At 51.3% G+C, this 67,586-nt stretch overlaps 5 protein-coding genes across 5 annotated transcripts; 1 reads left to right on the top strand and 4 right to left on the bottom strand.

The window, feature by feature from the left end:
- Window positions 1–1,983: 1,983 nt before the first annotated feature.
- LOC104345587 (polymeric immunoglobulin receptor-like) lies at window positions 1,984–8,897 on the bottom strand. The gene is made up of 10 exons (XM_086476603.1): window positions 8,816–8,897; window positions 8,263–8,595; window positions 7,257–7,586; window positions 6,300–6,623; window positions 5,528–5,888; window positions 4,352–4,471; window positions 3,689–3,807; window positions 3,225–3,350; window positions 3,014–3,072; window positions 1,984–2,115 (listed from the first exon to the last, which is right to left on the bottom strand). The coding sequence occupies exons 1-10, from the start codon at window positions 8,895–8,897 to the stop codon at window positions 1,984–1,986; spliced, it is 1,986 nt and encodes a 661-aa protein (XP_086332729.1).
- Window positions 8,898–18,300: 9,403 nt separating this feature from the next.
- Window positions 18,301–24,955, bottom strand: LOC104345588 (polymeric immunoglobulin receptor-like). Its single transcript, XM_086476738.1, has 9 exons — window positions 24,919–24,955; window positions 23,913–24,254; window positions 23,314–23,643; window positions 22,888–23,217; window positions 22,026–22,230; window positions 20,600–20,712; window positions 20,057–20,095; window positions 19,739–19,914; window positions 18,301–18,390 (listed from the first exon to the last, which is right to left on the bottom strand). Exons 1-9 carry the CDS (start codon window positions 24,953–24,955, stop codon window positions 18,301–18,303), a joined length of 1,662 nt encoding a protein of 553 aa, XP_086332864.1.
- A 13,675-nt stretch (window positions 24,956–38,630) lies between these two features.
- On the bottom strand, window positions 38,631–45,112 carry C21H1orf116 (chromosome 21 C1orf116 homolog). The gene is made up of 4 exons (XM_086476673.1): window positions 45,083–45,112; window positions 41,924–42,054; window positions 40,366–40,543; window positions 38,631–39,829 (listed from the first exon to the last, which is right to left on the bottom strand). Exons 2-4 carry the CDS (start codon window positions 42,008–42,010, stop codon window positions 38,631–38,633), a joined length of 1,464 nt encoding a protein of 487 aa, XP_086332799.1. The 5' UTR covers window positions 42,011–42,054; window positions 45,083–45,112.
- Window positions 45,113–50,326: 5,214 nt separating this feature from the next.
- Window positions 50,327–54,231, bottom strand: YOD1 (YOD1 deubiquitinase). Its single transcript, XM_086476474.1, has 2 exons — window positions 54,024–54,231; window positions 50,327–53,518 (listed from the first exon to the last, which is right to left on the bottom strand). The coding sequence occupies exons 1-2, from the start codon at window positions 54,229–54,231 to the stop codon at window positions 52,812–52,814; spliced, it is 915 nt and encodes a 304-aa protein (XP_086332600.1). The 3' UTR covers window positions 50,327–52,811.
- A 288-nt stretch (window positions 54,232–54,519) lies between these two features.
- On the top strand, window positions 54,520–67,372 carry PFKFB2 (6-phosphofructo-2-kinase/fructose-2,6-biphosphatase 2). The gene is made up of 17 exons (XM_086476736.1): window positions 54,520–54,595; window positions 55,245–55,370; window positions 55,492–55,588; window positions 55,999–56,065; window positions 56,211–56,285; window positions 56,425–56,481; window positions 56,976–57,100; window positions 57,472–57,679; window positions 57,882–58,028; window positions 58,612–58,716; window positions 59,380–59,509; window positions 60,320–60,382; window positions 60,964–61,037; window positions 62,768–62,947; window positions 64,441–64,463; window positions 65,131–65,184; window positions 67,231–67,372. The coding sequence occupies exons 1-17, from the start codon at window positions 54,520–54,522 to the stop codon at window positions 67,370–67,372; spliced, it is 1,749 nt and encodes a 582-aa protein (XP_086332862.1).
- Window positions 67,373–67,586: the final 214 nt, after the last annotated feature.

Below are 67,586 nucleotides of genomic sequence, written 5' to 3'. Positions count from 1 at the left end.
AACCTTAGCATTCTTCTGCAGCTTTATGACGGCTCACCCCCAGGGACACCTTCCAAGCGCACGCCTTTCCTATTGCACCAGAATAATTCATTAGCTTCCAGCAACTCTGGGCAGGCACAGACCTGTCCTGGCCCCTCCGCACCTTTTCCGACATCCAAGCCCCTTCCCACGGGGCCGCTGAGGGGACGCAGCCTGGGAGCTGAGGCGGATGAGCCGTAACCTGACGTGTGACGTCCTATCAGTACGGTGGTGACTGTTGCAATGGGGATGTGAGAGCAGCCCTGAAAACACAAATGCGGGGCTGGGAGGGGAAATGCAAATGCCATTGGAGCTGCTGCCCTCCTCCTCACAGCGAGCCGAGCTCATCTCAGCGCTTATTGCGGGGAGGTCCATGACTCAGGAATGATTTGGGGTTTAGCCTTGATGAACACTCGGCGTCTGTGGGCTAACACAAACAGCCAGCACCTCCCTGAGCTACTGTATTGTTTTAATTTTAAAGCGTAGCTAATATTGTGCTAAATAGAAATATACGTGTGGTATTACTGCAACACCGTCAGGTCAGACCCTAGCCAAGGTGATGCTCTTCGTTCTTCGTATTTTACGGCTTGCCATCAGAGCTACACATAACCAACACAGGCTCAGGAACTCGAATTTGTCTCTGAACAGCTCTGGCCCCGCTGGACACCTCCGCACCCCCTCTCTTTGCCAGGCAAGCATCAGCCCAGCCCGTTCCTGGTGTTCAGGGAAAACTGCTTCTCTGCGTTGTCACAACTTCTTTATCATTGCTGCTTCCTACATGGCTTTATCTGTGGGCTATTCAGCTTTCTGTACCCACATCTCACTGACAGACAGCAGTGTCGTGCTGCTGTTTGGAAATCCACGCATCAATAAATTGCTTTTCTCTGTTTAGTCATCCACTTTCAAAAATAAGACCAAGAGACAACATTTAATTACAGCCATCCTCCTTTCCGCCTGGATAAGCATGAAGTCAGCAGGGGAAAATGTGTGAGTGACGTGTGGCTCAGGTTTATTAAGCAAAGGGAGGGTTTTCAAGGCCAGCCTCAGTGGGGTGGCTCCGAGGCAGAGGAGCACGGACTGGGCTCAGTCGGTCTGTCTCCAAGTCAGAAAGGGGAGATTGTTGGTTCAGCTGCTTTGGGGAATTTGGTCTGTGCTATGCAAATGGATACAGCGAACACCGGTGCCTATTGCCCACTCAGCTATATAGGTGGCTAACAGCTTGTCATACTAATTAATGCCATGCTGTGATTAATTCCTGCTGTTGTTGAAAATGCATATGTGAAACGTTACTCAAAACATATCCTGTTTATCTCCATTAATTGTGGGTTTCTTCTACTGTCCTGTGCTGTTTGCAACACCAGGTGTGATGCTGTAGTGCTGCAGTAAAAGGAGGAGAAAACCCTCCCCCGGCAAACGCGCCCTTACTGCGCCTCTTTGGGTGCCCTCTCCCCCTGCCCTCCCATGGACTGCGAGTCCCCATGTCTGCTGAAAGCCAGTGGTATTCTTTATTGCTTGTGCATAAAAACACTTCAGACCACGTCTGGTCTGCAGGTACTGCCCTCTGGATGAGAAAGCTTAAAGGAATAAAAAGCGCGAGACATCGTTCTAGAGGGTTTCCCAGCTGCCTTTGAAAGAAAATGAGATTATTTTGAATGTGCCTCCCGGCCTTTGAGAGCCCTCTGTGTTGGAAGGGCACTGGTGGGGCTGGGGCTGTCAGTGGGCTAAGCAACTCGACCTCCTGCCATTTCCCAGTCTGACCTGCTCGCTCAGACCTGCGCCTCCAGCCCAGCCACCCCGTTTGGCATCAAAGGATTCCTCCTAAATCACTGCTCGAAGCTGAAGTGAAGCAAAAAAAAAAGGTGAAGCTATAGCAAATTGTGGTAGCAAGAAACAGTGCTGCTTGCTGGTGTCTTGTTCTGATCCTCAAGGTAGTTGCCTTTGCTGTTGCCTCTCAGTCCCTCACCCTCAGACCTGGCCCTCCCGGATCGGGGAGGACACGTTTGGGACAGCACTGTCCCCCTCGGAGCCACCCTGCGCGATGTTGCCGGAGGTGAGGAGGAAGGTGGAGTAGGCGAGGTCAGCATCCTCCTTGGAGCTCTGGGGAAGGACAGGAGGACACCGTTAGGTGGCTGGGGAAGGGCAGCAGCACGTGGCGGGGGGAAGAGCAGCGTTTCGAGGGCTGTGAACTTCTCGGGGTGATACGGGCAGGCTGGATGAGTGCGACCACCCAGCAGGTCACACCGGTGCTGATGTGAGAGCATCAGGCGTTTGCTCGGCCCCAGGAAGATGCCAAATGTCTGTGGGTTTGGCACTCCATGGCATGCCTGTCCCTGCCTGTGGGCACACCAGCTCATCTGTCCGAAAGCTGCTAGGTTTTACTGGTTTCCTGATAGTTTCCTTTATTGGTCCGGTTCTGCTCTCAGCACTCACACCACCTATGTATTGCCTTTGGTTGGGGACTTTTAAAAAGAAGGTCTTGATCTGGCACCTCCAGTCACTGCTGAGTGGTGCCACTTGGCCATGATCTTACACAAGAGGAGGGAAGGCAGGGGAAGGCAAGGGAAGGCAGGGGCCACAGTGGCAAGCCGCAGCCCTTGTAGTGGCAGAGACATCCCTCCCTACCTGAAACGCTGCCCACATGGGGGGAAGGCTGGGAGGTGGGATGTGCTCTGGTTTCTGGCCATCTGCTTACCCCAGTGGTTCATATTTATGGTAACAACCCAACCCCAACCTTCCTGACGCTACCTGGGGCTGACTTGGTGCCCTGTTTGAAGGAAGGCGACTGCTATGATTGTCTCTGCTAAAACATGGAGTCAGGAAAGGGTTAAGGTCCCCTTTAACCGAGGCTGATCTGCAGCAGGTGGCTGGATCCAGGTAAGACCGAGAGCACCTGGGTATAAATAAGGCCCCTGGGAGAGGGCAGCTCCTCTAGCAGAGGCTGGAGGGCTGCGGTGGTGTCTCCCAGGTCAGTGGGCTTTCTCCTGCCTTCTCTTACCCTTTTTGCCTTCTTTGCCTCAGCAGCGCTTTCTGGGGCAGCCGCGGTGGTGATGAACTCTGCAGGGAGAGAAGGGGAGGCATCAGGGCATGGGAGCCCTTGGTGGGCAGGCTGTGGCTTCTGTAGGGTCCTTCTGCAAGCCCCTCCCCGGCACCCCTCGCCCTGGGGCTGGGGCTGGGGCTGGAGAGCAGCCCATGAGCCAGCAACCTACCGTCCCCTCCTATCTGGGTCTCCTCGCTCTCTTTCACACAGGCGTTATTGCTTGCGCTGTACTCCTTCACGCTTTCGAAGTCCGACATGCTGATGTTCGTCCTGTAGCTCCCGATGGACACCAGGTCTGTTAAGAGGGAGGAGATAAACATCCCGCAGGCTGGCTTGGAGCTGGTGCAAGCGCATCGGCGTCCGACCCGCCTCTGGGCAAGGAGACGCTGTGCCACGCAACGTGCAAAGCCCGCGGAGGGGTGGTCTCTGTCTCAGCCCGGGCAGCCTGTACGCTGGGTTGTTGGAGCTGTGTGGATGGGGTTAGTGGGAGAAGCTGGGTCCCTTGTCTGCCCGTTGCGTGGCGGGGTACCGGGGAGGAGCTCAGCCCGGCAGAGACTGCGGCATGCGCGAGGTATTGCCTTCGTCTTAATATTGCTGACGTTTCTTGAGAGACTAGAAAAGGCAGGGACTCACCAGATCTCTTCATCTGCCTGTATTTAAAAATGGCAAAAGCTGTCACGAGGACCAGGATCACGGCACCGACAGAGCCCAGGACTGAAGGAAGGGTACCGGAGCCGTGGCTTTCAGCAGAGCTGGAATGGAGGGAAAGATACATTAAACTGTGAATGATATATTTTTTTAGTTATTCAACACTGAATAACGTATTTGAATATCCAGCAGTCTAAAAATCTATGCAGGATAGTAAATCCGAGTGATCATGATGCAATTCAATTAATTAAATGGATCCTAGCACATATAATTAATAAAATAAAAAACCAAATAACAATGTAGGACAGAGGTTGTGCCAAAACAGCTACATCAGCAGCTTGGTTATAAATATGTGAACAACAGCTCTCTAATCTCCACAGAAGTATTTTCAATTAATTTTTCTGTAGCTGGGGTTTCTAATCATTCCCTTCTGCAACTACTTTCTTGAACTAGAGATTCGTTTCAAGACATTTTGCCTTTTGCTGTAACTTTTTTCTTCTTTTCCTCTGATATTTTGTGCTGAGTTCTTCGAGGGTAAGAATTTTTTTGTTGCAAAGCCGTGTGTGCCGCGTGCGGACACGGTACCAGCAGCAGGTTAATAGAAACCTCACAGAAATGATAAACCACAGTGGCTTGGAGAGAACTAACCTTTCTGAGGCAGCGGCGCTTTGCACCCCAGCACCACTGGAGGCTCTTCCTTGGGGAACAAAGCCACCCTCGGCGTGGCTGGGGGGCTCGGCGGCGTGGCTGGGGGGCTCGGCGGCGTGGCTGGGGGGCTCGGCGGCGTGGCTGGGGGGCTCGGCGGCGTGGCTGGGGGGCTCGGCGGCGTGGCTGGGGGGCTCAGCATCTTGGCTGGGGGGCTCAGCATCTTGGCTGGGGTTGTCAAGGTTCAGGAGGTCCAGGCTGCGGCTGGCATCGCTTCCTACATTTCCCAGGGGAGAAGCGGGATTAGCTGCATGAGCAGCAGCACAGAGATGGTGACGCAGAAGCTGGTTGGGTGTATGAGGTGCTCGTGGAAGTGCAGCGGGTTTTGGCTGTCCAGGAGAGGCTCTTTAAAATGAGGCTTAGAGATCTGGAATAATCTCATTCCAAACAACTTATTGCAAAAATCTGAAGTGGGCGCTCTCTGCCTACATACTGTTTCAAGAACTTCTCTAAGTTCTGCCTCTAGTATTTCCAGGATAAATTTTGAATACTTGTTTTGCTTTTGTTTCTAGCCCTTCGCCCACCAAGGGCAATGAATTGAGGCTGTTTCTGTTTTCACTTTGACCATCATCAGCTTAGGATGGTTGCATGTGGATACCTAGTGCTATACTTTTTCTCTGCTTCCAACATTTCTCCCTGAGAAAAACATCTTAATTCCAAAATACTGCACCAAAGCTGAGACTAAGCCCCTTGTTGGTGGTGGTAGCTCTTCCTTTCCTGCTCCCCACTGTTTTCCTGCTGAAGATAATAAGCTCCCTGTACAGGATGTGTCTCTGGACTGCGCGCAGTCCTTCACCTGGCAGGCATCAGATGTTGCTTAATCTAAGATGCTACAAATTGTAATAGCGATAACCAGTAAGGACAGGGTTAAAAAGTAAAAACGGTGTGGAAGGAAGTGATTTTTTTTTTTTTTTAGACTGGTGGGTTTTTCTATGACTGGGAAGAAAAAACCAACGAGTGGATGAAAACACTCATGACAAGTTGCACAAAATCAGGGTGATCTCGACACCGGGACTGGGTGGCTGCCTGGGTGAGAGCACTTCTGTTTTGAGGTGCTGCAACCTAGTGGCTATGGAGAGGACTTTTCTCTCAGTGGAAAGCAGCGTGATTTGTCACAGCCCTGACAAGCAGGAAAGCCCCTGCCTGCATTCCCCTTGGGTCTCACCTCCAGTCACCGTCAGGTACACTGCCATGGTTTCCCCGAAGAGGCCACTGCGCTTCACTCCACACCAGTACCACCCTTGGTCTGTCTTTTCCACCGGGTCAAAGGTCAGGATAACCGTCCTGTCGTCAGTGTCACAGGCAACGTTCGGCTCTGGCTGCCTTCGGTCAGAAGCAAGCATGGGCTGGCAGCCGGTGTTGCTCCACTGGCACCAGTACTTCTGGTAGGAGTAGTACTTGCACGGATAAGAGCAAGTTAAATTGACCCGTGAACCCACTTGTGCCTCCACTTCCTGTGGTCCCTGCAGCCCAGGTTCTCCTGCAAGGGCAAACAGAACATCAAGGCTGATGTTAGTGGTTTCAGCGGTGGGAATGGTAGTCAACAGGTCGTGGTGCTGCTAGAGATGGTGAACCAGGAGAGGTGTAATTGAGGGAGAGTGCTCCTTACATCCCTAAATTAATGTTAAGGATGCTGGATATGCATCTCTGCGTGAACACTGGAGGATTTTTTGCAAGACTTGAATACTTGCATGAGAAACTTTTGTGAACGCTTTCCCCTAAAACTGAAACCTTGTGTTTCCACTTTAAAGCTACTGGGGTGGGGGTGGATTGGCACAATGCTTTGCCTTATGACATAGATGCTCAGAGCTGGACCTCACATCTCTTCCCAAAAAGCCAGATCTACTCCTTTGTGGTGCAGGCAGAGAACTGCCAACGCGCAAGCTCGTACCGTCTATGATCTTCAGCTCAGTTGATGATTTCTGCTCCTTCTCCTCGTCCGTCATGCACCAGTAATAGCCTTTGTCACTGTCCTTCAGCTGGTTCAGGATGACGGTGAATGTGTTGTTAACTGGGTTCTCGTACATGGCCACTCTTCCTTCATACAAGCCTGACACATACCCTTCGCTGTCTATGATCCGAGCGCACCCGTTATTTCTCCACTTGCACCAGTACTTCAGTGAGGATGTTCTTAGAGGGTTGTAGTGGCATTCAAATGTGGCAGAACTTCCTTTTACTCCAATTATTACGGGCTTTCCTTGAGGAACATTTGACTCTGGAGATAAAAATGAAATGAGCATCTATACATGTCTAACTTTTGCCCTTGTGGCACTCTTCCAAGAGAATAAATATTATCAGATCAAACAAAGCTGTTTTGGCTAAAGCAAGGCTAGGTGAAGCTCAGGGGTGCAAATGGTAGGAGACTGCCCTGGCCCTGCTAGGAATTGACCCTAAAGGGTCTGTCAGGCCTTTCTTTTTCCCAGACTCACTGGGTGGTCGGTGTCTTTGCATACTGACATTTTAAAGTTCTGCTCCCTTTGCTAGGGGAAGGGCAGGTCTTCTCCTTTCTACGTCTGTCACTTTGAGGTCTAAGGAATTAAGACTTGAAGAGACAGTTTGCTCGCCTCAAATGGATAGGCAGAACTTGCCTTGTGGAGTTTTGGGTTAGTCAGACTGGGGAAGATAGCTAGCCACTACTGGGAAAGTAAAGTCTTGATACAAGCTTTATTAGTGATAGTTTAGTATGTCACGGATAGTTAAATGAATAGAAACAAGTCTCTAGGTGAGTGGGTAGGATAATAGCACTCTGCAAAGGGAAATCAAAATTCTTGTTAAATAAAGTGAGACTGCTAGGGATGCTTCTAAAGGGAAGCAGGGATGAAGGGAAAAACCACCGGGAATAGCTTACCCTCATAGACATGCACATCCAGTTCCTTTGTTTCTCCACTCTCCCCATAGAAGCCGACCCCGCACAGGTACAAGCCAGAGTCTTCCCAGTCCATCTGAGTTACCGTGATGCTGAACGAGCCTGCAGGTTCCACATTGCTCAGCAGAATTCGCCCCATGTAATCCTGATCCACATTCCCGTGGCTGTCAATGATGTCATGGCAGTCGTCTTTCTCCAACTTGCACAAGTATTTCCTCATGGCCACGGAGCTCTCCCCAAAGTTGCAGGACATGGTCAAAGTGCTGTGGAGCTGCACGTAGAAGAGCTCGGCTCCCTCGGGGACGTGCGGACCTGTGCGTACAGAGACACCAGTCAGCGCCCACTGCCCGCTCTGTTGGCAACTGCGTGCAGCTCCCCTCTACCTCTGAAGGCTTTTTTTCAGCATAGGGTTTCTCTCTGCTTCGCTGTGTTATGTGGTCACACGCTGCTCCTGGCCAGAGCATGATCTACCCAGCAGCGTCCCATGCATTTCAGGACTGACGTGTCTCTGCAGTATCACTGCCTGCTCTGCGGCGGGGTTTCTCCCAGAGCCGCCTTGCCAGCGGCTGTGCCACGAGTTCTCACCGTGCTCTGCACCCGGAGCCTGGCCCAGCGGAGCGGTGCTGTCCCGCACACCGCTTGGCTCGCGCGGCCTCGGCGGTGGGTGGGAGGGTACAGCAGAGCGACGGGCAGTTCTGCCCTCCGACTGCGTCTCCCTAAATTTCGGTGGCTGAAGGAGGTCAGCAGTTTCTAAGCAGTGTTTGTGGCCTTAAGATGAGGTTTGTTGAATCTGATTTTTATGCCAGATTTTTGGTCAAAAAATTCATTCTGTGAGAGCACAAGGGAAAATGGAATCTGCTGTTTCCTGAAAGCGTGGAGCATCTTGATCTCTTGGACGCTGGATAGACTATCTGTGGAGCCTTATTAAACAGCGGGGGGAAAAAGTAAAAGAAAATAATACTTTAAGGACCCCCAAGCCTTTAATTACCTTTAGAAACATCCAGACCAACTTGGTAGGAGAGCCCTTTGCCGTTGATACCAATACCACACTGGTAGGTGCCTGCATCTGCCGTTGTAAGGTTCCAGATCTTGATCTGGAAGTTTTCTGCCTGGGGGTAGTCAGTGATGGAGGCTCTGCCTCGGTAGCCTGCAGCGGTGTAGCCGCTGGTGGAGACGACGGTCCTGCAGCCCGTGGCCGATTCCCTGCACCAATACTTTCTGTCGTGTCTGTTCACGCTGGTGGGAGGGTAGAAGCATTTCACAGTAACCGACCCGTCGAGCAGACCGTACACCTGCCGCGGTCCGAACACAGGGCTCGCATCTGCAGGAGGAAAACACGTCGGCTGTAAGTGTCAGCGGTGCTACGCAACCCGACGGGGCTGCTGAGCGGGGCGGGTGTCCCGGGGCTGGGCAGCATCCTGTGGTCTGAAAGGTCCCGTGGCAGTGATGGGCACTGATGGGGTAGAGACACTCCCTGGACCCTGCTCCCCCCTGGCCTTAGGCCACCCGCAAGACCTGTGCCCCAGACAGGTTACACTTACATGCTGCCTTGGGGAGGTATCTGCTGCTTGCAGATTCAGCTGGGAGGAAGGCGAGCAGGACGATGAACAATACTAAAGTCATTTTTCTGGCATTCCCTGGAAAAGGCACAGAAGTTGGTGGATAATCACAGTTGCAAAATGGTTAACTTAACCGATCAAGTTGTCTAATAATCCTCATGCCTGGAGGATACAAGGGTTGTGGCTACTTGAGCTAAAGAGAAATACAACATTTAATTGTTTCTGTCAAGCAATTGAATGGGAAAGAGAGACGTGGTAACGCTGCTCTTGCCTGTGTTGCTGCATGGCATCATGACTGCCCGTGGGCCTCATCCCAACATTCCAGTCTTCCCTTCTGCAAAATGAGGGGAGGGGTTCTTACGACAAACTTGGTTAATGCAGTGCCTGCAAGCCACCGGTGTGTCCATCGGAGCACGGTGTCCCTTGGGCAGGCAACGGTGGCAGCGTGCACAGCATAAAAAGCGATTTTGGCCAAACCAGAGGAAACATGATTCAGAATCAGAAGTGGTATCTGGTTTTGTACTCCTAAATCAGAACAGCCCATCACAAGGCTGAAGTCCAAAAATGGTCCAAAAGCCACTGAGCCCTGGCAGATGTGAGACTCAGGTGGCGACCCGGAGCTCAACTGCTCACTTGACCCTTGCTGGGAGATAACATTGCTTCCAATAGTTTAATAGCTGGGGTCATATTTTCTTTCAGTGTTGTTCTTGCAGTGAAAGGAAGGCTTGTTCGCTGTGAGCTTGGGTGCCAAAACCACTCCTTAGGAAAACCTGCTCTCACAGAATGGTTCGGTTTGGAAAGGATGTGTGAGGATCATCTAGTCCAACCCCCCTGCCATGGGCAGGGACATCTTTCACTAGGACATGTTGCTCAAAGCCCCCATCCAACCTGACCTTGAACGCTTCCACTGATGGGACATCTACAGCTTCTCTGGGCAACTTATTCCAGTGTCTTACCACCCTCATCGTAAAAATTTCTTCCTTATGTCATAGAGCAGAGCTCCTGTCTGAAGCCCGTATTTGATTACTGCTCTCTGTTTGCCTGTTCTCCTCAAGGACATACAAAAGAGACAAAGGGTAATATTTTCATCTCTACATTATTTTTTTTTCTCCTTCCTCAGTTGCTGGTGAAGTTAATGAGATGCAGGGATTTACCCCTCACCCCACCCCTCCAAGAATCTGACTTAACCCAAGTAAAGCACTGTCCCACCTGTGTGTCCACCCAAACCTATTGCACCAAAATTGACCCATGGCCAGGCCTCAATGGTGGCAATTGGGGAATGCCAACCCAAACTGTGTGTCTCTTGACATGTGTCCTTAGTCTTCAGGATGAGTATTTCTCTCCTTCCCCTTGTCTTGGGCTGAGTGCTGGCTCAGAGGAAGCCAAGGCTCTTAATTCACTGGACTGTTTTCTTTGGCCTGAACCGTTGGACACTGTGAGGTGCAGTGGTGGGGATGTGCATCTCCTGAGCATGGCTGTTGATCTACCTGCCTATTCCCAGTTATAGAGATGATGATAGGTGCCAAGGAAAGCCTTTGCAAACATTCAGAGGAATTTGATTTCAGGGCTCCAAGTGACACAATTTTATTAAGGGTAATTCCCAGAAGTAGAAAAAGGCTTTTGTTTCCGTGCTAAGATGAAAGGTGTTCTGTTGTGCTTTCTTCCTTGTATTGTGATTTCTAATTGCTCAGTGACCGCTTGTCCATGGCTAATAATTAACTCACTGAGCATAAAAAATGCTCTTTCATACATATCCCAGAAGTAGCCAGCAAGACAAACATAACATATTCTGCAGAAAGCAAACAATATGGCACAAAAAGGGCCTTGATGTTTGCCCCTTGCTAACAGCAACTCCTCTGGCTGATGTTGCCTTGTTGCCCTCCACCCCTTGCTCTGCAGTGCAAGCAGGATCCCAGCTCACCTTCCCCCTTCTTGGCAAAATTTGAATAATCTGTTAGTCCAATTCCTTCCCAAAGCAATCAGCTACTTCAGAGTTACAGACAACGCTGTTCTGTCAGGTAAGGGAGGGTTACCAAGACCTCTTTTTTCAACAAAGACACAGCTGTGTCCAGAAAGGTGTGCGTTAGAGCAGGAAGGAATTTTTGTGTCTCTGTCTCTCAGGACACTTGTGCCTAGACAAGAACAGTTCCTGTGTGCTTTCATGACAAACATCTGCAGCTCTGAGTTGCCTCTAGTCCTGTTTTCTCAGGTGGTGTTAAAACCTTCCCCCACTCATGGTATGAATGGAGAAAACTCCCATGTGTAGCAAGTCCGAGCAAGCACAGCCACCGGTTACGTAAAAAATCTATGCGCTACTTCCATGCTGATCCAGTGAGCTGGATGGCTGGAAACCCCCTCTCTGCTGCCAGTGCCGTGTTGCGCCCAGTGACACCTTCTAACCCGCTGAAATGGTGCAAACGGGCTTTGCTGGTCACTCTGCAACAACCAAGCACTGTCTGAGATGCTGGAGGAGAATTTCACCAAGCTGTGGGTAAAAGAGCTTTAGTTCCTTCTTGCTTTCAAAGAACATTTGCTGCTGGATTTGCTCTCTCTAGTCGAAGCACAAGGTCTAAACCTCAGAGCTCCAGGGAAGAGAAAAGGCTGCTGAGCTCGTATGAAAGGGAGTGCAAGTAAGTAGCTGTGCAAGTGATTCGTGCTCATGCTTCTGCAGATGGAGGGGGAGCTGGAAGGAAATGGGAGACGGGACAGCAAAGCTTTGCAGGGGGCTATGGAAGAGTCAAGAGGCTCGAAACCAGAAGGAGATGCCATGTGTGCTATCTCCAAAGCAGCTGGGAAGCAAGCTTATGGCAAGCGTGCTGGTACGTCTGCAGTGCTCTTATCCTGCTGGGTGCCCAGAGGTGGTGCCTGCTGAAGAACCAGTGCTGGAAAGGGTGAAGTGCCTATGCCCAGCCTGTACTCCTCCTGCCACTCGGCTGCAGCTTCTCACTGGTCTGTCCTAATTTTTCAGGAGTAGAGAAAGGAGAAAAATAGTGCTCCTTTGTTATTGTGTTGGTGAAATCTTTTCTGGAGGTGGCAGCGGAGACAAGGGTTCACTGTACGGGAATAGTTGCACTGACTTTGCAGACGACTGATCCTTCACTGGTTTTGCCCAGGGGCTGCGTGATGTGGCTGGGTTGGACTCAGTTGCCACACTGGGTTCCCCTCTGCTCGTGTCCACATCTGCTTCCCCCTCTTGCAGGCACTGACCTGCGTGTCTGGGTACCTGCGCTGGAATTCTGGTTGCTCTCGGAGTGGGAAGGACGGACCACATGAGACCACGGTGTCCCCACAGACTGACGGACACTGGAAACCTCTCCCTGGGGGAAAAGCTGGTCCTACCATGCTGCAGCAGGACGGGTCGCCAGGACCTTGTTTGGTGGCCGATGTGCACTTGGTGCCTGCAGCCCAATTTGTGAGGCCATCAGAGCTCTTGCCTGCACCGGAGCTCTCGGGCAGGAGGGATCGTGGAGGCTGATAGGCTGAGGGAAACCTGGACGTTGGATTTGTGCCGCATATCTCCACGCAGGCAAAGAAGCTGCCGTCTTAAACCTGATGGATTAAAAGCCCAGCGAGAAACTGCCCGCAAGGCAGTGTGACGGACGGGTCGGGAGGGAAAGGAGGGAGGGAACCCAGTTATTCCCACCAGGAAGGTGTCTCTGAGAAGCTGCTCTGCAGCTCAGGGTGAAGAAGCCATGAGTGGGAAGTGCCAGGCTGGCAGCGCTCCGGAGCAGCTGCCTCTGTCGGCGTTTCGGGCTTCAGCTCACCCGCAGCGTTGGGCCAGCCGCTGTAGACTGCCAGGCTGTCTCTGGTTATTTTAAAACATTTTGATAGGTGAAGGGGATGGGGGGGGTGGGATTAAAACCGTGTGCTAGTTCTCCCCCTCTCCTTGCTGTGCAGGGCTGGCAGAGCAGCAGCCGTGGGGAAAGCTTTCAGCTGCACGAGTGCGGGTACCTGGGGTTTGCAAAGTCCCTGCTGCGGCGGTGGTCATCTTTGGACTGTTACCAGCTGTGGGCTGGGGCCATTCTCCTTTTTCTTTGGTTTGTCTATTTTTTTTGCATTGATTTTTTTGGGTTTTTTTTTTTTTTTTTTTTAGCTGCAACTCAAATCTTGGTTTTGTGTATTTACTTTCATTTTGCATCATCAAAACTGCCAGCTTCCTCCTCTTCCCTGTCCCAACGTAACCGGTTTTGGAGCACAAAAACAATTTTACAGCTGAACTCAGGAGGTGGGAGTTCACGTGTTGGTGCATGAGCTTTCCTCTCTTAACCCAGGCCGCTGGACACCAGTGTCACCGAGATCAGGGCAACAGCTTTGTCCTGTCCAGGATGCTGGGCCAGGCGGGGGTGGTTCCAGGCCCTCTAACCGTTTGCAGTGTGCTGCTGGGTTTGTGTGGGCAAACGGGGATTTCAAAGAATTACATCGTACAAAAGCAGAACAAGGATAGGCTAATCATTAGCAAGACTAACATTAACCAATCCAAGCATTTTGTTGTAATATGCTTCAAAACCGAAGATTTGGCCATCACCAGGTAAATGGCATTAACTTTCTCCTGGTCACCCATTTCCGTGCTCGGTTTGAGTCGTCATGTTTGTGACCACGAGCTTGGGAAGCGCCGAGGGCAGCTGTGCAGGTGTGCGAGTGCATGAGAAGCTTGAAAAGTGTTCAAGTATTGATAAAACACAAATACACACCCATACTGTAGCAACAGGTAAAAACTCATTATGACTTCTAACATGTTTCTGTGTTTTGGATTTTGGTGTGTTTTCTCCTACCACCAACGTGCATTGGAGCTCGGCGTGTGCGTGTGCTGCACCAAAGGGGCTTTGCTGGATGGTGACGAGCGAGACAGGAACCTACCGCAATGTGGGTTTGGTGTGAAAAGCCACGGGAATGGAAAAATTACCAGATCCTTTACAACCTAATGACCTTTTTTCTTGCTTTCCGACTTAGGATAGCCAAATGTTTCGGTCATCTTAGTATCAACTTGAGAATGAATAACGCTATCTGTTCTGGTTTGGTACGTTGCCGTGCTCTTAAACCCCACTGCGCTCACCTCCGTTGAGTGACAAAACAATTTTAATGCTGTGTATAAAGCGCTGGGGAGGTTAGACCCCCCCCTCAAACCCCACATCTGTCTCCCTTGCTTATACGGACACAACTTTAGTGTCTCTGTCCATAGAAAGGGGCTCATGGTGCTTTTGCAGGGCAGTGGGAGGCTGATCAGCAGTAGCTACGGTATGAGACCACCCTGAGCTGGGTTTCCCACTGTGTGTGGACTCTTCCCTGGATCCCCCAGTGCTGAAAGCACTGCGGGATTGGCCTGGGTTGGGAACATCACCTTCCTCTCCAGCGCTATCATATGCCTGAATTTTGAAACAGTGCTTTCAGCTCTTCTAAATGTCATTCATTACAAGACCTTCTCTGGGTTTCTATGGTGCCTTTGTGACTCTCAGTCCTGGGGAGCCATATCTTCAGATTTATAATGATCTGAAGAGAACAGGACCTGGCCCCCGAGTTATGCAAAGCTGAGCAAGCAGCTGCTCTTGCCGGGTATGAAATACCAGAGTTCAGCTCCCAAATTCTGCTGACTCAGCTGCAAAGTTGAGCTCTGAGAAACCAGTACACTCCTAATGCAGGTTGCCAGTGATCAGCATGGTCCAACCCATTAGCTATTAACTATTGCTCTTAACAATGACCAGTGTCAAGGCCGTGCTGTGGGATCCACAAAACATGATTTAGTTGTCACATTTGTAATTCCAGCCTAGGAGTCCTTCTGTTTTGTAGAAAGTTTACTGTTATTCAAATATTTGAGAAACAAGAACATATGGAGTAGGGTAGTATTTTTCCTCCTCAAATCCTTTTAAAGCAAGACCTACTAACACCATGGGGAAGCTGTAGAGGCAGGCAGGGCTGAGCAGCATCAGCAGGGGTTACACTGTGAGGAGGAGCACTGGCACGTGCTAGGGGTGATTTATGGAGGTGCTGAAGACTTCTGTGCCGAGAAGAAGGGCACAGCAACAAACTTCTTGCTGCACAGGACTGGGGTTATCTGCATCTTTACACTTCCCATCAAGATCGCTGCATAGATGGCCTTATTGTGAGTTTTATTTGCTGTAGTGTGTGTGTGGGGGAAAGCATCAATCCACTCCATTTTCATGGAGTTACCAATAAGCAATCAACTTTACGATAGAAGATCAAGCTGACCTAAACACATACAGAGAAGAAATATTCCGTGTTCCAAACCAATGACTCCTTTACAATATGGAAAGAATAAACAGGAGGTGCTAATTTTGTGATGCAGTAAGCACAAACAGCTAGGCAGACCTTACTGAAGATTATCAGGATTTGCTAAGAAATCAGCAGCTTTTAGGAATTTCTGTAGTACTTGTGACCCTCTTTAGCTAAGAATGTTTGTAAGTGCCGGTTAAACACTGTCCTATATGAGCAATACATTCTGGAAAAAAAAAAAAAATCACGCAGCCCTCATGGCAGCAACTGAAATTTCTGCTGAGATTGTGCTGCTGGCCTAGTTTTATGTTCCTTTAAGGTGTTAGGTATACCAGACACTAACTTGTGACCTCACTTTAAGGTTAGATACTTTAAGGTTCCTTTAAGGTGTTAGATACCCCACACACCAACTTGTTGCTTTTCAGATAAGAAATAAATGAATCATGACACGCTCACTTTTTGTTTCTTGTCTCATGCACTGGAAAGTGAAACCACCTTCCACGCTATTAAGCTGCTATTCTAGTTTAATACTACTCTTATTGCAAGGCACAGGAACTTACTGTGATCCAACAGCACTTACTGTGCAGCCACAGTCTGTACAGTGACAGTTGCTGGATGGATGATAGTGCCAGTGAACCTGTCGTTAACAGCAGCACAGTTGCTTTCAGGAAGTGCTGTTTCTCTGTACTTCAGATGAAATGTATTAGAAGTCCTACATGAATGTTTCCTTTGCAGAATAAGAATTCAGGTGTGTAGAAGCCCACCCCTTTTCTGTAGGTCTAAATGTGAAAGGAGTCTGCCAGCTTTCTCTTAGTTCAGTTTTAGGACACCACATACATCCCGTTCTCTTACGCTTCAGTATCTATTTCTCTTCCTTTTAACTGTATAAACTCGGAAGTTCTTCAGAGCTTGTTTAGGACATAACTGCACCAATTCTCTTAAATTTCAAAATCTGCATCCTGATGATTATCTCAGTGTTGTGATTCAAAAGACTGTAATGACCATAGACTAAGTTGCAACAGTCCAGATTACTGCAGTAATACTTATTAACGTTTGTTATTTTCTATCTTAAATCTTAATGCAAATATTGTGATGATAATTATCTTTTAATTAAATTCATTTAAAATCTTCACCAGAGAAGAAAACAGAAACATCATAAGCCTCATCCTCTGCTTCTGACCTTCTCTCAAAAGAAATCACCCTCCCCACCGGCAAGACCTATTCACTGTTGCTTCAGAACTGCTGCTTCCCTTCACACATGTGCGAGGAAGAGCCCTCAAAAGCGTCTCAAGGCTTGTATTCCTCTCCTTCCCCGTCTCAGAGCGGTAGTACAAAAGAGTTTGTTTGTATCTCAGAAAGATAACGAAGAAGCATTACTTACACTCCAAGTTACTTCTGCAGACTATTTTGTACTTCTTGCTTTGTTCTTTCGGACTGACTGCTCCTAGTTTTGCTGGTGTCTCGGTGGCCGACCCCAGGACCTCCTGCGGGTGTCCTGCCTCCCTGCTGCAGCAGACAGGGGCTCTGGCAGCGCCAGGCAGTTTTAAATACTCCTCGTACCTCTAGCTCCGTATTTCCACCTTTGTGCCTTAAAGGAGTAGCATCCAAAAAAACTCTGGCAGGTGAGCACCACCCCACATGAGAGCAGGGAAGCCAATGCCCAATGTCCCAGCCCTGCTCTCACTTTGAGGAATGTTAATTACCTCCTGATTACACATTGCCACTGCACAACAGCCACCCCAAGGGTGGGCTCCCGCGCATGGTCCAGGGCACCTCTGCCTCCTTCAGGAAGGAGCCTGGTGGCTGCGTGGGGTCAGGTCTGTGGAAGGGAGGAGGCTACCTTTGAGACAGCTTTGTGCTTGGACCCGGAGAGCTCGAGCAGCTGCGATTCCTTAGTTTCAAGACAGGTGCCTACAACTGGCACAAAGACACTGGAGAGCCTTATGGGGTCTGAGTCTAACTGAGAACGCAAGGGTCCAGCCAGCCCCCTCCCCTTTATTGGCATTGCAACGTCATCCTTGAGTTGTGACCGTGTCTCCCGTCGTCCTGGGCAGGAGAGCCCCTCGCTGCAAGGACTGACCTGGCTCCTGAGCTTGTGATCACAGGGTGATCAGCTGGGGACCTTGAGCTGAGACAACGGCCACCACCTCTCCTAGGTGGGAACACACGCTGATCCCCTTGCAAGCTGTGTCCTTCCACCAGTGCTGCTTCTCTGGCCGCTGTTGGCGTTACTTTTTTGTTCTTGGACATGGTTGCGGTTGCTTGGCCACAACAGGCGCAGGTGTGTTTGCTTTCCTATAGCTCCCGCTCTCCCAGGCACCTCTCCTTTGGGTGCCAGCCTGTCCCCTTCCCTGCTCGGCTTGCCTCAATCCTGCAGGTTGCACGGAGATGTGTTTTAAAGGGCCTGGGCTCGCAGAGGGTGCGCAGGAGGAAGGTGGCATGGCCGTGGGTGGAGGAGGTCCTGGCAGAAACCGGCCACAGGGACCTGCAACTGCTTGTGCATCTCAGGGAAGAAAAGTTGGTCTAGGGCAAACGAACAGTTTCTTTAACCAAGCCACTGTCTTCACCCTTAAGGTTTCTGGTAAAGCAGATCCGTTGTCTCATGCAAATATATTTACTTACCTCAATAGAGGAGGAAACATCCTCCTGCCAAGTCACAGGCTCCAAAGCACTTTGGCACCTTCAGAAAACAAACAACCCTGAGCTTGCTTTTTTTTTCGGGCCAAAGCGCAGTGTGTAGCATGTAATCTGACCATACAAACCAAAGGTACTGTTTGCATCTGGGCTGCATTTGGGCTGAAACGTTTCAATTTTGAAGCTGTGGAAGGTTCTGCAGAAGAAGTGGAGGAAAAATCGCGCTTGAGAATTTGGGCGTCTTTGATAGTTTGAAGTCAGATGCAGTTTATGCGTTGCAAAACCATACAGATAAAGATTTTTAAAAGAAATATTGGAAAATCCTCAGTTTTTGCTTAGCACTCAGCAAACCTGTAGCCACGTGGGTCCTGCCTTCCCACACCCCCTCCCCAGCTTTCCCTCTCCCTCGGGGTGCTCTGCCTCTGCAGCAGACAGTCAGGGTTGCACACAAATAGCTCCATTACGGACGTGCTATTTTATTCTCTCTTCTACAAACCACGAAGCAAGTGGCATTTGGGCAGCCCGCGGGCACTCGGCACTCGGCTTCTGAGAGGGGCAGGGAGCCGCAAGAAGCGCCTCGGCTTTCTGTAGGGAAACTTCTGAGCTCATGTACATGGGGGCTTTGACAGAAGAGGGTTCTGCACCAGGTCTTCAACAGTCACCTTGAAAAGTGTTTCTTTGCGCTGCTGGGGTTGCTGTAAAAAACAAACAAACAAAACCAACAAAAAAGCCCTCAAAAAAAACCAACAACGCCCAAACAGAAGAAAAGCTGTGATCTGGCATTGCCTCTTACAAGTGATTTTGTGGGTTTTTCTGAGTTTATGCCAAACTTGGTATTTTAAATGGGTGTGATATTTCAGGGAGTTGTGAGGAAAGAAATCTGGAAAAACACTGGGCGGAGGGGACTTCTGGAGTCAACCTCCCGCTCAGCTTAAGGGGAGACTTATCCCAGGCTTTAGCCCAAACAGACATTTAGCAACAAAAGGCACAATTAAAAATCCTGGTTTACGTTCTTTTTAGAAGTTTTTTGCAGAATGTTGTTTATTTTCAAGGTTTGAGGAGGTGTGTATTTTGTAGAGTTTTAGCAAGTTGTATCAATCTCCACAAAATATTCCAGATTTGAACCTCTATGGCCTTGGTTTTAAAGCCCCTCTGAAGGCTTCTTTTGACGCCTACGATATATTCTCTAAGTAGCTTTAAAAATGTGATGTCTGTAGATCTGCTTTCTGCTTCTGATCAAGCCAGTGGATGTTTCAAATAGGAAAAGAAATACGAGCACATGTGGTCCTGTGCACAGAGGTGGCACGTTGCTCCAGAGGGTGCAAATCGTCACAGTCACTGATTTCCCTCTGCTTCTGTCCGACTTTAAAATATTCTCACCGGCTTGCACGATCAGAGAGTTTGGATCTAGGTGCGTTGTAATGAGAATATGAAATGCCATCACCAAATTTTTTGAACCCCTGTTCTACTGTTTGATCTTTTTTTTTAATGGACAAGAGCGCTCTTCACTGACAAGAATTTCCACAAATTTGTTATACTTTAAAATATTTGCTCGGATGTTTTCTATAAGAGTTTCTCTCTAACGAGTATTGTACTCCAGGACAGGCCCACTGGTTTTATATTTTGCCAGAAGACACAGAGTCTTGCACATAAGTTGATTAGCCTGAATCTTCCAAGGACAGCATAGATTATCCTGCACAAGTAGGACAAAAAAAGAATTATATGATTGCAACACAGTGAACAACAATTGCTTCTGTGTAATATTGCAGGAGGTCATAAGCAATCAGAATTTATTGAAAAAGCAAGCAGGAAGAGCGATAACATATTTACTATGCGTAAGCAAAAATTATAATCAATCCTATAATAAATTTATAGACCTCATATAGGATTTAATCCAAGTCTTTTGAAATCTGTGGCTCAACATCTCTTGGTAAGGACTAAAGGCAACGTTTTGGCATTGGAACATAAATCCTGGACTATGGGATCATAATTCACCCCAAGCTGCAAATCCTCTGCTTAAAATTTGGTTTTATTATCTTCTACCAAGGGAGACGACGCTTGCAGTGCCAGTTCCAGAAAATTCCCATCTACATTGGCCAGAGTCTGTCCTGCATTTCTGCACTTTTTCGAGGCTTCCTCCATCGTTTCCTCTTTCACAGGGTTCAGACCATCCCGAATCGGCGCGGCTTCCAGGTTTCCTGCGGCACTTCCTTCTTCTCCTTAAAAACAAAAACATGCACATGCAGTGGAGGGAACACCTCCTCTAGCGCCTGTTTAAATACACCAGCATGTCATAAGAGACACTGGATTTGGCCCACTGTTTCCCAGTTTCATGCTTGTGAAAAACGTATTTCCACTCACCTCTGTTGTCGCTGAAGGTTTTTGCCCCCAAATTTATCTCTAGGGACATAATATGTTGCAGAGTAACATACATGTGTGCATTCTTGAGAAATCAGCCATTAGCAAGGATTTTTGGGGCAAGTCTTTGTCAGCTTTGCACTGAACAGGCTGGATTCAGCCCTGAGAAGCCGCCCAGCAAATATCTGCTCATGCCGCCCAGGTCCCTGCCCTTTATACTTCAGGATTTCCAAGCACTCATGGAGCTGTAAATCTTCTATACACAAAAACTCAACCTCGCTTTCAGCAGGACTCCAGAACTTCCGTTTCCTTCATTTGCTTTTTGTTTAAGCATATTAAAAAAAAACCCCAGACGGCAACGTCTCCAGGACATCGCTTTCTTGCAAGTACAGTTGTACTTTCAGGCTGCGCTGGCTGCAGAATGGACTCGTGTCTCCAGAGATGGAAATCTTCACTGGGTCTGACTCCAGCTCTTCTCAAAAATCACAAGCAAAGCCATTGCAAAACAACAACTGCAACCCGAAAGGTGCCATCTGGCCAACTTACCCATCTTCTTTTGAAGCTTTATTTTGGTCAGGATGAGAATAGCGATAGTGATGACGATCAGTAAAATGAGAGCTGGCAACACAACTGGGAGCAGGCGCGAGTCACCTGATGAGCTGGAAAGATGAACCATCAGAATTAAACTGGATTTTGAATCAGCTACGGGGTGGCTAAAGCACCTTAATTCAGGCTGTTGTTTTTACACCAAATAATATAATGGACTTATATAAAGCTGTCTAAATCAAAGGAGAACAGTCAACAAAGTCAGGTAGAGATTAAATAATTTGATCTGAATCTTGGCTTATGAGGAAGTGATTTCTATGGCTACCTCTGCTGTACCTTGTGGGGCTTATGCTCCCAGCTGACTGAGCCCCTCCAAAAGAAAAACGAGCCATTTTCACCATTCAGATTCACAAGCATTCGCTGTGGGTTGTGGTAGACTCTCGTGCTGTTGGAGAGAGCCTGTGTGCTGTCTCCTTGCAAAAATTATCTAAATGCTCTCAGAGCTCCGCAAGCAGACAGAGCTTTGCCAGGAGCAGCGCAAACTGACCCTTTATACAAGAGCACAACTTGTAACGTGCTCTCCCCTCCTCTTTCGGGCTGGATGGCAGGAAGACGTGGCTTGAGGGAGGCTGGGGATGGAGACGGTGGTGTTTCTGGTGCTGGGTGTCCCTGGGGCAGATGCAAGCTCTGAGGTGCATAGAGGGACAGCTCAGGATATTAATCTGGATTTGTGGACTTCGTGGTTTATCTTCAGTTCTGACTGATACTGCAATATCTGGTGAGCCTGCACCAACCATGCAAATCTCTTCGCTCAGCGCTGGATGGTGGCCATAGCTGGGGTGCAAGGGGTAAGAGCTGCTCACGGCCGTCCTGCATGGCAGGAAGCACAGATGGTAAATTTACCAGGAATACCACTGGCACTGGGGTGAGCCGCAAGGCTTTCTGCAGACAAGACGAGGAATAATCACTGGGCAAAATAGCTCACAGCCTTTTGATTAACCTTGTCCAAAGATCGCTCCTTACACGGCACAGAGCACCCGAACACTGGCTGCCTGTAGGGCTTGGATAATGTGTGCAGGGAAGTGTGCGGCAGCTACTGATTCACCAGCGTTATTGCTCAAGCCTAGTGTTTCCTAATGTCCTGTCTCCATATGGAGCAAGGAAAACAGACAGGAGCACATCTATTGACTCTGGCGTCTGATCTACAGGAGTGGCCAGCACCAGAAGGTTGAGAGACAAGTTCAGAGATAGGTGCCACAGATAGACATGAGGTAACCTTGCCTTCTGCTTCCCGAATTACTAGTGTCTCCTACTGGTGTCTTCAACTCGCAACCTGTGCACAGTCTGTGCAGGGCCTTGGGAAATGGGGCAGGCAGGTCGTAAATCACCGAGTTAGTGCCAATGAGAAACGTGGCCGTGAACTTACCTCTCGTGATAGATTCCACTCGGGGAGGTTACAAAGGTGCCGGGGCGGGCAGTGGGCAGCAGGGTGCTGGTGGTCTCGGTGGCAGTGCCCGTCGTGCACATCAGGGCCGTGGAGCTCCTCTGCGTGGGTGGGCTGGAGGCGGCTGGACTTGATGAAGTGAGTTTCACAAGAGTGGACGTTTCTGGGTTTTGTGAAGACCAGACTTCTACAGAGAAAATTATTTTGAGGCTTGAGTGCCCATCTTTTTGCAGAGGCAGTGTGCTAGATTTACCAAAGATTTATGCATTTCACCTTGCATCTCGGCATGAAAAAATATGCAGCACGATATGACCAAGCCCAGGTATTTCTATTTTCCTTTGAGTCTTATAGACAGCAGCTTGGGAGTACTAACGAAAACCCATTAGTACTTGGCAACCATTCATACTTTAACCCCACTGTTTCTGTCTTTGCCAGCTGAACAGTCGCACAGATCTGTGTATTTACATGAGGCAGTTTCTAAAATGGCAAGATAGGCTTCAGCTTATCTTCTGAACAAAGTACGTCTCTGTGCTGCACTTGCTAGGATCAGGACGTCATATGCTAGGGGTTCGCACCATAAATAATCAATAATATAATTCAAACAAACCAAATTTCCTCTGAAAGCCCAGCTTACAGCCCTGCCTCTGAAAACCTTTGCCATCACCTCTGTTTTACTTGCCCATAAATGTAAGGCAAAATGTATAGCTGGTGTTTCTCATAATGTTATATTTATGCATAGTACAAAGGAGAGTTTAAGGTCCTCATGCCCATGAAGGGGTAGAGGAAGGATTGATTTAGAAAAAGAAAAGGCATTGATTGTGTTCCGAGCCATCCCACCACCTACCCTTCTGGATGAGCAGCTTCACAGAGGATGTGTGCTCTGTGTGCCCGTTTTTAGCCCCACACCAGTACCATCCTGCATCCTCCTCTCTCAGGTGGCTCATCACCACTGTGTAAGTCCCATTTTCCTGGTCGGTGCTGGCTATTTGTATTCGCCCTTTGTAGGACTCGTGCACAAACCCATCGGCATCCACGAGCAGCGAGCATCTGGCTTCTTCCCACCTGCACAAATACTTCTTCTCATAGTTGCCCTTGGGATCATAGTGGCACTTCACAGACAGCGAGCCTCCGACTGTGCCGCTGAGAAATTTTGGTCTCTTGGGAAGGGTGGAGGCTGCAGGTTGGAGAGGACTGCGTTAGCATTTCGTGCTCCTCATCTGGGGCTGCAAGGAACCATGCAGCACGTGCAGGCCCCCGTGCCCCGACCTACCTGTGGTCACCCGCAGAGCCACCATCCATGGGCTGTCCCGGCCACTGAGCCTTCCTGTCCCACACCTATACAGCCCCGAGTCTTCCTTTTTTAAGTCATTTATCAAGATTTTGAAAGCTCCAGAGCTCTCCTGAGGGGTGATAAAGATTCGTCCTTGGTAACTCTTTCCCACGTAGCCATCGGTATCAGCTATGAGAGTGCAGCCGGTTCTCCCCAGTTTGCACCAGAACCTCTTCTTGCCACCTTGGGTGTCCCCAGGTGGGCACAGGACCGTGACAGAGCCACGGAGCTCCCCCCAGATGATCTCGGTCGGCCCCAACGTGCCAGCATCTGTAGGGAGAGAGCACGGCAGGCACTGTCCAGCAGGCAGTCCCCAGCCAGGCAGGAGGGAGATTCCTTTTACATTTATGAACGGCTGATTTGGCCAAATCAGGGTGGGTTTGTACCCTATCATTGTAAATATCCGGTTAATAGTGTGGGGTAGAAGAAGTTGATATGCCTGCTGTGCGCTGGTGCTCCAGCATCCATCCCCAGACCACTCCCTGCGAGCTGGGCTGCCGGCAGAGCGGAGCCTCCCCTCTCCCCTGCCAGCATCCTACCTGCCAAAACTGTCAGGTTCAGGCGGACATACAGGTCGCTGTTGGTGGTGCCGATGCCACATCGGTAGGTCCCTGTGTCGTTCTTCTTCAGCTCTGTCATTGTCACCGTGAAGGTGCCGTTCTGGGGGATATCCTTGAGAGACACGCGCCCCACATGGTCTTTTGAGGTGTAGCCGGTTGTAGAAATGATGGTGTAGCAAGTTCCGCTTTTTGCTGTTTTGCACCAGTATTTTCGGTCGTGTTTGTTGGCTGGTGTGATGGAGTAGAAGCACTGATGGGTGACAGATCCTCCAACTTCACCTGTCAGAAACCTGGATCCGTACAAGGTGCTTGAAACTGGCTCTTTTGGGGAAAGAAAGAAACAGGAGTTGCTGGTTACTCAGAGACAACCTGATCCTCGCCTGGCGAAACCAAGCACAGCTCCTTCGAGTCAGTGGCATGATTATGAGTGGCACCAGGGGGATATCTGGCTCAGAAAGTTCAGAGTTTATTTTGGATGTGGTGTCTTACCTTCCCTGAGCGCCACATTACCCACTCGAGGATAACTGGCAGCGCAGAGCCACTGCCTTGTGCCACAGCACAGACGGGGAAACCTTCGATGGGGGCATGGACACCCCAAACCCCCAGCAGCCCTGACAGTCCTGCCTGGAGTTAAACGTCGAGGGCAGCAGTCAAGAGCAAACATCGAAGAACACCCTTTGGCATTTGCAAACTCTGTCTGATCTGGCAACCTTCTCCTCCCTGCAGATGCGTTGCACAGGCAGGAGTGGCTGTCTGCAGTGCTGAGCAACGGAGCGGTGGGATTCTCCTTCCCAGCTCTGGCCATGCCTTTGCTAGCTCTCTGCAGACTTCTCGCGGGCAGGGAGGTTCGACTAGTTTGTTTTGCAGGTGGAGGTGTCTAGTGTCCAAGGGAGGATTTAGCCAGGGACGTGGCCATGCCCCCGGTTCCAGCTTTGCCTGTTCTCGTCAGTGTGAGTGGCTGCAGAGCGGTTTCTTGGTGACTCACCTTGCAGCAAAGCTGCTAAGAGAAAGAGAACCGCCATGTCCAGCCTTCACGAACGTTCGCTCGTCAGACTTCAAAAATCCCACGTTGGAGATGGGATTTTGCTGATGTCTGTGTTAACAAACAGAGGAGAGAGATTGTGGCTGGGATCTGCCAAGGTAAAGCACCCGGGTTGCTCTGACGGCCGTTTGGAGCAGAGCATCTGTGTCCCTGGTGGCTCTGATGGACGTTTGGATGTCCCTGGTGGCTCCCAGCCCGTGACATGGCCCAGCCCAAACATGAGGGAATTTTAAAAAGAAAAGCAGTGCTAACAGCGCTCTGCAGCTCTCACACTCCTGCCTTAAACCCTCTGTTGTGGGGGTAGGATGGTTACTAAAGGCTTTGCTGGTAGTGACAGGTCAGTGGCAGCCGAAAGCTGCCGGGCTGGCGAGGGGACCTGTTGCGGTGCTGCAGCTGAGCCACGGCACCGCAGCCACCGAGCAGCAGCCCCCGCCGGCACTGCTGCGGTCTGCTGGGCCGTGCTGCCACCCGCACCAGTGGGGCACGTACGGAGCCATTCCAGGGCGGTTCGGTGGCTGCCAAACCTGCACTGAGGAGCCAGCAGCAGCTGTGAGATGGGACACTTGGTCCTGCCCTGCCACCCAGTCTGCTGTCTGCACACCTGCGCCACCAAGGTGTTTCTTTTCTTTTATCTCATTTTCTATTTTCTTTTCTTTTTTCTTCCCTTTTCTCTCTTCTCAGAGAAGAGGAGGAGAGGAGAGGAGAGGAGAGAAGTTAAGTTTTCTTCTTTTTTTCAGCTCAAGAAACAATAGGAAATGCTGCAGGTCTCAGGAATGTCAACATCCTTAAACATCTCCTGCCACGCCCCAATCAGCTTTCTTCCTTTTTTATTTTTCTTCCCCACAATTTATCTTCGTACAGATCGTTGTTATCCATTTTCAGATCCAAACAGAAACAGTGTTTAGTGTCTGTATTTCAGATAGGAATTGCTTCCTTGTTTGAGTTAAAAATTGACTGTTAATCACCGCGGTTTTTTAATCCCAAAGAGCCTCTACTAAAATTCTTTGTTTGAGATTTGCTCAACCCCCACTGCAGTTAAAGCCTCGGTAGGTGCAAATCACGTGGTTTATTTCTACCTGTTGGTGCATTGGAATCACTTCAAAGCATTCAGGAAATACGAACAAGGAAACAAGAGAGGCTCAACGCCACCGTGAGCCTCATTCCCACCCACCCCTGTGCCAAGCTGGGTCCTGCCAGCTACCGCTGGCGTCAGCATCTCGGGCTGGATGCCCACAAGAGCCCGCTGCTTGCCTGCCCTCCAGCCCCCCGCGCTGCAGGGGAGCGGGAGATGGGCTCGGCCCTCGCACCAGTCCCTTGCTGGGTCTTGCACGCCCTGTGTTGGGGACCACCCAGCGGCGAACTCCCAGCTCCTGGGCAGCTCTCCCCTTCGCCGCTGCCCGGCTGGTGGGAAGCGCGGGGCAGAAGTGCTCTCTTCCCCGGGCAGCGCAGGCTGAAGCGCTGCGGTGGCGCAGCTGGCACCGCATCCTCTTCGGGCGGGTTCCCTTCCATTTGTTTCTCCCCGTGTACGAGGCGGTGGAGGCGGCTCCGCTGTGGGGATGGGCACGTGTCGGGGCGCAGCTGGCCGGCCACATCTGCCCGCGCAGAACAGCTTTTCTGCGGCCTCAGCAAAGAGCGAGGAAGATGTTGGGGTCGCCCCAGCTCTGCGTCGCTGGGCACTGGGCAGTGGCTTTAGCAGAGCCTCAGTAGTTTCCTCGTTGCAGCTCGACAGACCAGAGAGGTGACTTGAAAAATGGTGATTTTTATTCAGTGCCATAATGCCCACCAATCCGGAGGACCTGAAGCAAGGAGGAGCTAACAAGAATGCCCTGGAAGAGCTGAAAATCCTTATTTACACCTAGAAATCAGGGAAAATGTCATCCCTATCCTCGTTTAATAGTTTCTGATGTACACCACTACAGCTGAGCCAGAGTATTCCCGCTCTTCCTCATTTTTGGGCTCGGGACATGGCAAGAAGTCCTGACATGCTGAAAGTAATGAAGCAGTTGCCCGTTTGCCAACTGGAGGACAAAATTTCGTCACGTGCTGGCCCAGCTGATGTGATCCTGATAGTCAGGTTAGCATCTGAATGAAGAGTTTTCCTAAGCAGATGCATCCTGGGCTGGTGTTAACATCCTAAATTCTCCCCAGCATCAGTCCGTTAACAACAGAGATGTGAAGCATCTACAAGCTCCTTGCCTCCTTAAGAGGGGGAGCGGCACACTTACACCGTCACCTACAACTGCTTCACAACCCCCTTATTCGCCCCACCCTGCGGCAACATGCAGTGTGTCAGCAAAGAGCCTCGGAGAGCATGAGCTGTGCCTGCCATGACCACCACGAAGGGCTCTCAAGCTGCTGACGAGGGGATCTCACTTTTCCCAGGAGGAAAAGCTTGCCCAGTTATCTCGGGTAACTTCTGCTGGTGTTGAAAACGCTGTCCGAGCTGCAGGGGGTGGCTGATGCGCAGGAAGCTCTGAGCAGGGACCTGACCCATGTTGCAAACGCTTTAGGGATTAGATGGAAGCCAAAACAAAGCACCTTCACCGAGGTCTTTCTCACCACGTGTCTGCTCTTGTTGGGGCATCGAGCTGCTTTGAGCTCTCCATGGGCTCTGTATGAAAATGCCCACAGAGAGTGAGCTCTGATGTAGGCTTCCTACCTGCAGGACAGAGCTGCAGCTGAATCTTAATCTCATTTAGTCTTAGGCTTTAGGTGAGGAGGTGTTTTGTATTGCCGCTCTTTTTAACCAGCAAATACACATTAAAAAAAAAAAAAAAAAAAAGAAGCAGAAAGAGAAAAGAAAGAGCCAGAATGATAAATCCCAGAAATGCAGGCTTTACTAAGAGGTAAACCATGGATGGTTGGATTTTTTTTTTCCTGTCTTTGTTTCAGTTTCGTAGGATGAAAATATTTATTTGATCAATTTTCTGCACCTGTCTGATTAAACCATTATCCTGCCACCACGCAAAGGGAGCTACCTGCTGCTGCGTAACTGGGCAGAGTCTCTGTGTTAGCTTGCATAAGATCCTACCTTGTCCACATCATTTTTGCGTGTGTTCTTGGCAAAAACCCACAGTAACCTGATTTATAGCTTTAAAAAGAAAAAAAAAGGCACGCCACCTTTTTAAAAAAAATCAGCATAAGTTATTTTATACAACATCTATTACTGTAGACATAATGATTTTAAAGTTCAGGTCTACTACATACCATAGGTGAAATCCACCAAGGTAGCTCCTATAATTGCTGTACAATAGCATTGTACTCCAAACAACAGTATTTTAAGGGCAAATTGAGGATCACCTACCTTAGATTGTGACGCTTCTGTTGCTGGAAATTTTCTCCTGCTCTGCCTCCAGTTTGCATTTAGTTTAATAAAGTGTTTTTGCAGCTGCAGTTCAGTTACTCTTTGCTTGGATCTTGATGTTTAACTCTTTTTTTTTTAATGTATTGATATCCAGAGTCTAAAAATGGATGCTCTAAAATTTTTCTGAAGTCTCGATGTGCATTGCTGAGCAAATTGGAGATGGTCAAAATACTTAGAGGAATGGAAGAGATGCCACTTATGTACTGAGTGTGGAACCCCAAAAATGGTCATTTTTAGCCACCTGATGATGAGGGTGATATCACGGAAGGGGGCAAAAAAAAAGTGAAGAGGCCGGGAGCAGAAATTGCAAGAGTTTTGAGAGGAATTCCCCTGCTCTACAGACAGCTTGCAAAGTTTTAGCACTAAGCAACTGTTTCTGAACAGTAGTAGTAAAATGCCATTTGCTGCGAACCACTTCCAGGCAGAACTTCGCACCAAGTAAGAACTTTGTGTGTGTTTCCTCAAACTTCTGCGGTTTGAATGAACCCGAATGCTTTATGCAGCTCACGCCTGCCTTTTGATCCCGTACTCTTTGTGAATACAGGACAAAAAGACAGTTTCTGCTTCAAGGTCTCTTGTAAAACAATCCCTGCAACGAGAATGAAGCAAGTGATGACGCCACGCTGGTACCAGTGCCGCTTATCCAACAAACACTTTTTATTTTTAGTCTGTTTTTTCTTCCCTGAAGCACCTGCTTGCATGGCAGAGCATGCTCGGGTGCCTCTTCCACAAGGACATCACCTTCATCACCAGCAATGCGTTGCCCCAGGAGAGGCACCATCATCCATCACCAAACCCAGACCCCTGTGCAGGTCCAGCCGAAGCCCAGGTATGTTCATCGTGAGCAATTACGGGTTGTTCTGTGATAATGGCCAAGCCCGTTGCCTCACAGGATCTGGAGGCGTAACGAAGGGCAGTTTGTTCGTCCACACACACACACAAATCCTCTTTTGCACAAACCAGATAATCTTAATTGAGGGAAGTGCGGATGTGGCGATGGTTATTTCAAACCTGTGTGGACATAGTAACTGTTGCGTTACTGCGAGTGACTTTGATCCGGTTTTTATTCAAACAAAGATGATTGGTCGAAAAAAAACCTACTTCTGAGAATGCCCTGGGCTGGTCCCAGCACTCTGCGTATCTCCAGGGTTTGCAGGATAATGCTCACCATGTGAGAAGTGGCGAGTGGTTCAGGAGAGCTGATAGAAATGTCTTTGTTCTGACCCGGTGGTGCGCTGGTGGGGTCCAAGGTCCTGCACTTCCCTTCCTTGTGCGCTGGCATGCTCTGACAACAGATTGTGTTCTGTGTAAGTCAATCACTGAAGCACTTTGGAATCTCCCTGGATGAAGATAAATCTCTGTAAAGCAGTTTTGCTTTCTTTATCATTATATGATTATTTATATTGCATTAATTGTGGTTTTGTACCAAACCTGTGCAATAAACTTCTCAACATTGATTAAGCTTCAGCAGAATTAACCTAAGGACATTTATTACCGTATCAGTAGCAAAGCAATAGGATTGCCCTTGGATTAGCAACAAAACGTGATGCACAAAACTGATGGTGGGGAACGCCTAAGACTACTCGGTGTCATTTCCCCGTGCTGCAAGTGTTCAGTCTGAAACCCCTGACAAACCTCCTCCCCAGTGAGACCCTGCCGAGCAATGCCGAGGGGGAAGCTGATGGTTTGGGGCGCAGCTCCTTCCCCCGGTGCTCAGAGGTGCTTCTGCAGGTTTCCATTCCAGGGCCCAAAGGAGAAGCAGAGCTGGTGCCGCTTCTGCGAGGCAGAGAGGGGTTTGCAAGGGTGAGCTGAGGACCAGAGCCGAGCGGGTGGTCCTTGCCCTTGCCCTGCAGGAAAACCTCATTCTGGGGTGAGAGAGGTCTCCAAGAGCCTGGTCACCCCAGCTCTCCTCTCTGGGTGACAACTGGTGACGCCCAGCAGCAGTGTCACTGCAGGACCCCACGTGCTGCCATCGGGGTAAAGCCGACGCCTGCAGCGGGGTGGTAAGGACAGACAGACCGAGCACTGTGGGGACCTGCAGCCACCCTGGGGAGACCTCAGCTCTGGAGATGCACCAAAGGGTCTGGGGGCAACTTCGCGCCCTGGGACTGGGAGGTGTTCTGGGCGCTTAAAGGTTGTTCCTGTAATTGTTTTATTGCTTCCTATAAGGCAAAGCCTCTCTACCTCTGTGGCAATGTTAATAATTCATTTTAACTGTGGTATCAGGTTAATTACCACGTATCCTGCTTTCTCTTCTCTTTCCCAAAACCATTTTTATGACCTTAGCACCGGGAAAGGCGAAGTCCCCTCCGCCGGGGGCAGCTGTGCTTTGTCCCCATCCCTGCCAGCCTCAGCCCCCGGGTGCGGGGCTGAGCTGGAAGTGGGCGCACAGGGCAAGGACCATCCCTGTGCATTATTTATGATTAACCCCCGCGGGTCAAGGAGGGTGTTGGACCCCAGCGCACCCCAAAGGCGAGCGCCCCGTTTGCGCTGCCAGCAGCAAACCCCCCCCCCCCCCCCCCCTTTGCATCTCCAGGCTCCCGGGGTGGAAATCCCCCCTCGGCAGCACCCCTGGCAGCGGTTCTCCCCTCCCCAGCCGCAGTGTCCCTGCTGGAAAGGGTCCGCCCCCTCCCCGAGCCCCGGGTGCGCGGCGGGGCCGGGCTGGGCTCCGCGGGCGCGCAGTGCCACCCCGCGTCCGTGCGGCAGCCGCTCCCCCGCCGCGCATCCCGAGGGGGAGGTCACACCAGAGCTGCTGGTGGTGGTGGTGGTGGTGGTGGTGGTGGTGCTGGGATGCAGGACCTGCGGAGAGGGGGAGCCGAGAGGAAGGACCAGGGTCCTGCGCAGGGATGGGGAGAGCCCGGAGTCCTCTGCTCATCCCCAGCGCCCGGCGGATCCGCGCTTCGTGCACCATCTCTGCTCTTTCACGCCTCTTAAACCCGAGGGAAGAGGCTGGTCTCCTCTTCCCGGCTGCAGAGGTTGCCCCTGGAGCAGGCTGGACCTTCTGCCCCACGGCCCTGAGCGTGCACGCAGCAGGCTGAGCTACCTGCTGCTGGTTTTCTTGCGGATCTGTTAGCAGGGGGACACCCGGCCATCCCCAGGCCACAGCTGGGAAACGGCTCTTTTAGAGAGTTATGTTGTTTTTTATCTGGATGCTGATCCCAGACCTCTCTGGGTACGGGGTTGTTCCAGCCCTGCATTTTCTTCATGCGATTGAAAGGGGCAGAAGCCATCGCTCAGCCAGGAGCCAGCAGAAAAAGGGGAAAAAATAATGAACACATCTGGAAGGGAGGGAAGCACAGCTGGGCGGGAGGGGTTGAAGGCAGAGCAGCAGCATCCCGCTACCGGCTGGTTAAGCACAGGCCCAAGGAGGGTACTGTCCCCTGGCGTGGCACTGTTGGGGCTGGCAGTCCCCTTCCCCATCACTGTGCCACTCGTGCTGGAGTGTTCCATGCTGCCAGCTTGCTGAGGGGGGATGCCAGACCCCCGTGGCTCACTGCCAGGGGGCAGCAGGTTTTGTACACCAGTGCGATGCCCAAAAGATGTCCAAGGGACATCACATGGGTGCACAAAACCCGCTTCCCCCAGGCAGCAACCTGCCGGGGTCTGGCATCCCCCAGGCTCCTTGCGAAAGGTGATGAATGTGGCTTGGGACTGCTGCATCCCCCAGCAAAGGTCGTAGCCCGTGTGCGGATAGAAAGGAGCAGAATTGCTGGAGAAGTGGGAGAAACAGGCAACTCACGCCATGCAGCGCCGTGTTTTAGGAGGGAACCTCCTGCCTCAGCAGGGAGAGATCAAAGGCAGCGACAGGCGCAGCGGGACGGCTGCCAAAGGAGCTCTCCTGAGAGGAGCCAGTCGGGCCAGGTACTACGTCCCGAGTTGCTCTGAAGAGCAACGAAGTGGCAAGATATTTCGGGTGGAGGCAGATTGCAACAGGCAACCTTACCTGCGGCACCACCGTGCGCTGCTTCCTCGCCCGTGCGGGGCGGGAACGCTCATCTCCGTCTCTGCTCAAGGTCCCCAGGCATCCCAAGCCAACCTCAGCTTTTGGAGCGGCGACATCTGGGGACCCCACCGCCTTCAAACAAAAAAAGCAAAAGAATTCAGCAGGGGCAGCAGCGCTGGAAGCAACAGAGACCATTTTCGCAGCACCATTGACAAAGCAGCTGGGAGCAGCAGGCGCGGAGGGTGGCTCCAGCAGGGAAAGAGCAATGGCAGCCCACGGAAAGGACCCCGCCTGGGGGGGTACCGCTGCCTTGTGCCTTCTGCTGCTAAAGGAGAGGCCTTTCAGACAAGTTACAGCATTTATTCTTCTGGGCTATGCTTGTTCAGGGGATTTCTCTTCCTTCTTATACCGAACACGTGCCGGCCGGTGGATCTCTCCCCCGCGACCAGCCCAAGCGGGAGGCACGGCAGGCGCCGCGCAGCACCGGGCACTGCGCCGGCGCTCTGGGCCCACATGTTTTACCAACGCACATTTGTCGAGGGTGCTGTCAGCATCTCAGCACAGCTCGTCTGCAGTCAGAGTTGTTATTAATAAATCGTATCCATCCCTGCTTGCTCTGCAGTGCCCACAGGAGTTAATGATTAAGCTCTAGTGTACTTGGAACAAGGCAGATATGTTATCACTGCGCCTAAACCCCTGTACAAGGACAATAATGACCCTTTCTATCTCCCATTGGACTCCAAAGTTAAAAGGTATTTGGAAACAAAGAGCACCTGAGATCTCTGGAAAGCAGGCGCGCACTCACACCCCTGCCATGCCAAGGGTGGTCCAGCGGCTCCCCGAGGCTGAACCAGAGGTTGCTGTGGCAGAGCCAGAGCACGGGTTTTAAGAGCGGGAATGAGGAACCTTGGATCTAGTTTGGTTTTAAGACACCAGATGAATTTGCATCACTGGTGAGTAAAGCAGAACAAACTCAAACCAGGAAAACCCTGGTCCTTTGAACACAGCAGGAGTCAGCAGTAAAAGGCTTGAACGTGTTTGGTGGAGCTGGTCTTTGCTGTCTGGCTTTTCTCTATCTGCAGGTCATTAGTTCTCCAGTGCTAAGCACTGCGCACATGGTGACAAGGTTGGGCCGCATGGCTGCCTTTTTTCTTTTAAAATTCCATTAGAAACGAAGAATGGGGGAAAAAAAGGTAATGGAGAGAAACACAGAGTATATTGTGTCAAATCCTGCACTAGGTTGTTCTGGGCACGGACAGGCCACTCCTCTCATTGATCTGAGCAGAACTTCGCTTCACCTAAGGACACCTACTGCCCAGTCACAGTTAACATGATGGGACAGCTCTGTACATCGGCTAACCCATAAGCTATTGCCCAAATCCCGCTGGGACATGGGTTAAAAACCCTCAGACGTCTGCAGTCCTCTCCCACAGAGCTGGAGCACCTCCAGCGGGACCCTGAGTCTCATAGCTCAGGTTTGATGTTCTCCAGCTGGAGATGTGTCGGGCCAACTGTAACCAACCCAACACCCCCAACCTCCTGGACACCAGCCCCAAGGGTCCCTGCTGACACCCACGCCAAAGCTGCTGCACCATGACAAAGTCTATTATTAAGACGAGCAATTTCTCCTGGAGACTGTGGCCAGGTACAGCTGATGTTCTTTGATACGGCCAGAATTTAACAAAACACTTCTCCTGAATTTGATCTTTGTAATGAAAGATATGCACAAGAATGCTTTTAATTGGGATAGTAGGTCTTGACAGGCTCATGTAGACATGGAAATGATACGTCTGAGCCAGTATGGGACTGATAGTTAAGAAGCAGGTGAATACTCCATGCAAAATGCAAAGCAGAGTGTTTTCTTTGGGTCTTTTCTAACGTCGTTGCACCGCGTAAACACAGTCTGTATAATCTGCATTAAGGCACTGAGTGTACATTTACCAACCCTCCAGGTTACTTCTGCAGTATTATGATCTCCCTTCATGGCTGTTTTTTTGGCTGGGGTCTGCTGTGGTTTTGCCTTCCAAGAAACTCATGCCCAGAATTAAGTAGTACGGAGTCTGCTTCCAGAGGTACCCAGACAAGAGCCCGGGAACTCAGCTGGAGTTTGGCTGAACCTGGAGGTAGATTTTGTTTCTGTTCTCGCTTTTCTCCCATCCATCTCCCAGGCCCCCCCAAATGCCGTTCACAGGGATTAATAGGTGGGAGCCGCCTCTCCCTTGCCTCTCTGTGAGAAGAGCAGCCATGGCTGCAGCTCCTCGCATCAGCTGTGTCAGTGCTGGTGGGCTGGAGCAGCACAGCTGAGGCAGCCGGTACCTCGCCTGGCTGCCCACCAGCTTCTCCCCTTATAAAAGAGAGGCTCAGCCCCCTGCTCAGGCTCCTGCCAGTCTCCAAACGGGCTGTTTTGGCTGCTCCTACGTCAGCTGATGGTGGGGAACCCACAGGCACTCGGCTGAGGAGCAGCTTGTTGCTGGAGACTCTGCTGACGAGAGAGGCAGGCTGGGCTGGAGTGAAGGTAAATCTTTTCCTTTGAATCGATAGATTATGGGTTAGAGCAGAGCAGCTGAGCTTTGCTCCCTGTGGTCCTCGCTGCCTGGCGCGGAGGGATTGCTCCAGCGGGCCAGGGCTGGGGAGCAATTAGCGGGGTGACTGTAAAGGCAGGGCTGCTGTGACTGGTGCTGCTCCCCGGGTTCCCCTGCGCGCACGGAGGGGGAACACCCGGGGCTGCCTGTGGGAACCGGCGGGCGTCAACCGGCCGATGTGCAGACAGGCAGCGGGAGAGGTTCCCACCCGGCGCTGCGCTCCTCAGGCTGTAGACTTTCAAGTGCAAATGATTGACTTTAAAGGCAGCGAGAGCACAGCACAAATGACAGAGGAGAGGAAGATACAAGATCAAGCTCTGAGTGAAGGGGTCAGCCCTCTGAAGCCAGCTCTTGCGTGCTTTAATGGTGCATTTTCAGCCACATGCTCCTCTCCTCTGACCGCTCCTTTTTACCCACTGCTGACGCCAGCATGCTCTGTCTTACCGCATAGCACTTGCATAATGTAGATGCATGACTACGGCAGTCTCAAAGGAATCTCGCCTTGTTTATCCAATGAGAAAGGAGGGGAGCATTAAGGTCTCTCTTAAAGCTTTTTTGGCCTGAAACAGAACCTTAACTTCTCTTAAAAACAAACTGTTTTGGGGGAGAAAAAAGGACGCTATTCCAATCCTCGCGTTTAGTCAAAACCAGGGAGAATTGCAGTGTAACCTACATGTCAAGCATGAAAGCTAAGTTTTGATTAGGCTTCCTAGCAGAAATCTCACTTCCAAAGATTGCTCATTAAGCTGTGATGGGGTGATGTTTGTTAACATGCTGTGCACATGGCCCGGTTGGTAGGAAAAGGAAACAAAAGAGACTAAATTAAACCAACAGCCACAGGAGATGAGGGTCATTCCTCTGGGAATCGACTCCAGATCTGTGCCTTTTCCACGGGGTGAAGTGCTGCTGCTGCTGGGTCCTCTGGGTTGAATCACTCACCACAGGCAAACCCCGTTCCAAAAGCAGGCGCTGCTGTTTAATCCTGCAAGCAAAAGAGGACATTTTACAGGCTGGATACACGTCTGCAGCAATTAGAAACGAAGGTGTTTATCCCCGCGGGCTGTGTGGCTCCTGGGCCGGGACCTTACGCAAGAGCAGACATGGGGCTCCGCGTGGTGCCAGCGCCAGTCGAGCCCCGCTGCTGACGGGTGGATCCCGCTCTCGCAGGGCAGCGTGGCCGCCTCACAGCTCCACAAACCTTCTTGCAGCATCTGCGAGCGGCTCCCTAAAACCGAGCTGCTCTTTCTGCCTCCGGCTTCAGCCGGGGCGGCCCCTGCCCCGGGCACAAGCAGGTGTCCGGGGAGGAGGGGGGTAGGACGGTGCGGACGGGAGCACCCAGTTTGTGAGTGTGGAGCAGCCCCCTTGCTCTTTGGCCCCCCATTAGCCCAGAGGCACCTTCCTGAGGTCACGTGGACCAGGTTGCACAGGGGGGACCTCAGCTCTGGTCCGTGTTTGTTGTCACCCACGTGTATCGGGACAGGCTCGCGCCTGCAGTGCAGGGTGTGGGGCAGTGTCGGCGCCCTGCTCAGCTCTTGGTACCAACAATCGTAATCCTGCCAAACTTCTCCCCCCCAACCCCTGAAACTGCCCCAGGCCGAGTGGCAGAGCTGCCTCCCCAGCCCTGCTGGGGTTAGAGCCATCCCCGTGCCTGGCCAAGGGGCTCTGGGCTGCAGTTATTGCCCACGGTGCCCAGCCACACAGCGGCTTGCCAGTCCTGCCTGGCCACAGCCAGCCCGGCTCCAGGCTTGAAATGAGGCGTTGGGCTCAGGCTGGGGGAGGCAATAACCTTCCAGGCTCCTTCGCCCTTTTGGAGACAATGTACAGGCAACACCGTGTTTGCTGAGGAACCTTCTGAGTTTTTGGTCAGACCTTAGCCCATAGGGTTTCTCCGAGTTTCCTCCCTGATGTACAGGTTTGCGTTACTGCTGGCCAGCCCCGAACTAATTTAGTTAATTGCTTAACTACAAACAAGCATTTCCCTGCTTTCATGAAGTGCAGCTAATCAGACATAATTTTCTCGCATTCCTTGGATTCTTTACGTGGGTCAGTGCTATTCCCTCCACTTGTGCACACCTTCACTATGTGGGGTCTGTGAAATGATGCAGCTTTTGCAGAAGGTTGTCCTTTCTTTTCCATGCAAAACCAAAGCTCCGCTGATGCTTGTTTGGAGAGGAATTAGAAGCTTGGCTGTGGGTTTTGTCAGTATAAGCCTGTTTAGATTCACAACACTGTCTTGAAAAGGGGATTGTACTGCAAGGTCAGTGATGAAAACGATTGAGTGCAACTTTACCTTAATGCTGTAAGCAGTTAATTAATGTCAGTAAATCGTTTAGTGCAATTGCCTCCACGGGTCAGCCCCTCTCTAAGGAAAGCCTACATTAGTTTTGAAATTAAATTGCCTGTTAGGAACAAAGGCACTTGGTTTATTAGCAGGGACGGTCCCTAGATGTCCAACACTGAAAGCCAGGACTGCATGGAAGAAACTTTTGGTGAAGGAAATAGTGATGCTTTCAAGCTAAGGTGTTAGAGTGGCTTTTTGACTAACACTGCTGTGGGAGATGTCCCCACAGACCCAGGAGATGGTGCGGGTTGGAAGGGATCAGCTGGAGCAGTGGCAGGTCCCATGTCACCTGTTCCCAGTCTGGCAGAGCTGTGGAAGGCTTTGCATCTGCTTATTGGGCTGGAAGCACTTACACAAAATCCCATCTCATGTGGGTCCCGGGTTGCAGGTGGTCCAAGTCTCTGGTTCAGACCTCAACATTTGCAATGTCTGGCTGCTGCCTGGGTCACACTCCTCAAGTCAAGACATACTGAAGGTTAAAACTCATTATTAGCTTTACCAGAGCTTTGACTGCAACATAAATCTGTACTACACAGTCATTTTCTGATCATATACAAGTTTATTACAGAAATAAACCACCTTTGTTGTAAAGGTGTGCAGCATAAATGTCGACAGCATCGGCTGGGCCTGAAAGATGCAAGGAGAATTTGAAAGGGAATGAAATGGTGTTGTCTCGGGCTCGCATCTCTCATATTTTGGGCAACAAACATAGAGTCTGTTGCTTCTTGACTGTCACTTCATGATGAACGTAGATGATCGTGCGTCTTCTAAGTGCTATGTCCAGGCTGTCAGGGCTGGATGTGAGAGCAGTCTAGCAGAGGAGGTGCAGCCATCCCGCCTCTCGCCTGCAGGCACTGCACAAGGAGCACTCGTGCATGGGGGAGTGCTGGTGAGCCCCCTCCAGTGCCCCTTGGTCCGACAGTTTTGTATGTGGCAATGGTGGCTTTTGGGAGGCACTTGCATGGGGCAGGTGAGTGCTCAGGCCTCAGAGGCTTTGATAAAATTAATAAAAAAAAACCCCAAACAAACTATAAAATCCTAAAGGAGCATCAGAGTCTTGCAGTTCTTCCCAAAGAGGCTTTATCCACAGGCAACCCCTTTCAAATAAGCCAAACCCCCAATTCCATGGCTTCCCTGTTTCGATGCGTTAAAGACCTTGTAGGAGAATCCGCCCCATCCACCTGCTGAGTGATGCTTTATATAAATAGCTCATGTACACTCGCTATAAACAAAATACTATGTACATGTGAGGTTATTTTATTTGGTGTGAAGCTCTGAATACCCCTTGTGGTACCCCTCTCAAGGTGCTGGGGCAGGAGATCACAGCAGAAGATGCTTATGGTTGTGCTACCCAAGGACGGGCAGTGAAGGCACCTGGATCTGGGGTGAAAAGCCCCCTTTTCAGCAGCCCCGCCACCCGCAGAGCTATTCCTTCAGCAGACCGAGCTTCTTCAGTGCCTCTCGCCGGTTCTCATCGGTCGCGCCCTTGGGGGAAATCTTCACGCTGACGCAGGAGCGGGGCGGCCTGGGGAAGCTCTGCAGCGGGTGGGATCGCCGCTTGCTGCTCTTCTCCTGCTCCACCTGCCCAGGCTCCTTCAGACCAGCAAAGTCCTTCCCCGCCCCAAGGGACGCCGGCCGTGGGCGGCTGCTCCTGAGGAAGCTGGGGGCAAGCCGCTCGATGAAGGACATCTTGCCCAAGGAGCTGCTGGTCTTGACGCTCTGCTCCTTGGCGCTGGCCATGTAGCTGCTTAGCCCCACGCCGGAGCGCTCCAGGGTGTTGGATTTGAAGGTCATCTGCCGGATACCCGGCACCGACCTCTCCACTGCCCCACAGTGTGCCTCGGGCTCCCCAGGGACGGGGAATGGCATCTCCCTTGGTTGGGGATGCAGGTGAGCGCTGGGCTCCCTCTTGTCCTGTGACAGTCCAAGCTTCTCCAATGCCTCCCGCCGGGCTTTCTCCCTCTCCTTGGGGTCAAGGTGCCCTGGATTTGCCTTTTCAGCAGCGGTGTCGCTGGCAGAGCTGGGGTGAGAGCCGGCCGAGGATGGAGGCAGTGCTTTTACCTTCTGGCTGGGCTCTGTGGCAAGGGGCACTGGGCTGGTTTTGCTGGTTTTCAGGATAATATTTGGTGGCAGTTTTCTTGGCTTGGGTGCAGTTGGAGGCCCACGCTTGGCATCTGGGTCCTGAGGGGCCTCTTCCAATATGGATTTCTCTGGCTGGCCCCCTGAAGTCCAAGTCTTAGTCTCCTTGGCTGTTTTACTCTTGGCATCTGAGCGATTGCTACGTAACCACTCGTGGCTCACCAGGTCATCCTGGAAGGGATCTGGAGGCTGGATAATCAAAGATCCCAGGGACTTCATCTGGCTTCTCATGTTGGCTTGGTCAAGCCTGTGCTCCTTGGTCATCTCCTGCAAAGATTTAGCTATTGGGTCCTCCACCGTGCGGACAGTCGCTTTGCTGTTGGAAGCTCCGTTTGCTACAGTGATGTTCCTTGGAAGACTGCAATAGCCTGGGCTTGGGACTGCCGCTGGAGCCGAGCTTGAGAAGGCAGAGATGCTCTTACCGCTCTTCTGTTCAGCTGCACGCTGCTGGCCTACACTTGGAGGGGGAGCCCCGTTTTCCAAATCTAGGCAAAGAGAGAGATGAAGTCACGCACCGTTCCGCCGACGGACACAGGACACCGTCCTGTTTGCAGAACACGCTCCTTCGCGCCTGCGAAGCCAGGGCAGCCACGGCAGAGCACTTGCGCCCAGAGAGTTTACCCTGACTTCAGCTAATGTGCCAGAAAGTCACTGACTCCAGTCACTGCTAAGGAAGTCAGATACTTTGGATTTGGCAAAGCACGTGGTGGATGAGGAGCCTTGTTGATCTGTGTAGGCCTGTTGGGAGCGTGAGCAAAGATGCTCTGCCCTGCAGTTCTGCTGACCTTGCTCGACAGCTGCCTGCAGCTCCTGGACGAGAGAACTGGGAAGATGCAGTTGGTGCCCTGCCTATCTCGCTGCCTACAGCCACCACTCACCGTGGAGGGACGAAAACAAGCTGGCTTTAGCTCACCACACTCATAAAACTGGGGCAATGCCCCTTCCCTGCCTGCCCAGGGAAGGCACCCCAGCGAGAAGGTCCCTTTGCAGCCAAGGGCTGGAGCAGGGATTTCCAGCTTACCCTGGGGAAGGGCGTCTCTCTTCAGCCACGTCCCAGGCACCTTGGAGGGCTCCACATAGTCAGTCTCATCAGTAGAGACCCCGCTGTCTGCTTCTGCATCCAGTGAGCCAATAGTTTCTTCTAAGAACATCAAACACTCTTTCTCTTCCACAGATAAGTAGTCATAACTGTTATCACTCTGAAAAAAGAGAAAAAGCAGTGCAGGCAGGAGACAAAGGTGTATTAAGGCAGTTAAGAGGAGACCTGTCACAGCTCCTGGCCAGGAGACTTGGCCAGTAGCTGTTCAAAACTTAGTACTCACAGCTACAGAAAACTAGACAACTTCTAGAAAAAATAATGTGTGTACCTATACTTAAGGCTATTTTTGTATGACCTCACTATGAGCATCAGAAGATGGGTTATTCTTAACTTGGAAACTTGGCTTCTGCCTTTTAGTTCTTTAGTTGACTTTGAAATATGAGCAGATGGGTAACATGGGTGGTCTATAGGTGCAGACACCTGCACTGATCAGCACTGTTGAATCTTAGAAGCTTGCCTAAACATCATAAATACTGAAGGCTTATCTGTGGGGGGTGGTCTCTCTTCTTGTTCGCTCATTCATACCCTGGCACAATCCTGTTTTAATTGTTGTATTTCAAGTATCATGGGATACGATTGCTGTGGAACTGCTGAGTTACAAGGTGGTATATTATGAAATACATATGCAATATACTATGAAAAAACTGAAGTGCAGGAAAGGATGGAGTGTGCATCAGGTCAACAAGCATGGAGGAGAAACTGTCCCAGGTGGAGTTGTTTTGCAGGGAGACACCTAACCAAATCTTTTATCATGCAATATTGCAACCAGTTCTTCCATCCCTAATAAATTTCAGAGGGTTTGGTTCTGGTTTGCAATACATCAAATGGAAAACCTGTTCAGGACTGAGCACTGCACTTACACATATCAATTATGCTCCAAGTCAGACAGGATGTAATTAGTCCATCAATCTTGGAATCGGTGTTTGGAGACAAACAAGCTTTAATGGACAGATAGTGAAAAATTACACATCTACACCCATGGTCCAAACTCACCTCTGCCTTAACTAGGAAATTAATCTCTTGTCAGCCGGGAGGAGCACAGCTTGCTGTCTTTTCCAGGTGAAGTCACCCTCGTTGGAGCCAGTCTGACCCAGTTATCCAACTGGTCTAATCCCTCACTGGGGAGCTCGCCAGGCTCCTCCTGCCCAGTGCCTGCACTAGCTGCCTCTGCATCTTCAGGCAATGCAGGAGCCGCTGGGCTTTCTGTATCGTTTCCCAGAGGAGACCTTGCAGGAGCAAAGGCTCCTGATTGCTGCCACACACATGGCAGGTCTGGAAGTCTGGGAGTGCATTGGGGCAGGAATTAATTTGGTCCTTGTGCTGGGCTGAGCACGGTGCTGTCTCAGGGCCTCCGGGTGCTTCCAAAGCACCAATGGAGAGCGGTTTTGAGCAGAGATCTGACCAAAATTCTTCCTCAGATGCTGAGAGGAGCGAGTTGAGCCCCTGCCGTGCCCGGGCTGGGCGCAACAGGGTTACTTACCCGTTGTGAGTGGTTGGAGGCCGTGCTGACCATGCTGTCACAGCTGCCAGAGTTGCAACCAGCCATCCCCAGCTCCTTCCTAGGCATATCACAGGCTGCCGCAGCGTCCGGCACGGGGGACAACGTCCTGGCTGAAGCAGAAGAAAGGAGAGGCATTAAGCTGCAAGACCAGCCCCGTGGGGGCAGTGAAGCACGTTGGCTCAGCTGGAGGGAGGGCAGGTGGGCTGTGAAGCTGCTGGGTGGATGCTCTCCAGGAGAAGCGGCAGCTGGCCTTTCTTAAAGCATCCTTGGAACTGAAGTTTTCCCCATGAGAATTGGAAACAGGGTAAGCTCTGGACCGCCCATCCACAGCCGTCTCCTGTTGGTGGCTATCTAATCATCTCGGAGGTGTGGGTAAGGTGGTAAGGAAGAATCTGGGAGCCCAGCTCAGCCTCGGAGCTCGGCAGCAGCGACGCCCTCCCAATGCAAGCCCCAGCCCAGCTCTCCCTCGTCGGAGCTCTTCCCTCCGTCGCACCCCGCAGCTGAAGTGCTCTCCGATTTCCGAACACGCTGACCTGAAATGCTGCCGTTTAGTCACAGCGTTGCTCTGCTGGGAGCTTGCTCCTGGCAAAGAGCTTCCTCTGCCACCCTTCCTCGGGGGCCACGGAGGTGTCGTGACTGCGGGGAGGTGTCCCTGTACCTTTGGGGCACACCTGGGTGTGTTTGGGCACATGCCTGGCATAGTTTGCGCAGAGCAGGGCAGTGCTGGGGGCTGTGCCCAGGCTGCACCGATGTGCCATGGCTCCAGCCGCCCCAGGGGTGTTGCAAGCAGCACCCCGACATCCCCCTCTGCTCGTGGCAGTGCACCCCTGCTGCTCTTCTGGATGCAGCCCCTACCACCGACACTGATGGGACCTGAAGGTGGTGGTGGCTGCCTGACAAACAACCTGCTGTCGGGGTTCCCAACAGCGAGACCTTCCCAGAGCAGGGTCCTGGGTGGCGGAGGGGCCAGTTATGCTCATGGGGTGAAGGACAGCTCTGCTGCCTGCGGGGAGAGGCTGAGCAGCCTGTAAAAGGCATAATTACTTATGGATGTAAAGCGTTAACCTTCCCAAATTTACTGACACCGCCAATTACGGGCTTTCTTTGCGTGCACTGCCCGTTCTTTGGGAGAACTGGGCTGCAGAGGCTAATGAGAGCGGCAAAACAAACGCCTCGTCCAACGCAAACGGACCCACGCAAGAGGATTTGCTCGTCAGGAGACAGAGGAGCTCTTTGTGCTGTAACCTGGCCGCGACACGCAAGAACACACTGCTGCTTTTTTTTTTTTCTTGTAGCAGGATCAGGGAATTAGATCAAGCGATAAGTGAGCAGAACTGGCTGCTTGTTCAGAGTGTTAGACCCTGAAAGAATGCCTTTGTAATTGAAATATGCCGCAAAAATCAGATTTCAACACCCACGCCCTGACAGATCCAATCCTTCCATGCAGGAGGAGTTTAATGTTTCAGTCTCAGCTTTGCATTATTTACCGCTTAAATTACATTTGAGTAAGAGGTGGGTTTGGAGCAGCAATATCCTCGATTCTTTGAATTTGGACATCTTTATAGCCAGAGCTTTTAGCTGTTGGGAAGCAGAGACACTGTCTGAGTTTGGGGGGGTTTTAGGCTTCTGCAAGCCACACAGTCTTACTGTGCACCCAAATCTTTGCAACGTGAAATATCAATCTACTTCCAAGCAGCAAGAGACTGCCGCCTGCTCGGTCAGGATTGCTGCAATGCTCCTCGCTGCCTCCCGCCCTGCCGCACGAAGTCGAGAGAACAAAACCCTCCTGGGGAAATGAAAGTCTTGCTCCAACTTGACGCCTGCAGCTGGAGCAGCCGGTCGGAGCCAGCGTCTGCTGTGCAAGGCAGCCCCCCCGGGCAGGAGAGCAACAGCGTGGCCCAGCTCTAATTAGGGGTCTTGACAGAGCTAATTTCTCCACGAGGATGCCCACCGTCACCCGCCCATTGGAAGAAATCATTTGCTCTCGTTCAAAGAGCCTTTGCAGAAACATGAAGCAGCTGCCAAGGCTTTGGCACCCGCTGAGCCCCGGCTTGTGGGGAGGCAAAGTTCAGCCCGGACGCTGGAGAGGATCTACGCAGAAACAAGACGTTCATTTTCCTGCCCAGTAGTTCTCTGATGCGATTATGGCTCTAAAGCATTCATCCAGCTCGGGAAAGGGGTAAAAATCAGTGTGGTAAAATCCCAGGTTTTATGATTCAGAAGGATTTTACAGTTCTTTCCTTTTGCTGACTAAGATGGCAGTTCGGCCATGAACTAAAAATATGCCTGAGCATTTAATTAAAAGACATGGTACTTGAAAAGCTGTTTTTCAATGCTGTGTATCTTCTGCCACTAAAAGTGCTTTTAGAACCTGGTTTTTACCTAAAAGACAAGGCCAGTTCGGGCAGCTTTTGTGACAGCTGCCATAACTGTCCTTTACCAAGCTGGCTGAGCCCTCAAACATCAATGAGGTGCTGGGTAGCAATTAATGCTAATTGCTTTGTATGAAGGCTACTTTCTTTTAAGCCCAGTAGTACTACAAGCGCTCTATCACGGCTCTCCAGCAGTCTCAAAGAACTTCAGAAAGTTTTGCTGTCTAAGGCAGAGCAGCCCTACCCCTCTGCCTTACAGCTGCCGGCAAAGGGCTTCATCCTGGCCAGCCCGAAACACAAACCAAAGCAAAACACCGTTTGCAGGTACCGACCCAGCTGCTCCTGCTCTGCAGCGGCACGGATCCTACCTCAGGGTGAAAGCAGACGATGGCGGCAGATCTAGGGTTCCTTCTGGTTAAACAAGTAAATCCAGTGCACGTAGCAGCCGCCCGAGCTGTTTGCTGTCCTGTGCACAAGTTTTCCCAGCCTCTCTGCCGGCAGCTGCGGGTCTCCCCAGCTTTCCTCCCGCCACCGCCTTCAAACCATCTCGTCCATCTTCACTGGTGCCACCTCCCGTGACAGCTCCACTGCACTTTACTCTTCCAAAGCAAAGCAGGTCCGTAACCCCACGGGTACCCGCAGCCCCACGCCCCACCCGGGCAGAGGCACTCGTCCCTCACCCGCAGCCCATTCAGAAGGAAAAGGACAGAAAGCGAAGGATGAGAAAGGATAGAGATTATTAAATTATTATTTTCTTTTTTTTTACCAGGACGTCCGCTGTTCCACGCTGCCCAAATCCTTGTCCCGGCCGTGCCTATCCCAGGACTTCTTTGCTTTTCTGGGCTAACCAAACAGAGCTGCGTTACACATTAACTCGCCTCCCCAGCGGAGATAAGGCTGCGCGGGTGCTCGGCAGGTACATGCTGTCAGGAGACCCCCCCAGCCCCTCACCTGCAGCCCGCTGCACTGGGGCGAGAGAAATTCATCTTGCACCCATGCAAGGCAGCTTTCCTACCGCTCCGGGCTGGGGCCACAGCACGGCCAAGCGCCTAAAACACCTTCATGTTCGGACCCAAAGCGGCCGGGTCCCCGTGTGCAGCTTTGCTCTGAGCCAGCGCGGCGCAGGCAGAGGCGGGCGGCAGCACCGGCACCCCGTGCCCGGGAGGCTGCGGGCAGCTCTGCTCGGTACCACCCAGCTCACTCACTTCCCGGCTTGGCTGGCGTCCTCTGATGTCCTCAGCACGGGGTTTCGCCGGAGACTCCTTAATCCGACATCCTGTTCTGCCGCATTGCTGCCCGCTGACATTCGGAGGAGCCGAGCGGAGCGCGCAGCCCTGACCCAAGCGCCTTTGTACACAGTAATTAAACCCTTCGCTGGGCGTTTGCGCCGTGTGCCGCTGAGCGCGTTACCCAACAACAGGTTTATTCTCTCGGGTGGTTTTGTGCACGAGGTGCCTCCGCTCAGGGTAGGACCCGGTTCCTTCTCGGTCTAAAAACACAGATTATTGCTGGGGCAGGTATGTACTTGCATATCACCAAAGTTTTCCCGGAGACCAGAAGTTTACCGCCTGCTGCTGCACGCTGCGAGGAGACTCTTGTAAAGACGGGTGAAAAGCCGTTTTGGAAGGGAAGCGTCACCCCTAAGCTTTACTGACGTGCTAGAGAGGGGGGTGCCCAGGTCGTGCGCAGCTCTGGGGCTCATTCTGCACGTCCTGCCCAGCTGCAGCTCCCCCCTCCTGGCATCGTTCCCTGCAGGCATTGAGCCCCTCCGCAGGTTCACTCCCCGTCTCTCTAATGCTGGAAATTCTTTCGTCCTTGCTGGGCAGCTTGAGGTCAAGTCCTAGAGCTTGGGTGAGGCTAAAGCCCCCGGGACACCCATCGCACTCCTCTTCACCTCAGCTGCCTCCCTCGCTCACACTGACACCTCCTCAGAAACTGCTGCCGGGGCACTCTCCTCCGTGGACGAGGGTACCTCTGCTGCCTCTCTCTGGGGAGAAGGTAAAGAAGAGCCCGGTTATCCCATCTGCAGCGCCCTGTGCTGTACGGGGTGACGCTGACCCCCAGCACCCGATCTGCCCAGGTGGTGCTGCAGGAGCAGCTGAAAGAACTGCAGTGACTCGTTATTACCCCGACTTTGGGCTTTCCTGTTAAAACTGCAGCTCTTCTCTCTGATAAACAATGCTTAGGCCACTGTTCCCACACACACCCCCTCAGCATAGACTTGTATCTGCTCTGCAAGGGGCTCCTCACTGATTAGCTATAAACACCCAAGCAGCAACCCTGCAGCAAACTTCTAGAAGTGACACAGCCACCAGATTTATTCAAGTTTTTATGCTTCAACATTTTATTTTATTATTTTTTTTTTTTTAGAAAAAGGTTGTGTTGCAATGTGTGTTCCCTGCTACACAGAACAGGGAAGTTGAAACACGAGCTATTTAAAGCCACGAAGAGAAAGCAGATGAGCCAGGAAGCACAGAGGTTCCCCCCAGCGTTGCTGAGCCCCAGCTGTGCAGCGTTGCGAAAGGGAGACGGGTGCTGAAGAGCAAATGGACCCGCCAGAGGCTTCTGGGAGCCCCAGCCAGCCCCGCTCTCCCACGCCGGCCCGCAGCAGAGGTAAGAGATGCAAACGTGGCACATTCGGAGCGGCAGCACGAGCCTCAGCCGCTGCCCGAGCGTTGCAACAGAGCCGAGCGCGGGACTCGGGGCAAGCGCTTCTGGAAGCGTGATCCGGTGTCGTGCTGGAGGGTGCAGCAACGTAAGCAGAGTCAGATTCACGCTGGGTTTAGTCAAGTTGCGCTTAGTTCTGAGCCTGCTTTAAGAGAGGGAGCACATCAAACCCAGAGCTATTTTCTTAGTGTACAAGCAGCCATTCCAGCACAGGGCAAGCGGGTCCCGAGAGCACCGTGCCGGCAGCGCAAGGCCTTAAATCTGCAAGAACCCAGGTGGAGCTGCCTGCCCGCAGCGCTCTGTGCAGCTCGGGAAGATGTCACGGCCCATTAAGAGAAGTCTTGAGCTTCTCTGAATCAGACGCCTGGAAAGAACCTGCTCTTTTTCCACACTCCTCTTCCCCCAACGAATATAAATAGCTACAACCCAAAACAAAGCGTGGTTTCACGTAGATGGCATGAAGCATATGCCAGTAGTCAAATGATGCAGAGAGAACTATACAAAGCTGTGAAAGGACTTTGGCATGTTAACAGACCCGTTGTGCCTCACCCTGTTCATAAACAGAAGAACACAAATGATTCAGCCCTGGCCCTGAAGGAAACGCATCCATACGGCATCACCGATAAGACACCTGTCAACGTAACCATGTTTATTTGTCTCTGTAGGACTGCTGGATGCTTTTCTTAGACCAAATTGTATGGGCAGTGTGTATGCTGACAAATCACTTATGGGAAGTACTAGGTAGTTAATACCTGGTATTACACAGCAGTTTAGAGAAATAACTAAATCTTAATATGGCTGTGAACTGAGCAAGGAACCCTATTTATTATCATCCCCATCTCACAGAAAAGAGGTAGAGATGGAGGTGCTTGGTTAGCATTAACTCTACCTCAGAATTAAGGAGTCAGCTCTCAAGGTATAATACAGTTCCCAACATTTTCCCCAAGGTTTTAATTAAAAATAATAGGCACTGCGCTCTTGGACAGCCTGGTTTTGCTACCCTCCCCCCTATTGCATTCTTTCGTTAAAGCATTCTGGTGCTCAGACTCAGAGTGAAAAAAACAATTATTGATTTCAGCCAATTTGAAGTCACGTGGTTCTGCCCAGTCCCGAGCAGAGCAAAACCTGATGGCAGTTTTACAACTGGGCGGGTAGTTTGATTTAAAATGCAGGCAGACGTTTAATTTGTACGACAAGGAGCTGTGATTTTTCAAACAACAAGCTGAAAATTCTTTGCTCCTCTTATTAAAGAGTTTCCCTGCGAGGGAGAGGTTTGCAGGGCTTGCCCACGGGTGGTTCGCGCGGGGCAGGAGCCAGAGCCGCTCTCCGGTGCTGCCCGGGCTGTGGGCAGCGAAATCTGCCGAACGCGGGCGCTTCAGCAGTTGTGGGTCGGTCTGATTTCTCAGAAACTCCATCGATAGGAGGATTTCTGTGTTTAAGGCAGTCAGCAGAGAAATTCCGCATTTTCTCATTCGTGCCCAACCCCTCCTCCCTCTTTCTCAAAAGAGAGGCAAACCGATAACGCTGCTTAGGTCAAAAATGTTGATGAAAATGAACTCTGTGTTCCTGTGCGGGGCTGTGCTGCCCCAGGGCAGATCCCAGTCATAGCACTGTTATATTCTGGTACAAGGCTCTAGAAAAAGCAGGATGGGTGCAGGAGACGCTGTTCCCAAACTGTCACAACGGCCTCCGCTGTGACCGTGCGCGTGAAAAGGTGCAGATTTAAGATACTGATTCTGTAGCATCTGTGTTACAAGATGTTCCTTTTCTCAGTCCTCTCCCCAGCAACTGCTCTTTTTATCTAAGTTTATCCAGAACTAAGGAATTAAGTTCATCCTTCAGAAATGTCTGAATGTCGCTGCTTTACTCCCGAGACCGGTCTTTCAGGCAATTGCATCCACAACGTAGACACATGTGCTATTGAGCCTGAGTCTTCCTGAAGTCTGTCTGACAATGATCTACATATTTAAGTGCATCAAAGATTCTGGAGGTACGTAAAACGCTCATGACAGTTGTTCCTCTTGGTACCTGACACTAATTACACAGGGGAAATATTTCACTATTAAAAAAAGTTATTGTTGGACAAGTTGCAAGTGAAGAAGCTTCACCCTGACCAGGCTGCACGTCCACGACCCTCTCGCCGTGACTGACTCAGGAGTCAAGGAAAAAAGGGAGCGAGACGGAGGGAAAGCAGACGCCAACTGCTCAAAGGCCGCGTGAAGAGCGAGGAAATGCACCGGGGAGCAAGAGCGAACAGAGCACGCACCTGAAATTCAAGCACTGAGGCACAGACGACGCTGCACGAGTGCACACGCATTGCTCACGTTTATTGGGGCACCAACCATTTTGGCAATTCATGTGCTTAAGGACAAACGTTACAGCCGCTGCGCTGCACGGATGACGCGCGCACCGGGACGCCGTCCCGCCGCGTGACGCCGCTGCCGAGACTCGGTGTCGCTGCGATGGGAACACGCGCTGCTGCGCCGGTCAAAGCCCTTGCTCAGCACCTTAAACTGGGACGAGCTTTTAAAGCGTGGTTACAACCAGGAGCTAAGGTGTTCCCTTCCTGCACCACGTTTGTGAAAGGCCACACGATTACAGCGCATCAGGCTCTTCTTCGGTTAAAGGCGGCGTTTAGTGCCGGTGAAACGGCCAGACGGGCACCAGGGATGCAAATTCTTTCTGTAACTGAAGCTCCAGAAGCACAGAGATGGGTAAAACGATAGCGATCACCCGGCCTTCAGCGAGCAAACCTCCGAGGCAGCCATGTCTCTGTGTCCAGGGCCCATTTAGGGCCTGACCTCTGCGCTGAAGCTTTCAGCAAGGAATTTAATGCTTATTTTAAACGTGTACGGGAGTAGGAGCGAGGGTAAGGAGACAAGCCCATATCCAAGAGGCTTTCTGCACTGGTCTGGGCGGTGACACGTCCCCGGCAGTGCCGCAGCCCACGTCCCACACCTCTATTCTAAAATACCTGTAATTAACACCTCGGTGTACAATTAATAACAGTTCAGTGCAAATGTACTAGTGATGTTCGCAAGTTCATCCCACTAGTACCATTTTCGTAGTAACTCCTTAACTGTATCTTTAGGGGCAGGGAAACACTGATAAAAAGGTACTAAAACCCAAACCCTAACATTTACAACACTTCAGAACGGGAGTTGCACTTTAAATTATCCCCGTCTTACATTTTAAATCCCGCAGATACCTTCTGTTCAGGAGAGTTTAGGAGAAGCACATCCTTTTCCGACTCGGGGTCAGTACCACAGGTTACTTGTTCTTTGAAAGTCTGCCAGCGTGTTAACAGCATCAGCTCTTACAAAGATGAATTGCAGCAGTTCAGTTGACATTTTTTAACCAAAGAGATTTTATTTTCTAGGCAACGAAAGCAAACAGCCAAGCAGTGATACTGACACATCTCCCTCAAATGGAACCAATTCTCCAATGGCAGATTTCCAATGCAAACGTGATACAGCAAAGCTAAACACTCTGGATTAAATAAAGCGAATTTTAAAAATACTGCAACTGAGAAATGCCAAAAAAATATTATTTGGTTTTTTTTTTTTTTTACACACTTTCAGAAATCCATCCAGGATACAAAGCTAAAATCTAAGTGTTGCTCCCCAAAGTCAATGCGTTCGCAAACATGGCATACAATAAATATCTACCTTCCACTTCTGTTTCAAAGCCACCCGGCGCCAGTCCCCTCGTGCACCTCTCTGAGGTAGGGATTACGTCCGTTTCACAGATGGCACATGGTGAGGACCCGCTCCTTGTCCAAGGCGTCTCACCGCTGCAGTGTGAAAGCTGAGAACACAACTTAGGATCGACAGTCTCTTGGTCTCGTTCCTAGACAGTATTTCATCTCAAGTAGTTATAACACAGTGTAATCTTCAAGTTCCTTTCCACTGTCAGGTATTTCTGTAGGTTTATAAGCATCAGCTTCTAGAGGGCTGGTGGTAATGTTGTGGGGTTTGGGTTTTTATTTTTTTTTTCCTATTGACAGGCTAAAAGCAAAGTGGGGTTTAACGCTGGGAGCTGAGTGGCTTTCTGTAGGAAACTCCCAACAGTGCTAATGTGTATTTTAATACTGAATTAAGAAGAAACCTGGTCCATCGTGCTCTTGGTGACTCTATTCTTTATACTTAATTAGTCACACCTCGGTTCAGCAAAGCACTTATGTAATTATGTTCCTTCCCCAGCAAGACCCTCCCGTATTTCCAGGTCCAGCCGGGAGCCTCTGCTGAGAGCTTCAGCAAAACGTGCTTTTTATAGAAAAGAAGCTTTTGCTGCACCAGCAGTTTAGCCCGATGCCTTCACGACTGGAGGCCTTTAAAACTAGATCTTAGGTTCCACTTGGAAAGCGGTTTTATTTCTGCCTCAGTCCGAAGACGCACGTTCTTGCTCCCCATTTGTGATAGTGCAAGGCGGGTAACTCAAAGCAGAGTAACAGAAGAAGAGCAGGCTAAGAATATTTCAGAATTCAATAAAACAAGTACGTGTTGCAGGCATTTCAAAAGAAAATAAAAATCCCTTTCAGTAATATGCACCTTTACAGCACCTTTTTAAAAGACCTCAAAAGCACTTCCCCGCTGCGAGGTAAGGTATATTAAACCAATTTCAACTTCCCTGATTCCAAACAGTACGAGAAGTGGGGCAGTTTACGCAGCTTATTTTGTTCTGACAATGGAACTGCACCCTTCATTATCAGAATTAGAGTCTTGCTACTGAACAGTCATCGGTGACAAATCAAACACGTTAAGGCAGAATGCAGATGAAGAAACTTCAAGCCTCCCTTCTGGCTTTGCACTCCTGTCCTTCTAAAAAGGGCAAAACCTTTTACTGGCAAAGAGTGAGAACTAGACCTTAAAGTGCTCATTTACAGTATTTGGAATCTGGTACGGCTTAGTAACACTGTGGCCTTGAGGTGGGCTATACCCAAGTAAAGATTGCTTAAACGTATTTACCAGATGCAAACTAAGTCACTTCCCTAACTACAGTATTTCCCTCTTGCCAGAATTTCAGATACTATTATGAAGAAGAATCCAAAGTACTCAAGAAACACGCCTATGTCCTGATGCAGTGTAAACACTGGGGGGGGGGGGTTGATAGTTATTTTTCAAGCAACTAAAAACTACCTACAGAGGATTAATAAGTTTATTCAACACTTAACCACCTACTCGTTAATTTAAAGAAGGCTATCTTAAAGCTTAGAGGCCATTTCTTTCTCTAAAGCCATGACTTCACACAAACAATACAGTCTACTTCCGATGGTATCATGGTATAGGGCAGCTCTGGAAATACTTTTCCCATTAAACATCCTGCACCAAACGAGCAGTTTTTCCTGCAAGAACTGCTTGTACGGGCAGATTCTAATTAAGCCCAGTACAAGTAATGCTGATACGTTGTGTTTCCCCAATGCTGAGGTTAATTTAATTACTCTGAAAACACAACACAGAGAGATTAATTCAGCAATTTAGAGGCTGGGTTTTACGCTAGAGTTGAACAGGCCTGATTTTGTGTGTCCGCTCACACCACGCACACAAAGGTACGTGACTATTTCAGATTATTCCAGAAATCACCTTGTAGCTGCCGGTGTATACCACCTGCCGGAGTACTATAAATTAGCATGCGAGAAGATATACCTATTTCAAATCCGCTGGAAAAGTCCCTACGCGTAACAAACCTGTGCGTCTTGGCCACCATGAAGTTAATATGCTCTTCAAGCTTCGTGAACGGAATTTTATGATTACATACAGCTTATCTGGAAACCCAGAATCTTATTCTGGATCGGTGAGGTAGTCGATGTAACCATCCTCATGCAGACGTCACACTTCTCCGAAGTTGGTGTGTCCAGTCTCCTTGGCATGCTCTCTGGCTTCCACTTGTCCCGTCAGTCCCTTCTGGCACACCATGCACCTCAGCGTAAAGTGATTCACGTCGGTAAACTGCCTCTTCCGCCTGGCTTCATCCGCCAACTCCAACGCTTGTGCAAGAACAACATCATCAGTCGTGGAGAAAATGGTCTGGGGAGGAACGTCCGAGTCGGGGATTTTACGCTCGAGTGGATCGTAATGAATCCCATCGTAAATCAAAAGGACCCGCTTCGTGTAACCGGCATCTTCCCCAAAACGGTCGATCCTGACTGTCTGTGTGTCCACCACACAGATTTCGCACTGGTAAAATTTGGATAAAATGGACACTTCGATGGCTCCTCCCCAGGTCTCTTCCCTTCTGATCCAGTCACAATACTCCCTGTTCGTTTTCCCTAGAACTGCCTCACAGTAAGACTCGGGATCGCTTGCTACTATCTGGGCTATAAGGCTGCGCATCTCAGGAGCGCAACCCGGGTCGTAAACGCCTCCCTCCACCACGTAGTAGACGCTGGTGAAGAGACAGGAGTTATCTGCCGGGACCACCCTCCTGGCAAGCACAGGCACCGTTTCCCTCACCGAGTTGGGCATCGTTCTTTTTGCAACTACGGGCGAGTCAGCCTTGGGGTGGGTCGTATCCTCTTCAACGATGAGAGTGTCGCCTGTCAGACACAGAAGGAGGAAGAATTGAGAGAAACACGCGGACGGGAGTTAAAGATGCCCCTAAACCAGAAGATCGCGGTCGCGTTGTTGTTGTTGTCATTAAGGATCGCGCTGGCTGTCCCCGGTAGCCCGGTACCTGCCAGCAAACAGCCTCAGCCGAAGCAGCCGGCAGCACCGCAGCTCCCCGTACTCACCTGCCGTGTCCCGGGTCCCCGTCCCCTGCCAGCCCCGCGGGACCCCCACGCTTTTATCTCCGGACCCCTCGGGACGCGGGCAAAACCACCACCGGCCTCACCGGCCAGCAGGAAGCACTCCCGAGCCGGGTGTTGACAGCCACCCCCGGGAGGAGGAACCGGCCCGACAGCCGGCTGAGGAGGGGCGTGCTGGGCCGCAGCCTCTGCTAATTAAGGTAATTGCAGCCGGCGGGGCAGCAGAGGCCATAAAGCGCCGGCGCCGGTACCCGCCCCTCACCGCGCAGGCCTAGGGCGCCGGCCCGGCCCTCACCCGAGTGGATGCCGAGGTCGCCGAGCCGCCGCTCGCCATCGCTGAGGTCCAGGCTCCGCGGCGGGAATCCGAGAAGGAGGCGCTGGGCCGAGGCGGGGACGCCGGTGAGGGCGGCCAGAGCGGCCTGCATGTCGCGGAGGCGGGAGTGGGCCGTGAGGCCGGGCAGCGGGTGGGTGCCGCTCCGGGCCTTGCAGCGCAGCCGCAGCATCCTCGGCGGGGCCGCCCCGCGCCGCCGCCGCCGCCGCCGCCCCACCACCGACTGTCCGCCGCTTCCGCTTCCGCCCCGCCTACTCTCGCGAGACCTCCCGCCACGCCCCCCCCTCATTGGCCGGCGAGAAGCCAATCGGAGCGCCGCCGGCCCGCGGCGGTGAGGGCGGGGCGATGGGGCGCCGATTTCGTTTGCAGAGCGGCGCGCCCGCAGCCGTGACGTCGCGCCGTGGCATTTGCATGCGATTTGCATGTGGCGCGGCGGCGGCGGCGGCGGCGGCGCGGAGCCATGTCGGCGGCGCCCCGGCACGGCGGCGCCCCGCGGGGAAGGGCCGGGGCCCTGCGCGGCGGCGAGAAGAAGTGCTGTGAGTAACCGGCACCGGGGGGGAAGGGGCGGGAAAAACCCGCGTTTCATGTATTTAAGAGAAAAAACGGGGGGGGGGGGGAAATTAGGGAGATAACGCGGCTCGTGCCGCTTGAAAAAGCGCGCGTCTTCCCTAAAACACGTTGCCGTCCCGGTTCGCTGGCCGTGCCGGTGCCGGCCGTGCCCTTCCCTCACCGCCGCCTCTCGGTCGTGCGGCCCCTGGCTGCTGCCCCCAGGCCCGCCTCGGCCCGGGGCGGCCTGGCCTGGCGGCGGCGGTTGGCGGCGGGAACGTGAGCGTTTTGTTAAAAGCACCTTTCTTGTGTCCTTGGCAGCTCCTGCCCCGTGGGCCAATATTTTTCACGCGAAAACGCGTGTCTGAGTCTCCTTCGGCACAGCGGACGCGCCGTTGCTAATCCGCCTCGTTAGCCGGCACCCGGGAGACCGCAGACCCTTCGCTGCTCCCAGCAGTTAATGAGCTGCGCGGTTAATTAGCCACGAGCCAGCCCGTTAGGAGATGCACGGCAGCGATCAGCCCTGCGTGAGGGATGGCTTTGGGTTGGGGTTTGCTTTTTGCTCCCGCCCAGCTGCTCGGCGGTGCTGCTGATGCTCCTGGGGTTTTGGGGGTGGTTTTTTGGGGATTTTTTTTTTAGCATGGGCTTCCTACATGACCAACTCCCCGACGCTGATCGTGATGATCGGTCTCCCCGCCCGCGGCAAGACCTACGTGTCCAAGAAGCTCACCCGCTACCTCAATTGGATCGGGGTGCCCACCAAAGGTGCGTGCGGGGGCCGCCGGCTCGCCCCGGTGCGGGGAGGGCTCTGCCCTTTGCCGAAAGCGCGGCGAGATCTGTCCGCGGGATGCCGTCAGTCTCACGCGCTCGCCTTTCCTGTGTGAAGTGTTTAATTTAGGAGTGTATCGCCGGGAAGCGGTGAAGTCCTACAAGTCCTATGACTTCTTCAGGCATGATAACAAAGAAGCCATGGAAATCCGCAAGTGAGTCAGGGTCAGGGGGCTGGACCCATCCGTGGTGGGCTGGTTAGTCTCAGGTCTTGGCAGGCTCTGTGTTTGAGGAGCACAAAATAATACTTTATGCCTGGGAAACCAGGGGAGGAGGTAGCGCAGCCCTGGGCTGGGATCCGGCCAGAGGGGCCGTGTGTGGGAGCTTTGTTGTTGAGTTCACACCGGCGGGGAGAGCAGGGGCTGCAAACGCCCGGCGATGAAGCGGGGTGCAGGCAGATGCTTTATGATCCCTGCAGAGCCTATGGGGCCCTTGAAAGATGCAGGGGTGGGTGCGCCAGGGGCGGAGAGAGAAGCTGTTTAAATCTCTCCCTGGTGGTTCAGAAGCCTTGCTGTCTTCTGAGTGCTGAACATCAGCTCTGACAGTACCTGTCTCTCTCCTGCAGGCGATGTGCCTTAGTGGCTCTAGAAGATGTGAAGGCTTATCTCTTGGAGGAGTGCGGGCAAATAGCTGTAAGACTTTTCTGGACGAAACACGGGCTTATATCTGGGTAGTTCAAAGCTGCCCAGGGCGTTTGGGGACCTGATGTAGTCCCAAATTATTTGGGGCTGGTTTAAACACCTTAGATAAACTTGCTCATTGCTACTTGTTCATCAGGTGTTTGATGCGACCAACACAACTCGAGAAAGACGAGACCTGATCTTAAATTTTGCTAAAGAAAACGCTTTCAAGGTAGTGCTGCTGTATTTAATTTGTAGTTGGAGTTGCTGCACCAAGGGACATTACTGCTCCCTGGGGCAGGAGCTCTTGAGTTTGGATTCAGAGTAGAGCTCTGGACTCTCTAAAATATGCTTCCTTGCCTTCTCCGTAGGTGTTTTTTGTGGAGTCCGTCTGTGACGATCCAGAAGTCATTGCTGCCAATATCCTGGTGCGTGCCACATTTTCCAGGCTCAGCTGTCAGTGCCTACTGTGGGAGCTCGGGTGCTCGGTGCAAGGTCACCAGCTACGACAGCTTACAGCAGTGTCTGCCAATGCCTCGCTCTTACATTTCACCTTGGAAATAAGCAGCCGAGGTTTGCAGGTTGATAAAAGCTAAAGGTGCAGTTAGTTATGTGAGAACGTGGAAATCCAATGGAGCTGAGAGATGTTTGACCTTGAAGTGTGCTTTCTCGTCAAGGGAAGGCAGGCAGCGAGTGGCTCGCAGGGCCGCTAACAGCGAGCCAGCTGTGTCTGTCACAGGGCCAAGCACTACAGCGCCTTCAGAGCTGCCCTTTGTTTCCTCTCCAGGAGCAGGTTTTTCCACAGGGCAGCGTTAAACAATGCGTATTTGTTTCAAAAGGGAAGGAAAATGTTATTCAGCGTTGCTTTTGTTCCCTGTTGAGTTCGCTTGACTCTCACAAAGCGGTGCTGTGTGTTGATCAGGAGGTGAAGGTTTCCAGTCCCGACTACCCGGAGAGAAACAGGGAGAACGTGATGGATGATTTCCTGAAGAGGATAGAGTGCTACAAGGTCACTTACCAGCCTCTCGATCCTGACGCGTATGACAAGTAAGCCGAGCCCCGGGGTGCATTTTGTCCTAGCACACAGGAGCTCCTTTGCTTTGTCGCTGCTGTTCTCTGGCTCAGGGTGCTGCAACGCGTCTGCCGGAGCCTCTGCTCTCCCAAAGCGCGGTTGCTTGTGTGAAGGTGTTATCCTCGGGTCCCAAGTGGTTTGAAAGGATTTTTCTCTAGTGCACTGCAGCGTCATGCAGCTCCTTGTTTAAGCACGGCAGTTCAGTGTCTCTCCTGTCTGCTGGAGCGACCCAGTGGTAGTGCCGATGCCTTTGCTAGAGGATAAGTAGCTCGGTTACACCCGCAGGTGCACGTGCTTCGTTTTTAAAACCAGTCGTGTGGGTGTTCTTATCTTATGTTGACTCCAGAGATCTTTCCTTCATTAAAGTGATCAATGTGGGACAGCGGTTCCTAGTAAACAGAGTCCAAGATTACATCCAGAGTAAAATCGTCTATTACCTAATGAACATTCATGTCCAGCCGCGTACCATCTACCTTTGCCGACATGGTGAGAGTGAATATAATCTTGTTGGCAAGATTGGTGGGGATTCTGGTCTGTCACCGCGCGGGAAGCAGGTATGTGTTTGGCAGCACCCGCGTGGCTGTGTTTGTAAAGTGTTGGGTGAGCAGGGGCAGAGCCGGGCTCCGCATCCGACTCCTGCGAGGGGCAGCCCCGCAGCTGGATCTTGCCGTGACAGCCACAGCCCTTGAAATGATGCTTTTAACGGCGGCAGAAGCTCCTGCTCCCTCCTGACCTCCCCTGACTTTTGTTTTCCAGTTTGCTCAGGCACTGAAGAAGTTCATCGAAGAGCAGGAAATCGTTGACCTGAAGGTGTGGACGAGCCAGCTGAAAAGGACGATCCAGACGGCCGAGTCCCTGGGGGTCACGTACGAGCAGTGGAAGATTCTCAATGAGATCGATGCTGTGAGTGAAATGCTGATTGAAGCCTTGAGCTTTTCTAGACGGAAAATGCTGTTTAAAACCAAACTCATCAGGATAAAATTGACTATTTCCTGTTCGTTTGGAGCCGTGTCCGTGTGTAACGTACCCCAGCCATCACCATGAAGTTGAGGACAGTTTGGCATAAGGCTGGCAGTGCCTGGGGCTGCTGGACCTTGCTGTGAACATACCCAGGCAGTGTGGAGAAAGAAAATAGCACTGAACATCCCGGGCATTTGTCACACGGTCCTGGGTGGACAAAGGTTTCTGCTCCCACTCTAATTCTTTCAGGCCAAAGAAATTGCGGGGTTATTGCTGTGGAAATGAGCGCTCGTTTTCATCCCTGGCAAACGAGGGTTTTGAAATGAAACCAAAAACCCCTCCTCTTCACACCGCCCTGGCCGTGGGGGACACAAATGCTGAGGGTATGGCTGGGTCAGATACGATACTGAAAGTTTTAGTCACTTAAAAGGGTTACTGGTCTCTGCCACTTGCTTTTTCTTTTCTTCCTGTTGCATTGTCGTACCTCTGAAACGGAGCGTGTTGTAGCAAGTTCTTCTTCCCTCAGGGGGTCTGTGAAGAAATGACCTATGCAGAAATTGAAGCCAAGTATCCAGATGAGTTTGCCTTGAGGGATCAAGAGAAATACCTTTATCGCTATCCTGGAGGCGAGGTGAAGACCTTTAAGAAATAACCATAAGATACAGTACGCGTGAAATAAATACGTGTGGGTAAAATTGAAGGACTTGACTGAATTTTAAAGTTTTCTGCTGGTACTTGTGTGAGAAGATGAAAATATTAGGATCCCCAACTCTCACTTAGAGGAAAGGTTTATGGATTTCCTTTATTGTGGTGTGCCACATGATGCTTTTCAGCCAATTAATTGAGCCACTTGCTGTGTCCCTTGATGCTCCCCTCGGACACAGAGGGCTTTCTACATCCCACTTGTTTGGCCGAGGCCTGAATTGTCACTATGAAAAACCACCTTGGAAAGAAAATGACTGTGGGTGGGGTGTGGAGTCATTTCTGGTTTTACTTCACAGCCTTGTTTAAGTGTATAATTTACGATTTTATTTGTTTTTCTTACTGCACATGTTAAAAGTTACCAGTAATCTGAATGCTCCTGTAATCTGGGGGTTGCTGACGTTAAATTTCACCCTCTGCTGTTTGCCTTCCCCACCCCCCACCCCCCCCCGTACTTACTGGGTCATCCGTAACTTCTGCATTTTGATACTTTAACCGATATTTTCCTGAACGTGAAGCTGTGTTAATTGCTACTTCTGCTTTAAGCCTCTGTTTACAAAACCTCTTGAAAAATTCCTGTTTTGTTTTTCAGTCCTACCAGGACTTGGTCCAGCGCCTGGAGCCAGTAATTATGGAGCTAGAGCGGCAAGGCAACGTCCTCGTCATCTCCCACCAGGCGGTTATGAGGTGCCTGTTGGCTTATTTTCTTGACAAAAGTGCAGGTACAAAAATAAATGCATGATGTTAGGGGCTGGCTTCTCTCGCTGCTTCCTTTACAGAGCTTTTGGGAGGGTGGCTTGTAATGACTGTTTTGATTTTTCACAACGGAACAGCTGCTTAAAAAAAGAAAAAAAGCAGAAAACATTTCTGAAGTATTTTAACTGTTGCACTTCAGCGGTGCACGCAGCTTTGCAAGAAACTCTCTTTGAGAAATGCAGATGCATGTGCTGCTGGTTTTCTGCTCAGCCATTGTTTCTGGAGCTGTTTTTACCCGTAGCCCTTACATAGTCTGGAGGGGACTGTTTTTTATTGTAAAGAAAAAGTGTTTTGGTGCATCAGTAGCCTGGAAGGGTTGGCAGTAGTGCTGCATCTCCTCGAATTCAAGAATCTCTGAGAAATGCTGCTCCCTTGTGTGGCAGACTCCCCTGGAAGCTAGTTCCAGTCTGCTGCAAGCTCCAGAGGGTGGTGCTGGAGTTTTATTAAACTTTTAATAACGTTGTTAAACTTTTATTAAAGCTTTAAATAAAACTGCCGTGGGTCCGTGGTGGCTGTTGCTGCTGGAGGGGTTTCCTCTGGCTGACCCCACGCGTTGGGAATGGTGGGGACAGTCCCGTCCCGCTGCTGCGGGGCTGGGGAGGGTGGTCGAGGGGTCTGGGAGGGGCTGCAGCTCTGCCTGCGTGGGCAGAGGGCCCTTGTGTGGTTGGCAGCTGGGGTGTGCTGTGTGGAAGGGTCCCCCCCCGGCGCCTGGGGAGAGGGGGGGTGGCTGGGGCGGGCAGCCCCGACCCCCCCTGCAACGCCTGTCTCTGCCCTAGACGAGCTGCCCTACCTGCGCTGCCCCCTCCACACCATCCTCAAGCTCACGCCCGTTGCCTACGGTAAATAGTGTCTTTTTTTTCTTTTTTCCTGGTTTGTGGGTGTTTGCGAGTCTGATGAGTGTTTGTGTCTGTGTACGGCAGCGACCCGCCGTGCTGTAAAAGCTTCTGGTCGTATTTTTAACACACAAAAAAGTTCCGGAGGGCGGGAGGGTTTTGGGGGACCGGTGGGAGGGGAGGTGCGTGGGGGTGGGGGATGTTCGCCCATGGCCTGTCTTCTAACCAAGTGGTAACTGTCTGTGGGCTTTTCCTGTGGACGAAGGCTCTTTGTGCCTCCGAAGCCGGGTTTGGCTCTGGGGTGTGGTCAGTTAAAAATGGCTTTTCTGCCTGGACCTGCAGTCCCCGTAACGCGGGGCTGCGCTCTTGCAGTGAAGGTCAAAGCCAGAAAGTAGTCAAAGTGTAAAATTATGTTAATAGGGCAAACTGTTGATTTATGAGCTGTTTAATTTTTTTTTTAAATAAAATAACAGATTTATTCCCACTCACTTCCCATGCTGTTTTCAATATTTATTTAAAAAAAAAAAACGTGGTCATTTAATAAATGACACCTTCCTCATATAAGCTTCCCTTTCTTTTTGGTAAAGGCTGTAAAGTGGAGACGATTACCCTGAACGTGGAAGCAGTGAACACACACCGTGACAAACCCTCTCTGAACTCAGTAAGTCTCGCTGCGCAGCTCTGGCTTTTTCCCCTTTCAAAAATAAGTAACTAACCCAAAACACTCCTAAGTACCTGCTGGAAATGACTGACTGCTTTCAGTGACCAGAAAGACTTGGTTCAGAAATAATCCACAAAAGCAGAATGAATTGTAGGCTGAATTAGTGTGCTGCCCAGGCCCGGGGGGGGGATATTTTTCAGAGCTGTTGTAGGAAGCGGGATGGGCAAATTTAGGACACAAATTTTCAATTGCAGGTCTCATTCTCAGTTTTCAGTGAGGTGTTTGCTGTCAATGCTTATTTGTATTAATCAGGATAGTTTCAAAAAAGACTTGCCAAAATGTTTAAAGTGAATTTTTCTCATCGTCTTGATGAGCTTTCTCTTTCTAAAGCTGCGGACGGGGTAAGGCTGGGCGCTGGGGAGGGTTTGTGGTGGCTCGCGGCAGCGTTTGCAGCCTTGGGGGGGCTGGGCTGGCTGCCGTGTGCCGGTGGCTGGGAGGAGGAGAGGTTTTCCCTTGTAAAACACACAAGGAATCTGCAGAGATTTGGTGCAAGGCAAGACTTGTGGTGTTCCTGAACTTTGTATATGTCAGAGCAGAAGAAAGGTCCAATTTGCCTCCCTTGAACTGGGAATCTTCCAGGAGCAGTGGAAATGCTTCTCTGAAGCTTTACTGGTGAAATCCTGTGTCTTCTGTTACTTAAATAACTGTTTGGCCATCCACCTTGTTCAGCAAGGCACAGACCTACGTGCTAAATCTGTGCAAGCGGCTGCTATTTTAGGTGCTCGCTTTTGCAAACACTGTTTTGCAGAGGAACTGATCTGTCAGGGAACGCTGCTCAGCGATTGCCTGTAATTAGTTCCTCCAATTAAAGAGCACAAACCAACTCTCTGCTGTGGTAGCTCGTGGGAGATCCAAGGGTGTCGCATTAAGTCCTTTAAAAGCTATTTAGGCTTTTAGCTGCCTCTTGGTGTGTTTTATGAAGAGCTATTGCCTGGTATATGGTTATTTTTTTGTCCCAGCCTAAAGGAGTCCCCTATGCCGAGGGACCGTAAAGAGGAGGTGGAGAAACTGGGAACCTGCATCTGTGGCTGGAGGGTTTGTGGAGCTAAATCTGGCTGACTGCAAAATGCTAAGCTGAGGCTATTTGGCAAGATCTTTTGTGGCTGGCCCCGTGCTGGGTGGCTTCCAGTCGGGCATTTATCGCTTTGCAACCTCTGCGTGATGCCGGTGTTGAAGTCATTGCTGCCCGCTCGGAGAAGTTGGGGGCTGCTTCTGTTGTTCCTTGCGTTACTTGGGCAATGGGGCTGCTTTGGGGGAGAAGAAACACAAAGAAGGGAAAGTTTTGTATTTGCTTTTTATTTTTTTTCCCTTACATTGATTGTGGGGAGAAAAAAAGACAATTAAAAAACCCAAACCAAAACAAAGCCACCTAAGCAAAAAAAAAAAATCCCAAAGGGAAGTAAAACTGTTAAAAAAGCAGACTTTTCAGTGGACTGTGAGCCAGATTAGTGGCAGAGCAGGTATTCCCACCGCCGCTGCTCAGCTGGGGAGGGCACGGAGCGGTCCTGCCAGCGCAGTCGGGTGCGGGGTTCACCGAGCCGTGGCCCCGGCTGCTGGGAGCTGTGGGGTGCTCGTGGGTGGGGAGGCCTGAGGGGTGTGCTGGTGTGCGATGTGGTTTTAAACTGTGGTTCCCCTTTTCATTCCTTGCGATACCCTGCGCCTGGAATCAGAGCAACCTCCCCGCCAGCCAAACCCCTGTCAGGATGAGAAGGAACAGCTTTACGCCGCGGGCCAGCGCGGACACAGTAAAGCGCCCGCGACATTACAGCGTTGGGAGCAAACCTCTCGACATGCTGGGGCCTTTCCCCTCCCTGGAAGCTCGAGATGGGACCGACCAGCCCCAGCTGCAAGTCGGTGTCCAGGTGGTACCTTCCCTACGCTCCCCCTCCCCACCATCACCCGTGGCTGTCGGTGGTCCTGTCTGAAATGCTGACCCTTCCCGGGGTCCTCTCACCCATTTCTGTTCCCGCATGAAAATCATTCTGGATTAGACTCCCTGAGAAAAACGAACGAAAAAAAAAAATCCACAAAAAACCCCCCAAAATCACCCCATTAAACTAGAATTGTGGTGTCAGAGGCTTTCAAAATCGGGCTGCGTGCAGGCGAGTTTTCATCGGTGCAATAGGGTTTTCGCAGGGTGATTAATTCTGGGTAATACCTTGCTTTCTGGCAAAACCTGATCAGAAAGTGTTACAAATACCTTTTCTGTCTTAATTTGATACTGCAGCCAAGCGTTGCTCTGGCCCCAGAGTGACTTGGTAGGAAATCTTTGTGTCCGTGATTTTGTTGGTGCCCATTTCCCTGCGGATCCCGACGTTGGCAGCTTATTGAGCAAAGTTTGGGCCCTTTGGGTGCCCAAATTAAAGCAGCTTGGGCTTTGGTGCTTGGCATTGTCTTTTGGTTTAAAAGCATGTGGGTCCTCCTCCGTGTTGGATGCGAAGCTTTGTGTGTTTCTTCGCTCATTTAAAATTGTTTTTTCCGCTAAATTAGGAGCGTTTCTGTGCCTGGGAGAGCGCAGGCAGAGCGGGCTGCACGCTGCTGCCTGTCGGAGGAGGCAGAGAGGAGGGGTGGGGGGGATTTGAGGAGGTCTTGGCTGGGCCCCTCCTGCAGAGGCAGCCATTGATACCAAAGCTGTTAGAAGATGAAATAATCTTGGATACTTTGGAGGTTAGTGTTTTCCAAGCTATTCAGTGAGCCCAACTTCTTGTTCTCCTCCTCCCTGTTAGCAGGGTAAGTGGCCAGAGTAAAAGAAGGGGTGAGGCAACACAGGTGAACCTTGCTGGTGTTTTCATGCTCGGTGAAGAGTGTGAGGCTTAGGCATCCCCAAAATCCCAGGGCTCTGGTGGGAACAGAACCAGGCAGGGCTTTGCGTTGGCGTGGGTCTGGCCCACGGCAGTTCTGGATGAAGAGCCTCAGCTGGAGAGGACCCTGACTGCCTGAGGTGGGGGATCCCCACCCCGACTGCTCCCTCTTTGCAGTTATGCCCTTTGTAATTGTAACGTGGAAACACTGACAGCTCTGGGATGAAGGAGCATTTGTAAACCCTGGGTTCTGGGGCTGTGTGGGCCGTGGGGAATCCTGTACCAGTCCTGGGACCTCCTGCCTGAATGGGAGCCCTTGGGCTGAGCAGCAGCGGAGGAGGTGGCCGGGCGCTGCAGCACACCATGTCCCTGCCTTGTATCAGCTCCTGCTATGATCCAAGCCTGCCCTGAGCTCCCTAACATGAAATCTTTGGGGTTGCTTTACTTCTTTCCCTGTTTGCTTCGCTGCTTTTACTATTACTTTTAAATCTCCTTTAAAATCCACTCTGAGCTATCCTGTCCTGTTTCTTTTTCCTTTGCAGCCTCAAGGGGGAAATGCTTGCCTGTGAGTACCACTGAAAGCGGCTTGTATGTACTCTCTTTTGGTTTAGTAAGTAGGACTTCTCTTGATTAATGTTGCATGGAAGCTACTTTGGGGAAAGACGAACGCATGGAGCAGAAGGAAGTCTTTTGCTGTGTGATAACCTGTCATAAGGGGGAGGAATATGTTATCAGCCTGAGCCCACTGATCCGGGGGCTCCAGCTGGACTTACTGGTGCATTGTGCTTGTGCTGGCTGCCTGCAAGAGTGTGTTTCACCCCGAGCTTGCTCCGTTCCTGGACCAGGACATGGGATGGCTCCGTACTGGTGCTGCTGGGCTGAGCCACATAGCTTGTACCGAGCGGTGCTGGGTCCCATGTACATCTCCCCTCCACCCAGGACGAGCTGTGGTGATGGTACTGATTGCTGGGATTGTGCCTGAGTCGTTGGATCGTAGCCTGGATGGGAGTGGTGCTGCTCAGCCCCCGTTCCCTGTGTCTCAAGGGAGCTGGGTGGGTTTAGTGTGTGCTTGGAAAGCAGCTGGGAGGATAAACCTTCCTGGGTGGGTGGCAGTTGTCAGTGGGTCCTCACCATCCCGTCCCCTTGGAGGCATCTTTGGGGGCGAGGAGAGCAGGGCTGTCTTTCTCCCACCCGGAGGGGACAACATGTCCTTGTCTGTCACCCCTCTCCAGGGAGCCAGCAGCCAGCGTCACCCGCGAGACCTTGGCTTCCCTCTCGGCCTCGAAGTAAGGGGCTCGGATGAGACCTTGGTTACCACCCCGCGCCGAAAAGCCAGAGATGCCCTCGCTTCGCCGTGCTCCCACGGCCCCCAGGGCCGGCCCCGCGCCCCTGCTCTACTGGTGGCTGTGGCAGACCCTGCTGCAACCCCTCGCTTGGCTTACGGCGTGTTTCGCCTCTTGCAGTACATGCAACGCTGATGTCTTTTTTTTTTTGTCTTGTAAAAGCTTTTTGCAGTTTAGGTGATCTGTCTCAGGGCCTGGCTGTATTGCACAGCAGGTCCCTGCATGGGCTGTGGGGTGGCTCTCGGCAGCATGTGGCTCCTGCAGTGCCCCTGCCGCTCGTCCCCGTGGGCTGGGGTGACCCACAGCACCCGGCTGCTTCCACCCGCCTCTGGGAGCGCGGTGGTGTCTCCCTGCGGGAGCAGCAAGCTGGGCTGGGGAGCACCCAGGGGTGCTGGTGCCTAAGGGTGGGCTCAGAGGTGGCACAAGCTGCGTCCTCGGAGGCTACGCATGGGCTACCGGGGTCGTTGCTGACCTGCTCTTGCTCTCAGCAAAGCTCTGCTCCTTCCTTGCCTCTGCCCTGGGGCTTTGAGTAAATCCTCTTGCTCCTGGTGTGCTGGTGTCAGAGGGGGAGCTGGGTTTAGTGCAGGGAAAGTGCAGCGTTACGAGAGGGTTCAGATTTGGGCAGGGAGCTTGGTCCCCACAGCGATAAGGTGCAGGTCTCGGTGCCGTAGGATGCAGCTCCTCTCTTCCAGGCGAGGAAGGAGCGTTCCTCCAGGGCTGAGGCGCTCCTGCTTGAATCTATTTGGCCGCTTGGATGTGCAGTTTTTTACTTTAGTTGCCCTTTGTCCTTGAAGTGATGCTCTTCCAACAATTTTCTCAATGCAACTGCTGTGTCGTTCTCCCTCGCCGGTGTTTACACACACGGCATAGCGCACAAAGGCAGGGGATCAGTCTGTAGTTACATGCCTGTCTCCTATTCTCTAGTTTGTGATATCATTTTTAATGATGCTGCAGAGTTTTCTTACTGACTGTCCTGCCGAAGCTGTGGAAGCGCACAAAGCACCAAGCTCAGGCATCGCTGTAGAGTATCTCCCACGTCGGGATGGCTGACCTGGGAATGGTCCAACCAGCAGCAATGCCAAAAGGGCACATTTCTCTCAAAGTTGTCAGTCTCCCTGGGTTTCCGAGGCCTTAATGTTGAAGATGAGAAAAGGAGAAAGAACCTGAGCTGGGGGAGCTTGTGATAAATCAGATAAATCATTGTTCCTATACTGAGCAATGTTAATTTAGAATCAAATCAGAAGAAAATTATCCATAGGCTAAAAGTCAAAGCCTTGCCCCTTGGGATTTGCCTTTACTCTGAGCCAAAAGGAGCTGCGTGTTTAGAAAGCGAATGTATGTGCCAGCTTTGCAAAACTACTTTTCTAACTGCTGCACTTCGCGTGTTTTCCCCTGTGTTTAAACAAGTAACTCAGGCTTCCCAGGAGGGTTTGCAGATAAATGAAGGTAACTTAGTCCAAGTTCCTTGGTTCCAGTACAGACCTTCTTCCTTCTTAGTGCTGGTGTTTTGCTTGAGAAAGTAGCATGTGAGCAGCTATTATGGATTACCTCTGCCTGATGGTTACTTTTTAAGCGTCGTTGTCAGGAAAGCTGTTTAGAATCCTTTTTTTTTTTTTTAATTGCAAATAGGAAATCTGTAGGGTCTGGATTTCCTGGCTGTTGGATTTTGAGTGTTGATGTGTACTGTTAATTGTCAGCAAATTGGCTCCATAGCTGTGTGCCATTGGGTTTTTTTTACTGCAAAACCGTGGTGGTTGGGTAACAAGACAAGTGGCACGTATTGATGTACACAGCAGTGCCACAGCTGAGCAGAGCGGGCACTGGGCACCGGGCGACTGGAGCCCTCCCAAGCATTTTCTGTGCTCTGGGACGTCGCGTGAGCAGCAGCTGTAGGAAATCCCGGCCGTCAGATTTTAACTTGTGTGGTTGTGTGATTGTAAATGTATAGTTCACTCGTACTGATCTGAGCGTGTTCCTGTTGTCGGTCAGACCCTCGGTGAGGCAGTGGAACGAGTTTTATCAAAACTATGAGTATTTATTGTGGTTAATATGCAAAATGATTACTGTGATGTTTCTTACGTTTGTCCTGGAAGTGTATTTTGCTATGAAGAAGATAAATAAAAGCGAGTAACCCTGAGTAACCAACCTGCCTCGTTACTGCCTGCTGTCCCACAAGGTACTCCAGAAAAGCTGAGCTTGCACGATCTCACGCTGAGACGGGGAAACGCTTCGTGTGGAGCTTTGCAGGAGACTAAAGGACGATGCCAAGTGTGAAGCAGCTCGTGATTTGCTTGGGTAGAAGTAAATAAGTAGATCCTCGGATGGTTACTGTCACATAGAACAAC

Source organism: Leptosomus discolor, chromosome 21, assembly GCF_034619465.1.
Source record: "Leptosomus discolor isolate bLepDis1 chromosome 21, bLepDis1.hap2, whole genome shotgun sequence".
NCBI classification, from domain to species: domain Eukaryota; kingdom Metazoa; phylum Chordata; class Aves; order Leptosomiformes; family Leptosomidae; genus Leptosomus; species Leptosomus discolor.
This window is presented reverse-complemented; position numbering and strand designations above follow the sequence as displayed.

What these genes read in the sequence shown, in the direction of transcription:
- LOC104345587 (XM_086476603.1), bottom strand. Translation starts at nt 8,897, where the DNA reads ATGACTTTAGTATTGTTCATCGTCCTGCTCGCCTTCCTCCCAGCTGAA. An exon ending in GACCCAGATAGGAGGGGACG is followed by an intron (nt 3,073 to 3,224) that starts GTAGGTTGCTGG and finishes CTCTCCCTGCAG; the next exon opens with AGTTCATCACCACCGCGGCT. An exon ending in AGGCAAAGAAGGCAAAAAGG is followed by an intron (nt 2,116 to 3,013) that starts GTAAGAGAAGGC and finishes GTCCTTCCCCAG; the next exon opens with AGCTCCAAGGAGGATGCTGA.
- LOC104345588 (XM_086476738.1), bottom strand. Translation starts at nt 24,955, where the DNA reads ATGGCGGTTCTCTTTCTCTTAGCAGCTTTGCTGCAAG. An exon ending in GAACCTGACAGTTTTGGCAG is followed by an intron (nt 23,644 to 23,912) that starts GTAGGATGCTGG and finishes CTCTCCCTACAG; the next exon opens with ATGCTGGCACGTTGGGGCCG. An exon ending in GGCTCTGCGGGTGACCACAG is followed by an intron (nt 23,218 to 23,313) that starts GTAGGTCGGGGC and finishes TCCAACCTGCAG; the next exon opens with CCTCCACCCTTCCCAAGAGA.
- C21H1orf116 (XM_086476673.1), bottom strand. Translation starts at nt 42,010, where the DNA reads ATGCCTAGGAAGGAGCTGGGGATGGCTGGTTGCAACTCTGGCAGCTGT. An exon ending in CCTCCAACCACTCACAACGG is followed by an intron (nt 40,544 to 41,923) that starts GTAAGTAACCCT and finishes CTCTTTTTTCAG; the next exon opens with AGTGATAACAGTTATGACTA. An exon ending in GAGAGACGCCCTTCCCCAGG is followed by an intron (nt 39,830 to 40,365) that starts GTAAGCTGGAAA and finishes CTCTTTGCCTAG; the next exon opens with ATTTGGAAAACGGGGCTCCC.
- YOD1 (XM_086476474.1), bottom strand. Translation starts at nt 54,231, where the DNA reads ATGCTGCGGCTGCGCTGCAAGGCCCGGAGCGGCACCCACCCGCTGCCC. An exon ending in CGACCTCGGCATCCACTCGG is followed by an intron (nt 53,519 to 54,023) that starts GTGAGGGCCGGG and finishes TGTGTCTGACAG; the next exon opens with GCGACACTCTCATCGTTGAA.
- PFKFB2 (XM_086476736.1), top strand. Translation starts at nt 54,520, where the DNA reads ATGTCGGCGGCGCCCCGGCACGGCGGCGCCCCGCGGGGAAGGGCCGGG. An exon ending in CTAAAGAAAACGCTTTCAAG is followed by an intron (nt 56,286 to 56,424) that starts GTAGTGCTGCTG and finishes CCTTCTCCGTAG; the next exon opens with GTGTTTTTTGTGGAGTCCGT. An exon ending in CCGACCAGCCCCAGCTGCAA is followed by an intron (nt 62,948 to 64,440) that starts GTCGGTGTCCAG and finishes TTTCCTTTGCAG; the next exon opens with CCTCAAGGGGGAAATGCTTG.